General features: G+C 37.8%; 2 protein-coding genes across 5 annotated transcripts; one reads left to right on the forward strand and one right to left on the reverse strand.

Annotated features, from left to right (window-relative positions):
* Positions 1–17876: 17876 nt before the first annotated feature.
* LOC104601393 (vacuolar protein sorting-associated protein 60.2-like) lies at positions 17877–33895 on the forward strand. Of its 3 annotated transcripts, XR_735867.3 has the most exons (8): positions 17877–18109; positions 18734–18885; positions 20263–20356; positions 20779–20850; positions 20928–21039; positions 21208–21362; positions 22436–22662; positions 33599–33895. XR_735867.3 is itself a non-coding variant. In XM_088899400.1 (7 exons), the coding sequence occupies exons 1-7, from the start codon at positions 18041–18043 to the stop codon at positions 22148–22150; spliced, it is 675 nt and encodes a 224-aa protein (XP_088755526.1). In that variant the 5' UTR covers positions 17878–18040; the 3' UTR covers positions 22151–22406. The 3 variants fall into 3 exon arrangements, 2 of the variants coding, with proteins under 2 accessions (XP_088755526.1, XP_010262995.1); XM_088899400.1 differs by lacking the exons at positions 22436–22662; positions 33599–33895 and adding an exon at positions 22130–22406 and having other exon boundaries at positions 17878–18109; XM_010264693.3 differs by lacking the exon at positions 22436–22662 and having other exon boundaries at positions 17884–18109.
* A 14100-nt stretch (positions 33896–47995) lies between these two features.
* On the reverse strand, positions 47996–52905 carry LOC104601395 (receptor protein kinase TMK1-like). Of its 2 annotated transcripts, none has more exons than XM_010264695.3 (3): positions 52570–52905; positions 49763–52188; positions 47996–48822 (listed from the first exon to the last, which is right to left on the reverse strand). In XM_010264695.3, exons 2-3 carry the CDS (start codon positions 52116–52118, stop codon positions 48314–48316), a joined length of 2865 nt encoding a protein of 954 aa, XP_010262997.1. In that variant the 5' UTR covers positions 52119–52188; positions 52570–52905; the 3' UTR covers positions 47996–48313. The 2 variants fall into 2 exon arrangements, with proteins under 2 accessions (XP_010262997.1, XP_010262998.1); XM_010264696.2 differs by having other exon boundaries at positions 52453–52905.
* Between the last annotated feature and the right edge of the window lie 11108 nt (positions 52906–64013).

The following is a 64013-nucleotide window of genomic DNA, read 5'->3' on the forward strand; positions in this document are numbered from 1 at the left end:
CTTTATGAAAGTACTTTTATAAAAACACTTACAAAATCACTTTTATGAAAGAACTTTTACGAAAGTACTTTTATAAAAGCACTTATACAAAAGTACTTTTACAAAAGCACTTCTATGGAAGTATTTTTATAAAAGTACTTTATGAAGGTACTTTCATTAAAGTACTTTTACAAAAGCACTTTTATGAAAGTACTTTTATGAAAGCACTTTTACAAAAGTGCTTTTTCAATGCCAAAAGGGTATATTTTGTAATTTTCAGATTTCTTCATTTTAATATACTTTTGTAATTTTTATATGTTATGTTTTTTTATATATAAATTTTGATATTTCATTCGGTTTGGATTGGATCCAAACTAGTCCATTTACATTTTAATGGATTGGATTGGGTCCAGTCCATTTGTAAGCGGACTCACATTGGACTGGATCGGGTTGGACCAAATCCAGTCCAATTGACAACCTGCAATAGGGTTGAGCTGCTAAACCTAAAGTATGTCCCAAGTTTATGGTGGAAGAGATATTATGGGTCAAAGGGAGAAGAAAATTAGGATTTAGAGGAATTCTAATCTATATTATATCTATTTAGAGTAATAGGTGCTCCTCTTTGGAGTTGGCAAATTTGACCCCAACCCACTTGACCCACCCATGCCCACCCAATTCAACAGTGGGTCAAGATGGATCAAATGACCCATAAGGGTCATGGAAAAAGGGTCAGGTTCGATTGGGTCAAGGGTCATCCTTGACCCTCTCTTTTAGGGAAACTCTTGCTTCGCTCAGTTCTACCGTAGGTGGATGCCACACCGCCCCTTTCTCGCTCAAATTGTCGTAGCACCACCACTCTCCCTCTCTCTCACTTCATTTTCAGATATTCAGTAGGTGGACGCTGCACCACCCCTCTGTCACGCTCAGATCTTGAAGCTCGCCGCCACACCACCACCCTCTATCTCTCTATTGCATAGATCTACCTTTGAAGGTTGTCATCGCACCACCGCTTCCCCTCTCTCGCTGACTCGGATCTCCGATTCAAAGATTTGAAAGAATGAAGAGTTGAAGACTATGATCAGAAATTTCAGCAATTTTCTTTTGTGTGTTTTGAAATATTTGCAATGTCTTGTAAATTCTTGCAACTTGAAATGTAAATCCCATCAAGGGTGCTACAAATTTATGCGAAAATATTTCTGTAAATTTTTATCTTTGAAATTATGCTTCAATATTCAGTGGATACAATGTCATTTTTGTTTTTTTTTTTTGAAAAATTTTATCATTTTATTAGTTTGTCTGCAATTTTTACTTTTTTTGCTATAATATATAATTTTTTAATTTTATCATATTATGTATTTTTGCAATTTCTGCTTTTATCCCATCTTTATATTTATCTGATTTTTTGTCTTTTTTCAATTTTCTTGTATTGTTTTCTTTTTTAGTGTTTTGCTATAATTTCCATTATTTTTTATAATTCTTTCTTTTTTTCATTTTCTATTTTCTACAATCTATACATTTTCTGTATTTTTTTGTTATTTATTTGAAATTTCTTTGTTTTTCTATAATTTTTGGTGTTTTCTACAAATTTTATTCTCTGATTTTTTTACTTTATGCGATTTATATAATTTAGATTTTTTTTCGTTTTTGAAAATTTTGTATGTTTGCAATTCTATAATTTTCGGTATGTTTTTGCAATTTCTTTGTTTTTATGTTTTTTATATTTGAAAATATTTTTTGAACTTGTTTTCCTTTTTCATGTTTTTTAGTTAATACATATATTTGTATATTTTACATTTTTCTGTAATTCTCTTCACATTTTTGCATTTTCTGAATTTTCTTACAACTTTTCTATATTTTTCTGCAATTTTCAATTTTTTTACATGAAATTTTTTCTACATTTTTTGTATTTTTATTTTTTATTTATTTGAAAAAATTGAAACTTTTTATTTTTTAGTTGAAATACATAGTTCTATATGTTTTTGCAATTAAAACAGAGACAAATTAGAAGGTTTAGGTTTTGGTTTGAATTAGAGGGTCAAATGGATGGGTTAGGGTGGGTCAACCCACTTTGACCCACTAACATGGGTAGGAGATGGGTTAGTGAATCAATATATGGGTGGGTTGGTACTCAACCCTCACCCAACCCACCCATTTTCCACCCTCTAGTAGGGTTTTGTGACTGTGCAAAGGCAGCCATGCATGGTGGTGGTGTTGTAGAGGGGAGCAGTTTCATATGCTCTTTCTTTATGGTTTTCTTATTTTCTGGTTTTGCCTTATCTCAAACCCTAGCCCCTGTTCGCTGCCATCTCTATGGTTATAGATGCGATTCTTTATAGTTTTTTGGTTTCAAACGTTCTTTCTGATTTTTCTTATTTTCTAGTTTTCTGGTTTTATGGACACTTCCATCCATGCTTCAAATCGCTTACATTGCTAACAGTTTCAAATGCTTCAAATAGCCTTCCTGTTTGTGATCTTATTTTTTGGTTTTATAGTTTATCAGGCTCCTGCCTGAAGTCATATGTGTTTTCTTTTGCACATTATCGTTCTTCCTGTGGTTTCAGATGCTTCAAATGGCTTATCTTCCTCTATCAAGTCATATGTGTTTTCTTTTGTAGATTATCGTTTTTTAGTTTGAAGATTTTCTACCATCCTACAGTTTTAGATTTTGAGTTTGAATTTCCTCTAGAGAGTTATGATGCAAAAAGTGGTCTCATTTGTGGCGAAGATATTCTAAAATCTGTTCTGGTTTTGGAATATTTTTTATTCATCTTATTATTTTCTATCTTTGCAAATTTTTTAATTAATTTTGGCTTTAAATTTGTTTTATATAGTTTCAATTAGAGGTGTAAATCGGGTCGTGCCGCCTGTGGTCCGGTACGATGGTCCGCGGGATGTGCCAGGCCCGGCACGATCACACGAGCCGTGTTGGGCCTGGGGTTTTAGGTCTACGGGCCGGCCTAGCCCGTAGTCCGGCCCAACACGGCCTGCAGCATGGCCCATATATATTATTTATATATATTTTATATTATATTATATTATATATATATATTATTTTATATAAATTATAATTATATAAATACATATATATATATATAATATTAATAAAATAAATATTTTTTTAATTTTATTAAACTAATTTATTTAATTATTGTATATATAAATAATTGTATACACAAAATTCATATAAAATTACAATTTTAAGTTTTTTTTCCATATTTTTTAAACAAATAGCTTTGACCCGATGCACAGCCCGGCCCGTGGCACAGCACGGCACGGCACGGGCCCACACGGGCCTGGGCCATGCTGGGCCACTTTACACCTCTAGTTTTAATTCTTATAGTGGTTTTAGTAATGGTTTTATTTATAGATCATTTTAACAAATGATTTTTCATTGAGGTCTTTTGCATTATGCATGTGTTTTTATACATATAGCATTGGTTTCGGCCATTTTTATTTCTCTCCTGCTTCCCTACTTTGTCTGGTCACTGTGCTTCATTATTACCAGATGTTCCTACTAGAAGAGTAGAAGGTGTGGATGTTGAGTTGTTCTTCAAATGCAGTGATCTTTCATTTATTATTCATTTGATTCTCTTTACATGATGATGTTGATCTTTAATAGGTTTAGGTATTTTGATTTTTTTATGTGCATGTATTTTTCTTGGGGATGATTTTTCTACCTTTGTTTTTACTTCTGGCTTTTATATGTGCCTTTGGAAATGATTCTTGTAGTATTTGAAAATGATTTTGTGATTTAATAGATCCCTTTTTATTACTGTCTATTTTTTTCCTGATCTTGTATCAGATGACTAATTATTTTCTTAATGCTTAGTAAGTTTAGAAATGCTAATTTGCAACTATATTTTTTGTTTGCTTGCATTCTATCATTTCCATGTGCCAAGATTAAAATCGAATCGGACAACGAACTGTTCAGGGTCCAATGCCTGGGTCAAATGGTTCGATCATTCAAACTGAATGGAACCGATTTTTTCATTCGAATGTTTAAGTCAGCAGTTTACTGACCAAATCAATGGTTTTTGACCAAAATAACAGTTCTGGGGTAAAATAGAACCGGTTTTTTCACTCTGACCGTCTGGTCCGGTCCTGTTTTGAAAACCATGTCATGTGTAGTTGAGCTGTTGGATTTGGTTAAGATTGTATGAATTGCTTGCTTACCAAGTTTATCGCTGCCTATTTGCAAAATGACGTGCCTAGGTTTTTTATTATGGATTTAAAATAGGTGATATATTATAGTAAATAAAGTCTGTATTTTAAAAAGGCGATATACTAGAGTTAATAAAGTATGTATTTTAAATTTGAGTGAGGCATTTGTTTTAAAGACTTAAAAAAATCACGCCCAAATAAAGTTTGTATTTTAGAAAATTAAAAAAAAAGTTGCATATCTAAATTGTCCTTGTGATTTAGGTAGCGTTTGATTGCACTTTTCAGAGGTCTGAATCTGAAAATGCTGCTTTTCAAACCTCACCCCTTGTTTGGTTTTACCTCTTAACTTGGTCTGAATCTTATTTTCAGATTTGAAAATAATAGAGATTGGGCTGGTTCTTAATGCGCTTAGGCATGTTTCAGAGACAATGCATAGTCCAAAATACCCTTACAATATTTTGAAAATGGCGTGTACTACCCCTATCTTCTCGCGCACGACTCATTTGGTTTCTCTCTCACTCTCGCTCTCTTCCCTTATCTTCCCGCCACCATCTTGCAGTGGCGGCTCTCTCTCTCTCCCCCTCTTTCTAGTTCTCTCTCTCTCTCTCTCTCTCAAGGGATTGAAGGTTTTATCATGCTCTTGGAGGCAGGGTACCGATGACCAATCCCTCGAGAGGGCTTTCAATCCTTACGACGAGATCACCGGAAACGGTATGTGTACATCTATATTCTGTGAACATAGATGACTTTGTCAGTGGGCTTCATCAGTTTGTGTTCACTCTTTTCTCTCTCTCTGTTTTCTTCTCCTTCCTTTTCTCTCTTTTTCTTCTTCTTCTTCTTCTTCTTCTTCCGTCGAACCCATTCTCAGACACTGTCGGCACTATTCATCTCCTTCTTCATCAGAACCCAGAAGTACAGCGGCGGCGAACGAACCCCCGCCGATTGCTCCTTCCCACTTTGTAAAACTCCCCCTACCCTCTCTTCCTTCATTTCTTTCTCCTCCCAGACCCCTTGCTCCTTCCATTGCCTATCCCACCTTTGACGTGAAGAAGAGGACCGATACAGCATCGCCATTGATTTCGCCAGATAATTTGGGCTTCTGTGAAGCTCAGAAGCAAGCTACCCCCCCCCCCCCCCCCCCCCCCCTTCTCACTAGAGTTCAGACTGTTCAGTCAAGCCATTCCCTTGTGAATATTCTTTTATTAATTATTTTTTAATATTTTTTATTAAACATTAATTAGATTTTATTAAATTTATTTCTGTTATTTATTAATAAATAATTATTTTTATTAACTAGTAATTTTTAATTATTTCATTAATTTTTAAAAATTATTTTAATTTTTATTTGTGTAAATTATTAATTATTAATTATTTTAATATTTTTATAGTCAATATTTTTTAATTTTAATCGTTTCATTTATTAATTAGTAATTATTAATTATTAATTTTTTATTTTTTATTTGTATTTTTTCAATATTATTTTAAAATTGAAAATTATTTTTTATGAGATAATGCAAATTAAACTCAACATTTCCAAATAGTATGTTTTAGGGGTAAAATAGTAAAATTAGTAAATTTCAAACGGTAAAGGGTTGATCCAACACAAACAAACTTATGGATTCAGATCCTCTAAAAAGTAGAAAAGCATATATGCCTCTTTTCAGATTTCAGACACTTGTAATATCTTTTTAACTTTTCATATCTGAATTTTCAGATTTATCAAACGCCACCTTAGTCATTTTCTTCTAATTGAGTTTCAATGTATGTTTCTCTTTTGCTTTTTTTTTTTCTCTTTGCTTACATTCTATCATTCCTATGTGATGTTGAGCTCCCACATGGTTTTCGAACCACCATTGACCCAGATGGTTAGACTGTTCAGCCCGAGAACTGTCCAGGCAACCAGTTCTTTTTTACCCCAAACCTGGTCCCTAGCCAAAAACCGTTGAATTGGTCAACGATCTATTGACCTAGGCAGTCAAACCGTCAATTCATTCAACGATTTTTTACCGCTTTTTATTTTTAATTACTTTTTTATTTTTTTATTTTTTGTCAAAACATACCATCCGTTCAAACCAAATGGTTGAACCATCGACCCAAAAACCGATGGTGAGAACGATTCCGTTTTCAAATCGTTTTTTAAAACCATGAGCTCCCATACTATGATCATGTTTCCTTCAATATTGTACAAAGATGTGCCTAGGTTTCTTCTTCCTTCGAACTTCTATTTATGACTTTAAGAAAAGGGAGTGAGAGGAGCTTCAGCCCGATCGGATGCAATTATAAAGCTAAAGGAAGTTTATGGTGTTGACATAGAGGCCAGACACTAATTATGATGAGCTTGTGTGTTTTAGATGGCTTTGTTAGCGACTTGATAAGAGGATTGAATTGGTAGGTTGGTTAAGACCACAGATTCAAATGCTTCATGAGAATCCTGATGCAAAATTGTCTAGTGCGGACTCTTCATCTGAATAGCTTATCGTAATTAATTAGTTTTTTGTTTTATAATGACTCCTTTTTCTTCTTCTTTTACTTGAAAACTTTTTCTATCGTCTTGTTTTACCAAATCGAAAATAATCATAGTTTTTGGAATACATAAGTGATTTTTTATATAAATATTTCTTGGTTAGCTTTGTTAAATTTTTATTAATTTAAGAATATTTGTTCCATTTTGTTTTTCAAAATTTTTGGTAAATGCACATTCACCTAATTTTGTCACCACTATATCTATCGAAATGTTACCCATGCTCAGCACAGGCTTGCCGCTAGTCGGTCAGGGTCTGGTTCTTAGGTCGAACAGTTACACCATTCAAATCGAACGGACGGCCCATTTTGACAAAAAAAATTAAAAAAAAAATGAAAACTAGCTAAACCTTGAACGGTTCAAACACCCGGGTCAGCGGTTTACTGACCAAATCAATGGTTTTGGGGGAAAGAATGGTTCTGGGGTAAAACGGAATCAGTCACCTAACCGATTCCTAGTTTTTCCGGTCTGATTTTGAAAACCATGCCGCTAATAATTATTTAAAGGGAGTCAGACCTCACAAAATTTGTCCTCACAATACTTACAGCCATGTATTTGGAACATCTTGGTATTTATATTTTTTCGTCCATGGAGAGATGTTCCGGTTGCAAGTGTTGTGAGGATGATGTAAAGACAAATTTTATGAGCAATTGAACCGGATGCATTTGAAGGTGGTACTCAAAGGTGAAATCATGCACCAATTGATTTGCAAATCCTCTACAAAAAACCAACCGAGGGGTGTTTTAGTTGGTTTGTTAGCTGGTTCGCTCCAACATAGGCATGGAATTAATTCTTGTAACCACCGACTTTGGGAAAAAAACCCTCTGCAAAATCTTTAAAAGCTAATTAAGCATCTAAACAAAACCTTTATGTAGGATCTACCATCTATGAAACAGTGGTTCTGATGAATGCCTATAACCATATATCACAATAAAGTAATTGACATTTTTTGATTAAGGTGATTATCAGCTTCGACTATTGGCTGGATTTTTTCTTCTTTTGTAAGAAAATATTTCATTAAGAAACAAAAGGCCAAAGCCAAACAAGGCTACCACCTACTGAAATATAGAAAAGAAAAAGAAAACAGTTAACATGGGCAACTTTGTTTGCCGACCTCTTTACAAAGGAGAAAGAGACATCAGAACAGAAAGCAACTCTCAAGCAGGACAATCAATCCCTTCCTTTTGAAGCCAATTAACCAGTGACTTGTTGTCACTTTCCATAAATACCATCTTAATCTGCAAGTCTCAAGCAAACAACAAGCCATTTAGGACAGCTAGAGCCTCCATTTGAAGAGCTGAGACAGCTAAAGCTTTGCCGCGTAGACCAAAAGTTGTTGTATTAATTGCCAAAAAAGCTCCATTCACATTCAATTTCAATGAGCCCAAAACACAGAATTTAGAAGGGGGTTGTGTTTGTGATGAAGTAACTTCCATCTTCAAAAGTTCTTGGAGTTGATTCAGAATCTTGCAAATAACAGAGCTTGGGTTAGGTAAAGCATCATTAAAAATAATATCATTCATGTGGAGCCAGATGTTCCAAAAGAGAAGAGCTATTGTAGATTTCAATTCTTGCTTCCTATTTGAAATAACATTGCACAAAGAGAACCAACCTAATAACCACTCCTTAAAAGACGAAACACAAGGGAGGAGTTGCATTCTAATCCCCAATAGGCTTTTGCCAAATCACACTCACAGAGTGTGTAAAATTGTTTTTTCATCCTTTGAGTAGACCGGACAGGTGGTAACAATCTGAATTCTCCTCTTTACCAAATTTTTCTTGACAGCCACTACATGAAAGCAACCACGCCGAAGGAAGTATTTAATTTTTGGGGGCACTTTCAGATTCCAAATCTGGGACCAGAGTTGTTCATCTCTCAGGCCTTGAAAACTTGAAGAGACAACAAAGTTATGTTCTACAAAATAGGCAGATTTAACTGAGAAATTGCCTTTCTTATCAGCAACCTAGGTTAATTTGGCATCCCAATCGAAGAGGGGGGCGGTCTGATTTCCAAAATTTTATGGGCAATTGAAGGGATAAAGGTATTGTTGATTAGGTCTGTGTTCCACACCTTGCTGTTGGGAATGAACAAATCACAAACTTTTGAAATATTAGAGTTATTTGGCTTTGGGCCTATGATTCTAAATTCTGGGATTCCAAGAATCCATGGGTCCTCCCAAATTGCAATATTTCTCCCTAAGCCTAGAGACCAACACACTCCCTCCTTAATAATCTCTCTACCCACTAGGACACTTTTCCAACCCCATGAACCTGATTTAGGAAAATTATCATTTAGAAAAGACCGATTTCTAATATACTTCGCTCTTAACACTTGAGCCCACAGACTATCCTCACCCTTGGCTTGCCTCCAAGCTAATTTGGCTAGTAAGGCCTTGTTAAAAGAGACAAGGTCTCTAAGTCCCAAACCACCAGAGAGTATATTTTGATTGAGGTTTCTCTAACTAACCCAGTTAACCCCTTTCCTTGTCCCACCAAAATTCCTTTAGGATCTTCTTTAGTTTCTCACACACCCCACTTGGCAACTTGAAGCAAGACATGTTATAGACAGCGACCGCATTGAGAACAACTTTTATCAACACCTCCTTTACTGCTAGACTCTACCACTTATTCTTCTAGTTTGAGGCCTTTCTCTCCACTTTGTCAGTTAGAAATTCAAACATTCTATATTTTGATTTACAAAAGTGGGAGGGTAGACCCAAGTAAACATAGGTTTTTTCTGTTCTCTTGATTTGCATGCTTCTAGCCAATAACTTTTGAATCCTACAATGGACATTTTTACTACAAGTACCTTCAGATTTGTTTAGATTCACTTGTTGTCCTAAAGCTTGCTCATAAGCTCTAATTGCCTCCAAAACCCTCTGACCTTCAACTAGATTAGCTTTGGTGAAGATGAAACTATCATCTACAAAAAAAAACGGGAGATTGTCGGACATCTACTGTTAAGCTTGACACCAAAAATTTTCTTTTCTTGTACCATCTTTAAAAACATCCTAGAGAGCACATTTGTGCAAAGGAGAAAAAAGTAAAGGGATATTGGGTCACCCTGTCTAAGGCCTCTAGAAGGGAAGATTTTCCCACTAGGAGAGCCATTAACCAAGATTTGGTAAGAAGCTAAGGTTACACACTCCCTGATCCACCCAATCCATTTTTTGCCAAAACCCAACTTTTTAACAACAGTTTTCAAAAAACACCACTTTATCCTATCATAGGCCTTACTCATATATAGCTTTAAGGCCATCATTCCTTTTTTTTTTTTTTGCTTTTGTTTTCTTTATGTGGTGGAAAATCTCATGAGCTACAGGTTTTTGGCTTTAATCTATTGGCCAACACTATTTCTATGAATTTATAGATTGTATTACAGAGACTGATTGGCCTGAATTGACTTGGTTCCTCTGGGTGGTCAATTTTAGGAATTAAAGCTATAAAAGTAGTATTCAAACCCCTTAGAAGCTTTCCTTCTTCAAAGAATTGTTTTACTGCAGCCACTACATCCTTGTCAACTGAGCTCATGTATTTTTGAAAAAATAGATTTGGGAATCCATCTGGGCCAGGAGACTTTCTAGGGTTCATTTGAAACAGGGCTTCAACTATTTCATCTTGAGAGACTTCCTTCTCTAACTCTCTACTCTCATCCTCTTTTAGGCAAACATTCACATTTTCAACGATCTGCTCCATGTTACTTGGTCTTGAGGATTCAAACAATTTTGAGAAATAATCCTTTAAAGCATCTTGGATCTCCCTTTGATTTTCAACCCACTCCTTCAGTATTTTTTATTCTCAACACCCTATTTCTAGCTCTTTTGCTCAAAGTGCTATTGTGAAAAAACTTGGTATTTTTATCTCCTCCCTTGAACCAATTACACCTAACTTTTTGAGCCCAGAAGATCTCCTCTCTTTTTAACCAAGTATTTAGATTTTCTTCACAACTCTTCACTCCACTTGCTACCAACTAACTACCATTTGCACTAAGGGCAGCCTCTAGTTCACAATGGGCTTCCTCAACCCTCTTACTCAAATGGCCAAAAGTGGTTTTGTTCATTCTTTTCAAATCTAAACGGAGCCATTTACATTTTGTTAAGACACTCAACTATCTAGAACCAACAATCTCTTTCCTCCAAACACCATCTACAATATTAACACTATCCTCATGTAAGGCCCACATCTCTTCGAACCTGAAAGGCCTCCTACCCTTTTGAAATGTAGGATAGGTATCCAACATTATAGGAATATGATCAGAACCCATCTCAACTAAGTTTATAACATGAGCTTCAGGTAAAAGAAGTTCTCAGTCAGGGTTAGCAAAGCCTTTATCTAAGACCTCTCTAGCCAATCCTCTCCCCTCTCTCTTATTACACCAGGTATACTTCGGGCCACTACTCTTTAGACGGGATCAATGTTCTAAATAACGATACAGGTTGATAGTCTGCAAGTCGTATTGGCTTGTATCGGTGCATTTTTTTTAATGTTTTATTTATTTTTTCAAAACTGGGTCACAGGGGTCGGTTTAAGTCCCAACTGCCCTCTGAACCATGGTTTGACCCGATACACCCCTTGTAGGGGCAAATCGGGAAGGCCCGATACGATACATATCGGCCGATACATGACGAAAATTTAATCCTTGAACAGGATAGGCTCAAGCTATTGATAAAGTTAAGGTTTCTTTGGATTTTCCAATGTTTGGTTTCTCTTCCCCCCCATTTTTCATCTCTAGCTAGGATAAAGTTGAAGTCACCTATACAACACCATGCTCCTCTCACTCTACTAGTCATTTGACTCCACATGTCAAAAAAAATTGTTTCTCAGTTTCTTGTTTGGTTTGCCATAAAAAAGGAGTAGAAAAATTGGTGTTTTTTTTCATCTGTTATCTTAGAGTGGATGGTGCTCTTATTTACAGAAATAATTTTCACCTTCACCTCAAAGTTTTAGAACAAGGCTAAATCGCCAGAAAGACCAATAGGGTCAACACCCTAGCAATCCCAGTCCCTAAGAATTCTAAACTTCTTTCGACACTCAATTAGGCTACACTTCACTTCCATAAAGAAAATGATTGATGGTTTTTCCTTTTGCAACATCCTCTTCGCTGCCCGAACTGTCAAGGGGGAGACTAAGCCTTGACATTTCCAACTGATTACTTTCATTTCCACTGTGGTGGTTGTTTTGGGACAACCACCAAGGCCAACTTATTTTGACGTTTCAAATTTAAACTCCTCATCCAGAGAGAAGAAAGGTAGAAGGGCTTATATGATCTATGTCTTTTGATAGGTCTAACGAAATAGTCCTCCTGAGTATATCTGCATAAAACTGGAACCCCCTCACTATTGGTTTGTTCTCTTTGTAACAAAGTAACAAGCAGTTGGCGAGAAGCTAAATTGCGTCTTCTATAGACATTATCTGCACCCCAGTAGAAATCACAGGGCATAGCCCTTCCCATACTTGTCTTTTTCTTACCACTAGTCTCCATCAACCCGAATCTCCCCTTTCTCCTGCGCATCGGAGAAATAGATGTGATTACAGAAGGGGAACAGTGTAGCTCAGAATTTTTAACATGCACACAATTAGAAAATAAGGGTAGAGCTAAGAGATGTGAAGAAAAATTACACCAACGATAAGGCAAAGTTACCTCCAGATCTAGAAGCATAGTGTAGGTGCAAATTTGCATCTGAAAGAGTTCCCTCAGTTCTTCTCGGTTGCTTCCGAAGATGGCAGTAAACTTTGCAAGTTCAAACTTTGGTTTTTTGAAGAATGGAACTAAACTATTTCCAAATTCGACAAAACCCGCCACGAAACCCGCACCATTATATTCTGACATGGATCATTTTAACTTTTGGATTCTTCCCCTTCCTGCAAGTTTACTTCTGCATCATGCTCAACAGTAGAGACACATAGGGAGTAGCAATGATGCTCAGAGTTTTTGCCAATCTGGGAAACAAATTGTCTGTCTTTGGGGCTTACTTGCTGCATTGAAATTTCCTCTATTATTACACCCGAGGATTTCCTATTTTGCATTAGTTGCAAGTTTTCTTTTCGTGACAGTTGGTTAACGCTACCTATTTTGGCAAAGCTTAAGCCACTCGCCATCTGGGTTCTAACCATGTTGACAAGACCATTTCCCGATTGTTCATCGTGTCTAAAAAATTCCACTAGCGAGAAAACCATGTTGAAGTTCTAGCTACCCAAGGCATTCTCTCTTAGATTTCTTGTCGCAACTTCATTGAAGCTAGAATGAAAGCTACTACAAGAGGACATTTCCGCACAAATTTCGGCAACATTCGACTTTCTTTTCGCCCATGGCCTGAATCACTATTGGATTCCACTTTCTTCTCCATAGGACTGACCGTCCCTTCATCATGGACCGGCAACTTGTTTTTGCCTTTGCTCAACAACATAGTTCCTCTGTTCAAGAGCTTTGCCTCCTCAGGATCATCCCAAGCCCGGAGCTAGGGCCCATAGTCAGCTGGGAATCTGGGATGCCACCTTCTTTCATTGCTTGCACAACAAACTTCTCAGTAAGTTCAACAATCGGATCCTTACTTGATCTAAAGACGTAAGTCGCCGACTCATGTCCTATTTTACCACATTCATAACAAAAAATGGGGAGAAGTTCGTATTGAACTTGGTGCCACTCTTCCACCCCATCCCTTTTACGCCTAACGATTCCTTTTACCAGGGGCTCATTTACATTTAATTTAACTTTAACTCTCAAGAAGTCATTCCACTCCAGTGTGTTTTTATTTGGAATATCATCATCATCAGGTGGGATTGATACTCCAATTTGCTTAGCTAGCTGCTCCCCATGAGCCCTTGTCATAATTTCTGGAGGTAAATCTAAGATATGCACCTGAATGTCCACCTGATCAAACACCATTTTACTTGGCTTTTGATCAAGGACCTAACTCCGTAGCAGTAAAGGGTAGTCTTTGAAAAGCCATGGCTAATTCTTGAGAACCCATTTGTAGTCCCTTTTTAAGCTAAAGACAATAAAAAGAACATCTCCATTTATCCATCTAACATCATAGTTCATCACCTTCTTCTTCCACATATTTTTTACTCTCTCCACCACTCCAAAGGCATTGATTGGTTTTTTGGTGATTAGCTTGCCGTAAAGACATAGTTTACATTTTTCTTCAATACTTAGAGGTGGATCTTCAGCTACCATCTAGCTTCCAACTCCTTCACACTATACCAAAAAGAAACTGGATTTGGGAGAGATAGGAAGACAATCGAAAAGGAGGAAAAGAACTTAACCAAAAACTAGAAAACAGAGCTCCGGAGAGCAAAAAACCCTTCCTATCCTTACTTGGATTATCAGCAAAATAGCTCTACTATGGGGTTGTGACAAAACCATATCGGACATCACTCTATTTATCTTCATCCCACAAAACAAAGCAGATTAAATTATGGGTAAAATATGAAAACCTCCGCTGGGTTTTGACAATCATAAAAACCTCCCCTATACTTATCAATAAATTGATAGTCACTTGCCTTTCATCATTTGGTCAATAATGGAGACACCAAAGTTACAAAATTGCCCCCATTACACATTATTATTCTAAATAATTTAAATTCCATATTTAACTATTCTAGACTTTAGTTGTTTGGAACAACTCAGGAACCACTATCCATATTATTGTCCATTGATTCCCTCATAGCCATGACAGGGGTAGTGAATTCATCCATCAATGCATGTCTTCATTTTGGTGAGCTACACCACCACTTCCCATCGGCCAACACATTCGATATCTATTATTCTACCCACCATATTCCATTGTTTGAAGATTTAATAGACTGACACATTGCCGCTACTATCTCGGATTGCGAAGACACCACGCTTGCAATAGAGCATGGTTTTCAAAATCGGGCCAGACCAGACTGGAAAAACCGGGAATGGGTCAAGTGACTAGTTCTATTTTATCCCATAACTGTTATTTCACCAAAAATCATTGATTTGGTCAACAAACTGTTGACCCAGGTGGTCAAACCGTCCAACGGTTTTGGCCATTTTTTTTTTAATTTTTTTTTGTTAGAATGGGCCATCAATTTGATTCGAATGGTAAGAGCTTATTCAAGCCACAAAAATAGAGGTGTTAACCCAATGCACATGCAAGAGTCATGACCACAAAAATGAGTGTGTAGCTATGCAAGCTATAGAAATAGAGGTGTTTAACTTCAAGGGATGGGTTCACTCATCGATCGATCATCGATGCAATGTTGCTTGCTTTAAATTGGAATTGTTCAGCCCCAAGGAATGGGTTTAGCTACTGTTGAACTGTTTAACTGCTACAGTGGACGATGTTTCCACATTTTTGATTGACTATGTGTTCTTTGATCTTTTTGGAGTGATCAACCTCTACTTGTGATTTACTATGGGTGAACATTGCCTGATTTACCTAGTTGAAGAAGTTTCAGGAGTGGGAAGTGAAGCAAAGAAATGAGCAATAAAAGGGTAAAGTTATTTTAGGTTACACGCCTTAGCTGATAGCCTTAGGGGTAAAAGTGGCATTTAAGAAACAAATGCAAAACATCAGCATTTTCCGCTTGACCAAGTATAATGGAATAGAGGTTTTTGTTTTAATCAAAAGGAGGTTTTTATGACTGTCGGAAAACCTAGGAGATGATTTTATATTTTACCTTAAAATTATTTCAGTCAATAGAGAGATGTTGAAAATTAATCCATAAACCGATAAATCCCCCAACCTAGGTGAAGCGGAATTTGACCCCAAGTCTCCATTACAACTAGCAAGAGACCTTACGTACCAACCAGCTAGTTGACACATTGCGTTTCCAACCATTTAACAATGGTGTTAATTGTCAAGAAACTTTGAGATATTTTAATGGTTTTGCAAACAGTGAGGATGTTTTAGTGCGTGTTTTGTTTCGTGGACATTTTGTGATAGGTGTTTATCAAAATGCTGCCATGTCATTGTCAAATCAATGTTTTTCTCATCATGTTCATCCATATGCATTGACATTCACAAAAGTGGATTTTGATTTATGTACAACCGCTGATGTGGCGCTTAATTATCAATAAATGGTTTATCAAATACTTTTTTCGGTTTTGCAAACAGTGAGGATGTTTTAGTGCGTGTTTTGTTTCATGGACATTTTGTGATAGGTGTTTATCAAAATGCCACCATGTCATTGCCAAATCAACATTTTTCTCATCATGTTCATCCATACGCATTGGCATTCACAAAAGTGGATTTTGATTTATGTACAACAGCTAATGTGGCACTTAATTATCAATAAACGGTTCATCAAATACTTTTTTTCGGTTATGAAGACAAATAAAATACAAAAGTTTATTTAATAAATGGGATCTATGTCAACACATAATTAATCCATTTCCTAAAATATAAGAGTAATTTAAGAGATTTTCCCTTCAAAATTTTCAAATTGGACAACACAAACATCCATAGGCAAAGTGTAGTTAATCTGGAATCATTACAAAATGTCCTAACCTAACCATCATCTCTTGCCACCTGTAAAACAATTAGGAAGTACAACCAAATTCTTTGACATGACTTGCAAGAATATTTAGGGCTCGTTTGGGAGGTCGTCAGTGTTGATTGAATGGCTTCAAATAAACTACCAAAATTAGCTTTATTAGAAAATTAATTTCTCAGCTTAGTATAAGCATTTTTGAATTTTTTGAATTTTCCATCAAACATAATTTTACAATTTTCTGTTTGGGATTTACCTTGGAAGCCGCTTTGTGAAAGCCCTCCCAAATGGGTAAGTGTGTTTAACCTTGATTGAGCTGCTTTAGTGAGCCACTTTGAAGAAGTTACTAAGCACCTGTTTTTGATTTTCTGGATTTTTACTAAATACAGCTTCATTGGTGTAATAGGTTTTATCAGCTCATGTAATGCCAAAAACTGCTGTGTGAAGCCCTCCCAAACGGTCATGAAAACTAGATTTTTCGTCAAAGTCAATTTCTTTGTTGAATAAAAATATATTTGGACTTTCCTTTTCAGGGAGAGTTCAGATCTGCTACCAATAAAATGCTCTCAAAATGTTTGCCATTCCAACTAGACCTGTTCATGGGCCAGGCTCGGGCCGAGCTTTCACTCTGTATTAACAGATTTTTCTAAGGCCCGAGCCCGGCCCTCATTAAAAGCCCGAAGCCCGGGCCTGGGCCCGAGCCCGAAATTTATCCCATGTTACTACTGCTGAAGTGGCTGAATAGAAAGAGAAAGAAATTATAAGGAAAAAAATAAAAAAATGTATATATTAAATTATAAATATATATATTTTAATAAATATTATATTATTTATATATTTTATATAATATATAAAATACATATTATGTATTTTATAAAATATATAATGCTGAGTTGGGCCGAGTCGGGCTCGGGCCGGGCTTTTTTGACAAATCCCGAGCCCGGCTCATAGCACAGTCGAGCTTACTGTGCTAAGCCCGAGGTCAGGCCCGCAGGACTAATTACATGACCAAACCCGACTGGGGCACGGGCCGGGCCGGTCCGGGCCATTGGGCTACCCGACCCATGAATAGGTCTAATTCCAACCACACATTGAAAACATCGTTCGAAGAAAATGACAAGAGTTTACATCAGCACCCAACAAGGGGGCATCCTACTATGCCTCATTGTATATTGATCCCAACCGTGCATTGGGAACATTTCCCGATGGATAAGTATGGAAAATGATGAAACATCATCAGGAGATGTTCTCAATACATGGTTGGGATGTATTGTGGGGCCCCTAGTGGGGTGTTGATCCGAACTCGAATGACAAGGAAAATGTTCCTAATGTGTGACAGAATGGGTGTTGGGACAACGTTGGGAGCGTTTCGTTGGTATTCGTACCCTTTCACCAAATATAGCTTCTCAACTTTCTCGGTGTGGTGTTCGAAGGTCCCAAATCACTACATCACAGCCCTCCTAGACGGGCACTTAGAAAGGAAAATGCTAGCCCCACATGCCTTGTTCCTCACTGACGTTTTATAAAAGAGGCTAACGGGATGTTTGTATCTGTTTTGTGCCATGGCCGTGATAGCGAAACAGGATTCAGTCAGAGCAAAGTCCATTCGAATAACCATTATAGCCTTGCATTGGGAATATCTTCCCATGAAATAAAGCATAGAAATAGGAGATATTCCCGATGTAAGGCTATAAAGGCTGTTCGAATCTTTGCTCTGACTGAAGCGTAATAGCATCATGAAAGTAAAAAACAAAAGCAAGTGGACATCTACTGGGGGCGCGAAGCACTTTTGGGTTCTCTACCATCTTTCTCTGAACAATTTCAGTTTGATTCTGAAGTCTGGGCGTCGGTACGTCACTGCTTTTAAACCCTAGGAATCTTCATTGATTGAAGCTCGAGAAGAGAAACGAAAAGAAAATGAAGAGGGTTTTTGGTGTTAAGAAGGAGAAAGAGCCCCCTCCTTCTATACAAGATGCCACTGATAAAGTACGCTTTTCGATATCTGTTTTCTCCACGATTATCAGATTTCTTGCTTTTAAATAGTTCGTTATTGTTTCTCTAGTTTGTTGTTATTGTTAATCCTTTTGTGTGTTTTTCCCATATTCAACTGAAGAAATTAACTTACTCTTGTTGGGTTTTCGGTTTTTTCTTTCTTCTTTAAAATTGCAAGGTTCCACTTTTTTTCCTGTTTTCTCATCTAGAATGAGACTGGTATTTTTTGATGAACTTGTGCTAATGTTGATGCAATCTGCATTGATTCTTACTGGATAAAACTTGCAGTAAATTGCATTTCATTTCCTTGAATTTCTTGGCTTTGCTATCTTATTTTTGGTTGTCAATGTTGTAATGCAGGCACTCTTTCTTCCATGTTTTCCTTTTATCCTCTCATGTTGTGTCTAAAAATCTGCCACTATGCTTACTTTCTGATTTGACTGAGTTCTGATTCTGTTTGGTTGATCATCTTGAGGATTTTGTGCTTCTAATCCTATTGGATATGGCTTTCTCCATATTCTTTGCTTTGATGACATTTGCTGAAATCTTACTATCATTTTCCTAAATTCAGATCACTCTTGTATTTTCTACTAGACTGATGTCTAAACTGTTCTCTAGATTAATAAAAGAGGTGAAACTGTGGATGAGAAGATAAAAAAACTTGATGCTGAACTTAGTAGATACAAAGAGCAGATCAAGAAAACACGACCTGGTCCTGCTCAAGATGCTATAAAAGCTCGGGCAATGAGGGTTCTTAAGCAAAAGCGAATGTAAGGGCTCATTTTTATGCTATTTTAATCTGATTGCAGCTGCATTCATGCAAATCTTAATTATTGTCAGTTGTGTAGGCTTAGTTGTTCGATTGAAATGCATAGGCTTTAGAAAAATAAAATGAAAGAGCCAAGTTTTGATTATTGTTTTCTCTTCTGTAATCTTGTGTTGTTTTTTGGTAGGTAAAGGTGGAGTTTTATTGATTATGATAAAAATGCTAATTACAAAAGAAAAAAGTAGAAAAGCTAAAGTCTAAGATGATTTGATTACCATACAACATTATGATAAAAGAATGCTTATTATAATATGCTAAAAGAATTATAATATGGCGAAGATAAAATTTTATAGATCTTATTATCTGAATGGCAGTACAACACAATAAATTCGAAAAATGGGGCCCAGGAAGGTTTTGGTTAGAAACGAAATTATTACTATTCTTTTTTTTTTAATTTATCAAAAAAAAAAAACCCTAAGAGTGGGTGCAGCCTGCAATACATGATAAAATGAGAGAATGGAACCATTTGAAGGAGCTAGAAGAGCTAAGATCAGACCAAAAAGGACATGGGAGATGGCTGAGTGGGAAAAGTGGAAAGGATAGGGTCAAAAATGAACTTTTTTAAAAGAACTTAGGAGTAGCTCCAATAGGTGATAAAATGAGGAAAAGTAGACTAAGATGATCCATTTACAAGTGGTGTAAATGGATCAAATTCGAATAGAATGAAGCAATATCCAAATTTCAATTTGATTAGAAAATTCGATATCTAAATATGATTCAATATCCGATGGATATTGAAAATAATATTTGAATTTGAATTCGATTAAATATTTGAATATTTGATTTGATTCAAATTCGACCGATATATATATACACACACACACAATATAAATATTTTATTTATATAGAGTATGTAAATATGTAAATTCTTTATATAACTTAAGTATTTTATATATGAATTATATAATTGGTCAGATTTGGATGTTTATTGAATTGTATCAGGTCATGTCTGAATTCGATTGAATTAGTTAAATGGTATGAGTAGAATGTTTGAACTTGACCAATTATGATATTCAAATTATCCAAATTCAATTTGATTATGTCAAATCTTGAATTTGAAATTGGGTTTTTAGATACAGTTGACACCCCTATCTACAACTATTAAGAAGTGATATATTACAATTTAAAGGGGGCTAGAGGAGCTAAGGTAGGACAAAAATTACATGGTTTGAAGTAGTGAGAAATGATTTTAAGGGCCCACAAGCTAACAATAGATATGGTACTACAGTAGTTTCTCCCTGAGAACCCACTATTGGCTATGACTGTACTTGTTTGTCTTCTTTCTGCAGTATTTTATTCACCTAACCTAGCTGCTGGTCAGGTATGAAGGACAGCGTGATATGCTTTACAACCAGACATTCAATCTTGATCAAGTTGCTTTTGCTGCTGAGGGAATCAAAGATGCCCAACAAACTGTATGTACTAAAATGCTCCTCTGATTCTACATTTTTTTTTTCTAATTTTCTTAATGTGCTCTTTTTGAGGTACTATTGGATATTGGTAGGAGTCACGGTTGTCGGTATGTCATCCATGTGTATAACAAGCTCTTTGTTGGGATACAGGACAAACATGTATTTAGGGGTTTTTGGGGGCACATCCTGTTTTTGCTGAGCAGAGCACCTGCCCTATTAATAATCTAAAGTTTTCCTGTTTATTCATTTTCATCATCATAAATTGGGTTGTTTTCTAGTTTTTCATTGAGGGTGTACTGAATTTATTGAAAATGGAGTATGTGCCCAAATCAGCAACCTTTATTTGATTAATATGAGTTTTATGATATGGTACCGTAGCTTTTCACTAGAGCTCATGACATGGTAAATGTTGTACTGCCACTCAGGTCTCAGCTTTAAAATCTGCAAACAAGGAGTTGAAAGGAATGATGAAGACTGTGAAAATTCAAGATATAGAAGTACGCATATCCTGACTTTGGTTTTCATCTTAACTATTTTCTACCTAAAACTGGCCAGCTGATTCCTACAATGTTAGAGCATGCAAGATGAGATGATGGATCTGATGGAAACAAGTGGTGAAATTCAAGAGTCTCTTGGTAGAAGCTACAATGTACCTGATGATATTGATGAGGAAGAACTCATGGGTGGTGAGTTACTATTAATCTTGTGCCTCATGGTCTTGTTTTTACATCATCTGACATAACATTAGAGGTTGGTGGATTTCTCTTTGTGCTCTCATTTGGATAAGCAGAGAATTATGTTAACATTAGAATGATTCACTCCTTTATTTTCTTGTTTTCTTGTGGTGAAATCAGAGCTTGATGCCTTGGAAGCTGACATGGGAATGGAGACAGAGTCAGATGGGGTTCCCAGTTACCTTCAACCTGACAGGGAACATGATGTGGAAGAGGAACTCAACTTGCCTTCAGCACCATCCGGACATGCAGCAGTGCCACCTGTTAGGGCCCAGGTAAATTTGTGATTAACTTCTTACCTAGGTATTCTTATTTTAATTGCTAAAATACATGAAGGAAAAAATCCATATTTTTCTTATTTTAGCCTGTTCCCACAAAAAAAAAAAGAAAAAATAGATGTTTTTTTTTTACTGTTAATACTCCTTTGTTATCCTTGGAGTTTCTGGGGAACACTAGCTACTGACATTGAATACTCCATGACCTTCAGATGCATTTTCTCATTTTCAAAACCCTCCAATATCAAGAGAAGCAAAGCTTTCTTGTTCCTTTTATAGCCTCTTTGGATGCTATCTGAGACGAAATGGTTTCAAAGTGGTTTTCCTTACATTTTAAGGCAGAGATTTGCCATCTTGGAACTGGAGTAAGATCATTTCAGGGTGATAGGGTGATGAGGCAATAGGCTGCAAATGGATCGGATATTGATCTGATTCAATTTAGATCCAATCCGTTTATATCGGATTTGAATGTTTGATAACTCTTAACAAATTGAATTCAAATCTAGGAATTGAGTCCACTTAGTTATTGGATCGAATTGGGATATACTCCTGATTCGATCTGTTATGATCTGAATTCGGTTTTAATTATATTTATAATATATAATGTTTTAATATACTTTTATAAAAATCTTTAGTAGATTGTACATAGACAGAGATGCCCTTTGAAGATTTAACCTTATCTGGACTTTTAGAGGAATTTTTTCAAAGATATATCTAAAGCAGTAAACCCCAATACCCCCTTACCCATTGTCTGTTGACCACTGTAGCTTGTAGCCTGTCATCTCTAGTCAGCACAGGCCACCACTCCTACAGTCCGCTGAATATCATGGTTAAGTGCTGATCTGCCTCTGCTACTTGACACTGGTGGGTCACTTCTTGATGCTGTTATTGGGCCACCCAATAGTGCTACCGTTGACAGTAATTATAGAACCCATTGTTCAAAAGTGGAAAATGTGTGTTGATTTCAGACAATTGAGGTGTCCATAAGACACTCACTTTAGTGGCAACAGTAAGTGGAGAGTCAGAAAAATGTACTAAAAGGAATCTGGAATTTTCCTTCTTGTATACAACAGAAATCATTGAAGTGGGTGCAAGGCCAAGTATAGTTTGCTTGAGAAGCATTGATATCGTTTTCTATTTGAATACTGTAACTTCACTATGCAAGCTTCAAGCACTGAAAACAAAGAGCAGAGCACCCACTCTATGGATAACGAGAATTGGTTGAGAGCATTGAAAAGACCGAAGGACCATAGCAAGATTTGACCTACCGCTTGAGTGCTTGTAGAAGCATTGAAACCAGGTAAACTTTTGACTTCGATTTTTCTTCCCCCTTCACTTTAACAGGGCTGAGTTTTTTGAGCTATTAATTTCTAACCAGTATAGCCTATGGCTAGAAGAAGCATTAGAAATCTGTTGGTTAACTTGTTTTTTCATCACTTTATAACTCTCCATGGTTGAATTGTATTGAATTTGAATAAGATATCTGTGGGATTTGAAGAGGGCAAGTGATATATCTGATGGATTTGAATCGAATTCGGATATGATCATTTTCTTATTGAATTGAAATCAGATGTACCCCTATTGAAATTTGATTCAACCCATTTGCAGCCCTATGAGGTAAGTAGAAAGCAGAAAATGGATCTTGCCTAGATCAAGTTTTTAGGGATTTCCACCAAGATTTCAGTGGGGGTTAGAAAGGGGTGGGTGGGACACTTGAAGAATCATCATGAGTACTGGGGTTATGTCAAGAGGTTGAGGTACTGATAAAAAAAAAGGTTGAGGATGAACTGATAAAATAAAAAGAGGTTGAGGATGAGGATCTCCTTACCATTTTTCCATCTATTGTATCACATGTCTTTTTCAGTAGGTCACATACTGAACTGACCCACCACATAACCTGCATCTCTAGAAAATCTGCTCTATTGAGTCTCTTTTCCCTGTTGTATGTTACTTGTGTGTAGGTTCCCTTTAAAAATTTGAATTTTGAACATCTTTGTTGCCGTCTATGCATTCTTCCCCTTATTATATGATTACTTGGTCTCAGCCACTCATTTATATGATACCACAAGTTGGCATTGGCTCTGGTGGATCCCCTCTTGGTTTCTTGAGATCAGTCCATTTCAGTTGCCCATGCTTCCATTAGTTGTGTCCAGAATCTTGTTTGGGTTATTGCTAGCCTTTGAGTCTTGCCCTCAAAACATCACTACGGTTTTTTGTTGTTGCCATGTGGTTCAATTTTTTTGGTACTAAAAAAAATCCATTTTCATTAATAGGAAAAAAAGATACAATACAATTGTAATGAGATTTCACCAGACACACGCAAGGAAAAAGCAAACCAAAGCAAAATACAACCTGTTAAACCTCCTGGAAAGGCATTAACAGTTAAATCCTTCCCAAAATCTAAATTCAAAGAAAGCAACAGAAGGCCTTCTCTTTGAACATCTTTGAATTCTTGATGAGAAAGAAACCATTCAGCAAAAAGGAACCAAATATCATCAATTAACTTCTTTAACAATATTTATCTTCAAAAACTCAATTATTATTTTATTCTTTCCAAATGTACCAGAAAACAACTAATTGCAACACCCCACAAACTCTTGGCCTTGCTACTGTGTCCAATCCTTGGTCACCCTGAAAATATCCACGTTGGATCTGATGGAATAGGTTTCTGTATATTAAAGGTTTCAAAGAAGAAATCCCTTGGGCTCAGTTTGGGAAGAGTACAAATACAATTATGTACAATGCAAAACCATGTATATTGTATTTCTAAACCTTGTATTTGCACTATACATATTTGTATTTGTACTCCTTCCAAACTTAGCCTCATGAATTCCACCTAGCTACAATTAATTAATAGGTTCTAACATTTACCTCTTGATTCTTACACATTAGACAAATGCTTGAAAGTCGAAAACCTCTTGCTTTTAAATGATCTAAATTAAGAGTACTATCTAATGCTACAAGTCATGCAAACACTTCAGTTCATCTCTAGGTGGATTGGATTTCCCCAAATGACTGAGACACTTGAATGATCTAAATTAAGAGTACTATCTAATGCTACAAGTCATGCAAACACTTGTAGCATTAGACAAATGCTTGAAAGTTGAAAACCTCTTGCTTTTAAATGATCTAAATTAAGAGTACTATCTAATGCTACAAGTCATGCAAACACTTCAGTTCATCTCTAGGTGGATTGGATTTTCCCAAATGACCGAGACACTTGAATCCTCCAACTGGTTTCTAGAGAACACACCATAGGTATGCTCTTTGGGCAAGTTGTTCTAGGAAATGCAGCTTCTGGAAATATGAGAGAGTTGATTTAGTTGCCAGCTTTCTAGGCATCCAAAAGTCATTTAGATTCAGCCTAGGTTTCTCAAACACCGTGTACCCAAAATGATTGCTGTTCTCAGGGATGTGTATTCCTTTGGACAGCCACTGATAGGGATGCATCCTCTCTTCACTTAGGGGGTGTTCAACAACGTGAGAGAGTTGGAGGGTCTGCTGCTGCTGCAAAGATCTCCCTCCAAAGTCCTACTCAGAGGCACCAAAGAAGGACTAATCAGTCCAGCCCCCAAACTTATGGCTCAAATTCTTCTAGGACTAATCAGTCCCTCAGTATTTCTCCCTTAATTAGGGAACCCTCTCTGGCAATCAATGAGGCTAATTTGAGCCAATACATAACAAATTCAACAGATCATGTGATAACTATAAGCCAAGCAGAAGCATCAATGGTAGCTTCTCTTGCCAACCTCGAAGGAGCCCTCCAGCATGTCGCCTCTGAATATTTAGGTCATCATTTCACGGTCTGTGGATCAAGCAAAGACCAAAAGTACTATGAAGAAGTCTTCCTTCATATAGGATCCTCTAGAATCCAACATTATTATTGGGATTCCAGTAAATCAGAGATAGCTTATTCCAAGCTAATAGTCAAATTTATGACCAAGGAATCATGGGGTGAAATTAGTAAGCCCCGATTCATTTCCAAGGTAACCGAGGACCCAGAACATTTAACTATTGGGATTATCTAGATGCCTAGCGTAGGGTATTCTTAATTCAGAATTCTATATTCAGGCATTCGTGGTTCATTCAGTTCTCTGAAGAATTTTAGGGCCCATATCCAGAATGGGTATATGTTTGGTGGACCACTTGGGGAGCTTCACATGATATTTTTCCCAAACAAAAATTATTAGACAAATACTTTAAATTCGGCCAAGGAAGAAGTTATTTGGAACACGAACATGTAAAACAATTTGAGTTCTTCAAAACCTACCGTCTCCCTTGAATTCTAAAGTGGAGCTATCATCTAGATGTTTCATGGATGCCCCTACCTATGAAAGATTTATGGAAATAAAATGGTGGGATAAATTCGATCTCACATCAACAGTAAAACCAGTATAAGATGAGGTATTTCAGGTGCTATTCGAATCTTATCAAAAAAAGCTCAGATCCAAGTTTCTTGATCTAGACCCCATCGAGCTCGAAGAGATGTCCCTTCAGTTCGCAGAAAAAATGAAAGAAAAAAGCAAGGGAATCTCTAAGGCCATCGAGACCGAAAGCATTCGGTCCCTCAACCCCCATTAAGGCCTTAATTATAAAGGAATCTCACTGTTGATAAACATCTGTCCACTTTAAAAAGGTTCGCCCTTATCTTCAACAGTAAGATTCACCACCTCAAAAGTTGAAGATAAAGAAGCATCTTCCCAAAGTAAAGAAATAAAGAAGCATCTCTAGCTCATCACCCTGTCTAAAAGGACAAAAGCAGAAAAGACAAGCATCTCAATTAAAGATGCCTTCAAGATAAGATCGAATCTGAAAGAGATTTCTCGAAACAGATCTCTTGCCTATAAATAAGGATCGTCTTCTCATCCCATGGATACGTTTGAGAATTGCATTCTAAGGGTGTTTTCCTTCTGAGTAGTCTTGTGTTCTTAGTGTTTTGTGAGCATTTTCTTGTTTGAGTGTATTTCATCTGAGTGAAAGTTCTTGTGAGGTTTGATGAGTGTAATTGTTAAGTTGTATTTCCATTGTGCTTCCAAAATGCTTTTCGCTTTGTAAGTTGAATGTTTTTGTAAACTTCTTTTTTCTTATAATCCTAGTATGTTCTTTCTTTAATAAGAAATCGAATTATATTGTTTTGCTGTTTTCATGCATAACATATTACCTCTCTCAGTCTGAATCTTTGTTATTATACTACACTGTTACTATAAGCCTTCAATTATCAAAGCCCTTAGTCGTTCTCAATTATTGCCCAATCATTATTGCTCACTCTCCACTCCATTTGGTATCAGAGCCATTGATCCATTGAGCCGTTCATCCATTGATCCAAGCCCCACTCCATTCTAGACATAATAAATTCAGTGATTCCTTAATAGGAGTAGTTGAGGATAGCCTTAGTTAGGGACCCATATATTTCAATGCCTTCCCTAATTTCATAGTGTCTCTAACGGGCCCGGAATGCAGGAAGCCTTAACCTTGAGGCTGCAAACCCAGGGTTACGAAATCAAACCAGGATCAAAAAATGTAGCATTAGTTTACAAAATTTACTTCAAGACCATAAACACCATTTGCCCTAATACTAGGATAATAGGAACAAGAGGAATGACAACTTTGTTCCAAACAAATGCTAGGAATAATGTCACGATTCCTAGACAAATTGTGTTAAGATATAAAGTTGCTAGACAGGTGGCTAATAGCCAATTCTAAGCCTCCCGGACCCATAGAATCCACTAAATTAGCTTCGGCATTTAGTGAGCAAGACGGATCTGTAGAGCTACAGTTTAAACAGCCTCAACTTCATTGAGACCTTCATATATAGAACCATTAAAAGTAAGATCTTCTTATTCTAGAAGGTTGGTGGATCTAACAAAACCACCTCACCCCCCTCCAAGTATAATATATGCTACATATGAAACACCAATGGTTGATGCACCATCTCGGCTTATCACACAGCCCAAAATCAAATCCCCTTTGTAAAGTCCTACGTACCAACAGAGGTAGACTTTGAGATTAATCTTTCAGAAATTGAGGAAGAATTCCAAATAGATAAAGACCTTATTAGGCTAGACTTTAATTCCCAATCAATAAGAAAGAAATGGTTCTTTGAAAATTTCTCTAAATTAGAGAGAGATCGTATTAAAGAACTCTGGTACGAAGATGTGATAGAAGCTAAGGAAAATATTCCTTCTTGGAATTGGTTTATACAGCAAAAACAATTTAAAAATATAAAACCCCCAAAGAAGAATTAGATGTATGTGTAACAAATAAACTTTCTAAAGCATGGAAGACTGCTTCTATAAGTAAAATTGTAGAATCAGTACATCCTCTTTTAGAAGCAATAAAAATAGGGAAAGATTAGCTAATAGCCAGCCAATAAAAAATTCTTCTATAATAAAAGAAGATGAGAAGGTAATACTAGAACATTGTTCCCAAGTAATAGAATAAATTAACTATACTAACATTTGCCTGAATGTCTTAGGCAAATAAACAAATCGAATTGAAATCCTATTGAGTTCACTAGAAATTTCTAATCAGAAAACAACAATAATTAAAAAAGAAAAAGCGATGGAGATGGTAAAACTTTCCTCGAGACATGAGAATCAAGCGAAATGTGCTAGACTTGTCCAAAATGAGCTACAAGGATTTAGCAACAAAGATGATCTCATTCCACAGTTCCCACTGGGAAAAGGGAGAATCTTCAATGACATCCTCTAAAAAATTAAAAGAAGAAGAAAAAATATCTGATACTCACTCCATAGATTTATTAAGTGAGGAATTAGAAATTGAAACAAAATCAAAAATAGAAAAATCTGATGCACCCTCAATAGAACTGAATAAGCTCTCATAAAAAGGCCTTATTACCCTAGGCATACCCTTGTACTGTTCGAGGAACTCGTAAGACCTCAGGTAAGTTATGATGGAAATACGTTCTATGAATGGAATTTGGATGTATTATCCAAATATCAAGTTCATGAACTAATCCATCGAATGACACTATATGCCAATGCAACTCAAAGGATGGTGGGAAAATTATCTTACCATAGAAGAAAAAGAGTTCATCCTTAATTTAGTAAAAAGAGATGAAGATGGAGAAGTGGTCTTAAGTCAAGGCCAACTAAATGCAAGATGCGGTTACTACCTTAGTATTAAATATACTAAATCATTTCATAGGAAATTCTGTTGATATGTTAGAAAGAATAAGTAAACAACTTGTAAACTTGAAGTGCAAAACACTATCTGATTTTAGATGGTATAAAGATGTCTTCTTGTCCCAAGTCCATAGGCTAACTAATTCAAGACAAGCCTATTGGAAAGAACAATTTATTTCAGGCCTTCCCCTGTTGTTTGCCGAAAAGGCAAGAAACCACTTGAGAAATTTAGGTGGGGGAAGATTGTTATACCACAGCTATACATTTGGGTATTTAGTTCTAATTGTCCAACAAGTAGGTTTAGACCTATGTAATGACTTACGCCTAAAAAGGCAAATTAAAAGAGAAAAAACAAATTCTAAAAGAGAGTTAGGAGATTTCTGTTACCAGTTTGGAGTAAGTCCTGAGCTTACAAGTGCTAAACCAACACATAAAAGAAGAAAACCTAAATTTCATAAAAAGAAATATGAGAATAAATAAAGAAAATCAAAATCTTCTAATAAGAAAAATTATAAAACTACCACCTGCTTTAAATGCAGGAAAAGGGACATTTTGCTAATAAATGTTTTAAAAACCCAAAGAGGATTGATGAATTAAATGAAGTAGTTGAAGAAGCTGCCTCTGAAGTTGAAAGAGAAAGAGAAATCTCTATCTCTTTGGAAGTATGTTGTAACAACCAGGGGCTCTGTACTTGTAAATACAAGATAAGTACAAAAGAAGATTTAGATAGCATCAATATGCTATCATTAAATGAAGAACATCTATTACAAATATTAGAAGATATTCTTGATGAGGAAATTAGGAGAAAACATCTACTGATGGCAATACAGAACCATAAAGAAAAGGATAAAAAACAAAATTCTAAAAAAGTTTTCCTTAAAAAAGAAGATATAATTTTATACAGCGAAATTATGAAGAAAGCCTAAGGAACCTCCTCTCGGGCACCTACCTTATCAGACCTAAAGCAAGAGGTCAATAATCTTAAAAATGAAGTTAGATCTCTAAAGATGAGAATCAAAATATTAGAATCTTATAAAGATTCAGTATACAAAGAAGGATCTAATAGATCTTCAGAAATAGGAAATGTAGAACCTGTTGAATTTGTAGGAGATGATGAAGAATTTGTATATTCAATCGAAGAAGTCAAGTACCAAAAATGGTACTCAAAAGTTACAATTAAAATTAAAGATTTTAGTTTCTCATTAATAGCCCTAATTGATTCAGGTGCAGATATAAACTGTATTAGAGAAGGAATTGTGCCTTCTAAATATTTTTAGAAAACTTCCCAGCAAGTGAATGCTGTTGATGGAAGAAAACCAGGGATTAAATACAAAATCCCTATTGCCCAGCCATATTTGCAATCAAGGAACTTGCCTAAAGACTACGTTTCTCATGGTAAGAAACTTAAGGCAAGATGTTATATTAGGAAAACACCCTTCCTACTGTCAATTCTTCCCTGCCAAATAGATTTTACAGGAATTACCGCCACCATAGGTGAAATAGCGGTCACCTACAAGTTCTGCCAAAAGCCAAAAATAACGGCAATAAATACTCTAAAAGAAAACTTAAAAAATAAAGTGAAATTTATCTCTGAATTACAGTTAGAAATAAAAGAAAAATAGTTGGCTAAATCCTTAAAAGAGCCAAAAACCCAACTAGAAATAGAAAAGTTTAAAAAAATATTAGAAAAGGAAATATGTGCTGAAATTTCCAGTGCATTTTGGCACAGAAAAAGGCATATGATAGATTTTCCTTGTGAAGGATATAGTGAAACAAGAATTCCCACTAAAGCCAGACCAATCCAGATGAATGGTAGATTACTAGAAATCTACAAAAAGGAAATTCAAGAATTATTAGCTAAATCTAATTAGACCAAGTAAGTCTCCTTGGAGTTGTCCAGCATTTTATGTAGAAAACATAGCCAAAATAGAAAGAGGAGTACCAAGGCTAGTGATTAATTATAAACCACTCAACAAAGCCTTGGGATGAATCAGATATCCTATCTCTAATAAACAAGACCTAATAAATAGGTTGTATGACGTAGAAATATTGTCCAAGTTCAACCTATAGTCAGGTTACTGGCAAATCCAAATAAGTGAGAAGGACAAGTATAAAACAATCTTCATAGTTCCTTTCGAGCATTATGAATGGAATGTTATGTCCTTCAAATTAAAAAATGCTCCTTCTGAATTCCAAAAAATTATGAATGAAATCTTTAATCCTTACACCCAATTCATCGTAGTTTATATAGATGATGTATTAGTATACTTTCAATAATTGAAATCTCATTGGAAGCATTTGAGTATATTTCTCAGAGTTATGAAAGAAAATGGCTTAGCTGCATCAGCCAGGAAAATGAAACTGTTTCAAACAGAAATAAGATTTTTAGGGTACCAGATATCTAAAGGGAAAATAGCTCCAATTCAGATTTGCGGATAAATTTTCAGATGAAATCAAGGATAAACCCAACTCCAACGATTTCTAGGTAGTCTTAACTATGTAGCAGACTACTATAAAGACCTAGGCAACGATCGCCATCTACTTCAAAAGAGACTAAAGAAAAGTCCCCCTAAATGGGATGAGCAATTCACTCAAACAGTGAGGAGAATAAAGTCTAGGGTGAAAACTCTTCCATGTCTCAATATCCCTTATCCAGAGATCCCAAATATTGTTGAAACTGAACAAAGATTGTTAAAACTGATTCCAGTGAAATAGGATATTGGAGGAATTCTAAAACAACATAGGAATGGAAGAGATGAAATCATCCATTTCACCTCTGGCACCTGGAATGAAACCCAGATAAAATACTCCACTGTCAAAAAAGAAATGTTAAGCATTGTTTTATGCATCTCAAATTTTCAAGGAGATTTAATGAATCAGCATTTTACTTTGCAGATTGATTGCAAATTTGCAAACGAAATTCTTGAAAAAGATATTAAAAATTTGGTTTCAAAACAGATTTTTGCTAGATGGCAAGCTATTTTATCAGTTTTCGATTTTGAAACTAAGTATATTAAAGGATCTGATAATGCAAAAGATGGTCAGCAGGAGCAAAGATCTCCCTCCAAGTCCTAATCAGAGGCATTAACTGCAGTGATGAAACAGGGGTGAGGGAGAGAGAACGAAGGGGACAGAGAAAGAGAGAAAGGGAGAACGAAGGGGACAGAGAGAGAGAGAGAATAGGGCTGAGTTCTTTCTTTTCCAGTTCACCGTCAGGCCACTGCAATTCCTCTCTATCGAGGAGAATAGGGGAGTTGTAGCAGCAGAGCTCTCCTCCTAATCCTTATTGAATCCGACAAAAATCTAAGTTGTCTTCAGTCCCGTTTTTCTTCCCTCGTTATTTTCCCTCATTGTCTCACTGCTCTTTTACTACTGGGATCGTTAGCAGAGCCTTGCATCCTCTAAACTCACTCTTCAAACTGGGAATAACCCGTGGCGCCACGGTTCATAGTCTGAGAAGGGATCTGATCACCGAGGTATTTTGCTCCTGGGTCTGAAAGAACTGATCAAGAACCTGATCCCCACGAAATCTCTGGAGATCTCCATTCCTCCCTCCCTCACGTCTTCCCTCATCTCCATCTCCATCTCCATTGCCATCCCCATCCATGGCCTACCATTCTTAACATCTCCATCTCCAACTGTGAGGTGTGCATGTCCACACCTTCTTGACGTGGTAGGGTTCCTTTCAGTTGCAGATCTTCTTGCATGCTATGACTGTTGCATGTTCAACGGGGAAGGGAGATGGACAGCAGAGGAGATGGTGGGGTTGGCTTGCATGGTGGAGCGGGCGGTGAAGAGACCTACATTGGTTTCTTTTGAAATCTCAGATCTGCATTCCTTGCAGATCTGAGAGATACGTAGCAGCAGAGATAAGCATATCCAAATTTCTTCACCAGTCCGGATGGCACCTTCTGAATTTCAGGACCATCGAAGGCTCCGATGCTAGAGTCGCCTTACAGTTTCCGGTTGAATCGGAAACCATGCTGTCTGATAGATCTTGGAGAGATCTTCGTTTTTCGCTTTGTTTTTGACTTCTCGTATTTTCTCTCTAATTTGAAAATTGCAGGTCAAGCCTCAACATTCTAAGAAAGGTGTCAAAAGTTTTATTTTGAAAATTTAAAGAATGATGGGCAAAATAGTCTTTTTAATTCTTCCGTTAATGGCCACTAATGATAAGGAAGATTTATTCAATTGTCAAAAACAGTAGGGGTACTATAAGACAATACTGAAACAGTAGGAGTATGGTTAGTCAATTTCCTAAACCTTAGGGGTAGTTTAAGAAATTTTCCCTAAACTAAAAATGCAGTAAGAAATTACATTACAATTTATTCATAAAAATAAAAAACAATACAATTTGCCCTTGCGTTGAACCTAAACATCTTGAAGACAATACCAACAACTTGGGTCTCGTGTGTTCGGATAAGAGAAGGGCAGAGTTGTAGACAGCGAGAATATTATTATATACCCACTTAAAGATAAATTGAGGGTTGTAGACAACAAGAATATAAACCCACCTAAAGAGATTTTTTTTTTTTTTTTTTTTTCTGGATCATTCTTCATTCTCTCTGCACATTTCTACTGAAGAGAAGCTCAGTTTAGCACATCATAATTCTAGTCCCCAAATTCCCTTTTCCCTCAAAACATGGTGGATCATAGCCATCTTGGTTTACAAAATTATAGAAAGAAAAAAAGTGGTGATTTTGTATCACTGAACCCAACAAATTATTTATATCAATTGTCAAGTGTAGCATTAGTTACTTTAATTTTACTTTTGAAAAAAGTTCAAAAGGTAGCAAATGTTGTAATCATGGCTATAAAGGCAAGCATTTGGCAAGGTTTAACTCGTCTTAAGATTTTGTGATTGAACATTTAAATCCATACATTGGATGTCTTATTCTTTATTCGTATGTGTTTTCTATAATTTGTTGGCACTTTATTAATCGGCATCTTCACGATTCTCTGTTAGTAGAGTGAACTATGTATAGGTAGTTGTTCCAAGAAGGCCATTACGTTTATTTTTCCCTTGTATTACGTTGTTATGTGTTCATTTGCTATCATATTTCCTAGTTAAACTGTAGATTCGTTTTACAGGCTGGAGATGAACTCGGTTTACCTGCTGTACCTCGAGCATCCATTCGTGGATAGGGGGCTTAGTCACGATTCTTTGTGCAGTAACTGATATTTTGCACAGTGACCAATGATTGGTTTTTATTTGAAATTTGGTTGCTTCTCTGAAATAATTTTGAGGGTTGGGTTGGCTGGTGAAGTCAAATTAGGCACTACTGTAGAAGTAATTGGAGGAACAGAATTAAAATTCAGACAGAGAATGGTCAGGTTGGGTTCAATATCCCATTTTCTTAGATGAATATCTCCTAAACATTATTGTTAGATATTGCAAATCAAGGTTAGCTGTGTTTAATTAATAAGGTTGCTGGTAATCAGATTACTATAACAAAAATTGGAAGCCATATGCACACATTTTTAATCATCACCAAACCGCCAGATTACGATAGTAGAAGCAGATTATATCAATATAATGAAATTGTTATTGCAGAAATCACATAACCAGAAATATCTTTTTCTTTTTTATTTGGGAAAATTCTCAATTAGTATCCTGTACTTTTGGCCTAGTGCCACTTTTGGTCCCCGAACTTTAAAACGTGTTAATTCAGTATTTGAATTTTCAAAATGTGTCAATCCAGTACTTGTTAGCAACCCGTTAATTAGATGTTAAGTGGCATTTGAAAAGACACAAATGCCTTTCGAGTGTTATTTAATTATCTTTATCAAACATCCAAACATTGATAAAAAAATGAATAGCTTCAAATTCTTGCCTCTTCTATTCAAAAAAGTTGGAGCCACATCTCAGTGGGTATTTTGGCAACTCCAATTTTCTTGAATAGAAGAGGCAAGGATTTGGGACTATTCATTTTTTTATCAATGTTTGGATGGTTGATAAAGAAAATTAGATGACACTTGAAGGGCATTTGTATCTTTTTCAAATTTCACACAAGTGACTCCAACTTTTTTGAATATAAGAGGCAATGATTTGGGAATGTTCATTTTTTATCAATGTTTGGATGGTTGATAGTTGATAAAATTAGATGATACTCGAAGGGCATTTGTATCTTTTTCAAATTCCACATAACAGTTGATTAACGGGCTGGTTAACGACATATAGTGGATTAACATGTTTTGAAAATTTGAATACTGAATTATCGCATTTTAAAATTCGAAAATCAAAGTGGCACTAGGCCCAAAGTATAAGGTACTACTTGGGAATTTTCCTTTTTTTTTATTTTTATGAATGACTTGTAAATTATATGATGTAGGTGCTCTGAAAATACAAAACCCAAGCTTGCGTGGATGATTAATAAGAAAATGTAACAAGCGTTGTCTTCGTAGCTTGAACGAATATCATGTTGCTTTCCATACAGGACTGATAAGAAAATGTAAAAAGTACTATCGTCGTAGCTTATATTATAGTTTGTAAAATTATCCAGCCGTAGCTTATATTATAGCTTGTTCAGGTAAGTGAGTGTTGGTTTTGGTATGTGCGTACCGGTAAACTGTTTAACTATCTTATAGGAGGGTATTAGTTATGCAGGTAGAGGTAACTGATCCTCTGGTATCCAATAGGGGTAAGGTACATAGGGCCACATGATACAGTACAGTCGTGTATTGGAAACACCTTACTTAAATGATGGTGATAGATGTTTTCAATGCATGATGGCTGTTGTAAGTTCTTGTGGGGAATTCAGATGGGCTTTCTCACATTTGAGTGGGCCTGGGCTAAAACCCAAACCTAAAACAGTGTAAAGTCGGGCCTGAAACCTGGCCCATGAACCAGGTCGTTGCTAGTATATATTAAGTATACAAATACAATACGTTGGGGCTCGAGTTGGATTATCTTGTGGGCCAAATTCCTGTCGGACCAAATTAAAGTTAGTTGGATACGGGTATAATCTAGCCCAATTGAACTTATTAAAGGATCTTTTCAAAGGGAAAGAATGAAAAACTGGGAGATTAGGTTTAGTTTGGGAGTACAAATATAAATATGTATGGGTACAGCACAATACAAGGTTTAGAAATATAAAATATAAGGTTTTGCATTGCATATATTTGTATTTATATTCTTCCCAAACTGAGTCCCAGGGATAGCAACGCATAGTGGACTGTGAAACCAACGAAAACGTTCCATGCCAGTAATATATTCATGGGCCCTGTCAAATGTGTGGATTCCATATATTTTATTACTGGTGTGGACCACTATCATTGGTTCCAGTCATCACGTTCAGCTAATCCTTTCTTGTCCAATACATAGGGATAATGGACAGAATCAATTGACTCCAATTCGATCTAACATGTTCATAATAAGGAACTGGTTTACTTCTGATCCAACAAATGGGTCTGATTCGTTCTAGTCTCTTTTTTCCCTTTTTTTTTACATACAAATTTATTGAAATAATCCCATTTTAACTCAACAAATACATATTTCACTAATTTTGTATGTAAAATTACTGAGATGATCATGTTAAGTTAAAACAGAGTTATTTTAATAATTTTGTATGTAAAATAATTTATGATGAGGGCAGATTTGGCCCCCCAGTGAAATTGCGACACGTGGCATCTCGTGACAACTAGGCAAGCCCCCAGGCAACAACTTACCAAGTTGGTCCCCCCCGGGCACCGGTCTGGCTGGCCTGGCGTGGCCTGCGCGTGACCTGCGCGCGACCTGGCGCGGCCTGCACGCGACCTGCGCGGCCTGCGCGCGACCTGGCGCGGCCTGCACGCGACCTGCGCGGCCTGCGCGCGACCTGCGAGCGGCCTGTGCGCGGCCTGCGCGCGACCTGCGAGCGGCCTGTGCGCGGCCTGCGGGCGACCTGCGCGCGGCCTGCACGCGGCCTGCGCGCGACCTGGCCAGATCAGCCTACCACATGCGCCGACCTGGCAACCTGGCCCGGACACAGGCGCCGACCTGGCAATCTGGCTCGGACACAGGCGCCGACCTGACAACCTGACCCGGACACAGACGCCGACCAGACGACCTCACCCGGACACAGGCGCCGTCTTGGCAACCTGGCCTGGACACCGACCCGCCGACTGACAGGCGCCGGCCTGGCAACCTGGCCCGGACACCGACCCGCCGACTGACACAAGTGCCGACCTGGCAACCTGGCCCGGACACCGACCCGCCGACTGACACAGGCGCCGACCTGGCAACCTGGCCCGGACACCGACCCGCCGACAGACACAGGCGCCGGCCTGGCAACCTGGCCCGGACACCGACCCGTCGACTGACAAGCGTCGACCTGACAACCTGGCCCAGGCGCCGACCTGGCCGCCTGGCACAAGCGCCAGCCTGACAACCTCGAGGAATTCATCACCGTACCCCGGTTCTGACGGGATATGACATCTTACCATTTGAAGGCTTTTCACCCACCTAACCCGCGAGGGCACCACTATATAAGGACTCCGACCCCCAAAGCCAGAAGGAGAGAAAAAAGGATGGTAACCCCCGCTCTCTAGCTCTCTCATTTCTCTCCAAACCCTCTGTAATCAGAATGCTAACTTAGGCATCGGAGAGTCCCCGCCGGGAAAATACCCCCGGGTCCTCTGATTCAGTTCCCGCAGGTCCCTCAGCTCCCGCCGTCTACAAAGGAGAGAGAATCACCTCACGCGGAGGGTAGTCGGGTTGCGCTGCACTAGGGAGCTCCACCATCCTCTGAGTTGCAGACCGCCTAGGAGCAAGTCAAGTGACGAGTTCGCCATCAGGCAGTTCGTCACCAGGCAGTTCGCCATCAAGCAGTTCGTCACCAGGTAGCTCGCCACCTGGCAGTTCGCCACTAGGGAGCACTACCAGGCAGTTCGCCACCAGGGAGCACTGCCGGGCAGTTCGCCACCAGGCAGTTCGCCACCAGGGAGCACTGCCGGGTAGTTCGCCACCAGGCAGTTCGCCACCAGGGAGCACCACCAGGCAGTTCGCCACCGAGCAGTTCGCCACCAAGTAGTTCTCCCCCAGGGAGTTCGCCACCAAGTAGCTCATCACCAAGGCACGTCACCACCAGGTCAAACACGAGGTACTTAGCCAAAAAATTTTATGCATCACAAAAAATGTTACGTGACCAAAAACGGTTACATCAATTGGCGCCGTCTGTGGGAATACGCTACGAAAAGCTAAGTTCTCATCCTACAAAAGCTAAGTTCTCATCCTACCAAAGCTAAGTCCTCACTTTTTTGAAGATATCACTTTATAGTTTACATTTTTTATGAACTCGAAAACCATGCAGGGGACTAACAGACTAAGTAGCTCTACCAACCTTACTTTCGATTCAGATGATGCCTCATCAGTCCTCTCCGCAAGGTCCCCCTACAAAGATGAACTCTTCGTGGCTTCCGCGGGAGTTGACGGCCAACAGACTACACAGGCGCCCTTACCGGTCGAGCCTTCCAAGGCTCCCGTGTGAGCTGGCAACCTAAAGTTAGTAGTGTTGCCCCCGAAGGTCGAGCCCCTAGTAGCTTCTTGTAGGAGTGGGTGACCGGCATTACGAAGCTAATGCAGCACAATCATAGCTCGACACCTCACAGGCAAAGCCTACGGGCCACATTACTGCTTAAGACCCGGTCGCCTCTCCGGCACGGGCAAAGTCAAAAAAGAGTAGACCACGAGTCACTCCCAAAAGCCTATGGGCCACATTACTGCTTAAGACCCGGTCGCCTCTCCGGCACGGACAAAGTCAAAAAAGAGTAGACCACGAGTCACTCCCAAAAGCCTACGGGCCACATTACTGCTTAAGACCCGGTCGCCTCTCCGGCACGGGCAAAGTCAAAAAAGAGTAGACCACGAGTCACTCCCAAAAGCCTACGGGCCACATTACTGCTTAAGACCCGGTCGCCCCTCCGGCACGGGCAAAAGTCAAAAAAGAGTAGACTATGAGTCACTCCCAAAAGCCTACGGGCCACATTACTGCTTAAGACCCGGTCGCCTCTCCGGCACGGGCAAAAATCAAAAAAGAGGAGACTATGAGTCACTCCCAAAGCTTGCAGGCCACACTATTGTTGAATATCCAATCGCTTTCTCAGCAGGAACAAAATCAGCAAAAGTGAACTATAAGTTGCCCCAGAGCCTAAGGGCTACACTACTAAAACCGGCGGAGACCCCCTCGTCTTACTGGCAGCTCGCCACATACAAGCAGCTCCCAAAGCCTAAGGAATTGGATCAAAACTTACTAGCTTGTCGACTTACGGGCCAAAAGAAATCTACTCCCTTCACTGAGTTACTCTAAGCTCGGGAGTAGGGGGCAATTGATGAGGGCAGATTTGGCCCTCCAGTGAAATTGCGACACGTGGCACCTCGTGACAACTAGGCAAGCCCCCAGGCAACAACATACCAAGTTGGTCCCCCCCCGAGCACCGGTCTGGCTGGCCTGGCAAGACCTGGCGCGGCCTGCGCGCGACCTGGCGCGGCCTGCACGCGACCCGCGCAGCCTGGCACGGCCTGCGCGCGGCCTGCGCGTGACCTGGCGCGACCTGGCCGGATCAGCCTGCCACATGCGCCGACCTGGCAACCTGGCCCGGACACAAGCGCCGACCTGGCAATCTGGCCCGGACACAGGCGCCGACCTGACAACCTGACCCGGACACAGGCGCCGACCTGACGACCTCACCCGGACACAGGCGCCGACCTGACGACCTCACCCGGACACAGGCGCCGTCCTAGCAACCTGGCCCCGACACCGACCCGCCGACTGACAGGCGCCGGCCTGGCAACCTGGCCCGGACACCGACCCGCCGACTGACACAAGTGCCGACCTGGAAACCTGGCCCGGACACCGACCCGCCGACTGACACAAGCGCCGACCTGGCAACCTGGCACGGACACCGACCCGCCGACAGACACAGGCGCCGGCCTGGCAACCTGGCCCGGACACCGACCCGTCGACTGACAGGCGCCGACCTGACAACCTGGCCCAGGCGCCGACCTGGCCGCCTGGCACAAGCGCCAGCCTGACAACCTCGAGGAATTCATCACCGTACCCCGGTTCTGACGGGATATGACGTCTTACCATTTGAAGGCTTTTCACCCACCTAACCCGCGAGGGCACCACTATATAAGGACTCCGACCCCCAAAGCCAGAAGGAGAGAAAAAAGGATGGTAACCCCCGCTCTCTAGCTCTCTCATTTCTCTCCAAACCCTCTGTAATCAGAATGCTAACTTAGGCATCGGAGAGTCCCCGCCGAGAAAATACCCCCGGGTCCTCAGATTCAGTTCCCGTAGGTCCCTCAGCTCCCGCCGTCTACAAAGGAGAGAGAATCACCTCACGCGGAGGGTAGTCGGGTTGCGCTGCACCAGGGAGCTCCACCATCCTCTGAGTTGCAGACCGCCTAGGTGCAAGTCAAGTGACGAGTTCGCCATCAGGCAGTTCGTCACCAGGTAGTTCGCCATCAGGCAGTTCGTCACCAGGTAGCTCGCCACCTAGCAGTTCGCCACCATGGAGCACTACCAGGCAGTTCGCCACCAGGCAGTTCGCCATCAGGCAGTTCACCACCAGGGAGCACTGCCGGGCAGTTCGCCACCAGGCAGTTCGCCACCAGGCAGTTCGCCACCAGGCAGTTCGCCATCAGGCAGTTCGTCACCAGGCAGTTCGCCATCAGGCAGTTCGCCACCAGGGAGCACTGCCGGGCAGTTCGCCACCAAGGAGCACCACCAGGCAGTTCGCCACCGGGCAGTTCGCCACCAGGCAGTTTGCCCCTAGGCAGTTCGCCACCAGGGAGCATCACCAGGCAGTTCGTCACCAAGTAGTTCTCCCCCAGGGAGTTCGCCACCAAGTAGCTCATCACCAAGGCACGTCACCACCAGGTCAAACACGAGGTACTTAGCCAAAAAAATTTATACATCACAAAAAATGGTACGTGACCAAAAACGGTTACATCAATTTATAAAAGAGTAGAATGAATATTTGGAAAAAAACTGATGCATCAATCTAAAGTTTTCCATCTTAAACGATAATGGAAGGGAGGTTTTTGTTGAATTTCTCAAAAGTTCAAAAGAGATATTTATTAAAATGAAACTATAATAGAAGTTTTTATGATTGTGTAAGTTTTTGTATTTTACCCTTTTTCTTTTTGATTTCAAATGTCCAACAAAGATATGAAACCGATTTGGTTGGAGGCAACTGGTACAGAGAAGAAGAGATGAAGTCTCTCACTTCTCAGATGCTTTAATGAAAACATAGTATATATTTGATTTTGCTTACGTTTATTTATTGACGGTGCCACATAGGCACCTTATCAGCAAATGCCTTACTAATTGCATTTGTGTGTATTGAAATTTGTAAAAGCAAACTTTAGTTTTTGTGTACCTCTCCCGTTTCAGGAAACTTTATTTAAGAGTTTTCTGAAACAGATAGATATTTATTGGCATTTTTCTGATGTGGTATGTAATGGCACCTATGTGTCATAAATGCCTCATTAAATACTTGTCTCGGTTTTGTAGTGACACAAGTACAAAACGAAACGGAAACACCCTAATAGTGGAGTTTGGGGTGTGGGACAATAAGGAATGGAAGAGGCACCAAAGGATTGCACCCAATGGGTACCCATCACCTAACTATCCACTTAAACTTGGACCAGAGCCAAATGGGCTTTCAATTGGGTCAGAAATTGCCATGACACGTAGAGAAAATCTCTCTCTCTCTCTGTTGAATAAGTCTGAGCACGCATAGAAGCAATTCAATCATGGCATTTTGGTAGGCGTGAGTCGTCAGCACCAAGAAATCAATTCCGTGCTACTATTTATGGTGGCAACCAAATCAATAGGTTTCGTAAGTACAGCCCAGCCCATGTACGTTGTCCACCCAATAACGACCAGACTAATAAATCTATATTGACTTTTATCTGGGCTTCTTTATGTTCTGCAGGCGGTGACGGTGGCGGGCAAAGGACAACCATTACTGTCCATTATTTCCGAGACTAGATCTGCTCCTCACACCTGGTGGATGTGCGTGTGAGGCGCACATTTGTGAGGAGCAGATCCCATCACTTATTTCCCCTCTTTCTCTGTCGGTTTTTGTGCTTTTGGGCAGTTTAGTTGTGTTGCTTTTCACAAGAATTAGGTCAAATGTATCCCATTCGCCTCCATGGACATCGACATCATCGTCAATTGGTCATTGGTCATGGGTGTGGGTGCACTACTGGTTTAGCTGCTTTGAGGTGAAGAGATTGGAGTGGATAGTGTTGGAAAATAGGGTCACGAAAATTTGGAGGAGAAGTTTTGAGACATGTCTAAAGGTACTATTTTTATAATGTTATTTACTCCCATTTAGTTTTATTGAGTTTGTTATTGGATTAACTTGAATAAATTAAACCAGTAAATAGTTGTTTTCTGATTTAAAAAGGTACAAAAAAAAGAGAAAGAAGGGTCACGAATAGAAGAGAAAAGGGAGAGAGGAAGAGAAGTAGGAAAGAAAGGGTTCGGTTGAATATGTTTATAGCCACCCACTAAGATGCATTTATATTGTAATCTATTACAATGACTAATCACTATAATACCCTTACTTAAAACAAATGAAAGAAAGACAAACAAGGTCCAGCCAGCCTAATTATTCTAAATAAAAAATAAAATAAATAGCAGGTATAAAATGTGGGGTTGGAACCCCACAAACACTAACAGCTTATCAGCTATCTCTACAGATTAGAGGCAAATCTATTTCCAGGATATAATATAGCCTTGAGTGAGAATCTATATCAAGTAAAGTTGAAGAGTTTCCAAAAAAAACCTATTGTGAGGTAGTAGAAGATAGAGACAAGAGTGACTTTTGAAAATTTTGTTTTTATTTGCTTGAAACTAGGGGTGGCAATTTTCCCCATCCTCGACGGGTACTCGGGCTCCTTGACCCGACGGGGTCGGGTATTGGGGTACTTTGGCAGGGTCGGGGTCAGGGATGGGGCGATCCCTGAATCCCCAATCAGGTTCAATCCTTCAACCTTTGTCTATCGTCGCCGACCGCCATCATTGTCGCCCGTCAGACTTTCTCTCTCATTGCCAACTTCAACTCTCACAACGGTCCCCTCTCTTGTCACTGATATACTCCAGTTCGTCGGGGATTCGGGTCTCCCACGGGGAATTCATCTGCGTCGGGGTGGGGATGGAGGGGGGATTCCTTTCCCTACCAAGGATCAAAGAAGGGGATGGGGGTGATTTGGGGGTCGAGGTCGGGGATGGGGAATGTAATCCCCGCCCCGTTGCCATTCGTACTTGAAACATCAACGGTCAACTTCATATCAAAAGTTAAAGCCTCTCTTCACAAACCACACGGGTGCAAGCAAAGTGCACCTCATTATGCCGCACACACGCGCATGCACATTCCGTGGTAGCAAACCTCTATACTCGCTTCTTATATTTCTAAGGAGTGTAAATAAGCTCATATTTAAAAACTCAAAACAAATTTAGTAATTTTAAGTTAAAAATTGGTTTTAGTAAGACTCTATTTGAAAGGAATACAAATACAAATATATAGAAGGCAAAACATTGAATTTTGTATTATTTTATATGTATTTATACTCTACATATTTGCATTTATATTCTTTCCAAACTGAGCATAAGAGGAAAAAATTATTTTTCAAAATATGTGTGCAAATATATTTTTGATGTAGCTGATCAATCAAACCATATTAGATATAATCTTTAGTGATATTAAAATGGAATAGACAATCCAACAAAAGACTCATTGACAATGGATTTCGGCTCTTCAATTTTTCACCCAACATAATTGAAGGCTTCTACCGAAAAAACAAAACATAATTTAAAGATTGTCTGTGTAGGACAAAGTTAGAAGCCGCTTTTCTTTAGCCCTCTCCAATGAGAGCATTTATAGCAACTTAGGAGACTAGAAGTATTAATTGATCTATTTTTACGAAGATGATTTTTTTTGGTATTTGGTGCATCGACGTGAAATGATGGAGCAAACCATCAACAAATTTCAACAGAGCGCCATATTTTTGGCCGAAAGAGATGAAAAGTGCAAGAGATTATCAAGGTAAAGTTCAGTTTTTGGTTTACAGGAAATCGGTTCTGAATCGATTTATCTAATAGAAACTTGGGCGGCTTTAGAAGCTCATAAGGTAGTGCCGGAGCAGTTCAATAGCAAAAGACTATTTATTTATTGAAGGAGATTCCGAAATTGTCATCAACAAATTAAAAGCTCAAGAAAAGCTGTCATGGAGCATCACCCATATCATTGAGGAATGCTTTGAGGTTTGTAGAAGAAGCAGATTAACAGTTTGCTATGATCATGTTTTCAGAGAAGGCTAACTGGGCTGCAATTGGCTTGCAAAGTTTGGGCTATCTAGCTCGCTCATCCTTCAATGTAATTCATAGTAACAGTCTTTTTAATTGTATTGGTCTTTTTTGATGTGTGAGGGAGGGTTAAAAAAAAAGCCACTCAGTCTGTGGAGGTACAGGATCAAACCTAGATAACTGGAGGTTCTCCCTGCTAAGGTCAGGTCAGTGAACCTCACATAGTCGAGATCACATCTCCGCCTCACAAAGATCCGCCGTGTATTGAGAACATCTCCCGATGATGACATCATCGAAAGTGGTACTATCATCAAGAAATGTTCACAATACACGGCGGAGATGTGAACTCCACCACATAGTCACATGCACCCAGTCCTAATCCCCACTCCTTAATTCCCTATAATGGATAATGTGCAATACTAATGAGAAAAAAAAAGGACTTGATTAACTGGTAAATGGGGTTAGGGTAGAAGGGATGAACGCACGGTCCATTTGCCTACATAATATGAAGAATCTGCTCAAAGAGAGGAGGGGACGCCAAAAAAACCACTTAAGCTACAGCTCTACACAACAATGTTTTTAACCCATGGTTGACTCAGACGGTCGAACCATCACCCAGTCAATTTTTCGGGTTTGATTCTTATAAAACCTGGCATAATGTGGCATTGTCCCAAAATTTGTTGAAAAGATAACAAAACTGTCAACCCAGCAACCCAGTCACTGGGTCGCGGGTTGCATATTAACTATGTATGCAAACGTCCTAAGGCACCAAACCCCATTTTAGCCTCGAATCGTAATTTTTAATATTTTTATACATAAAAAAATTAAAATTGAATTAAAAACATAAAATAAATATAAAATAATATATATCATGCCTAAAATATAATTATACATTATTTATTGATCAAATATATATATATATAGACGTTGATGTAACACGGTATAACCTATTCAAATATGGATGGTTGAACTGGTGACCTGTGACCCAGAGGCAAAAACAGTTCGGCCTTCGGGCCAATTTCTAAAACACTACTACACCAACACCATCATTGGTATGGGGTGCAATTTAGGCGGGTTCTGGTTGGACTTTAGTCAAAATTTGAATGGACCTGACCCAAACCCAGATCCCAAATAAGTGTAAAGTGTTAAATCAGACCAACCCGAATTGCATTGCTAGTCATTGGTGTTTACTACAAGTTAGCGGATAATATCTAAGGGTGGTTTGCAAATCAAGGAAACCCATAATATCCCTAGACCAAGGCAGATTTCATCCCAAGTCTCTGCTACAATCAGCCAGAATCCTCACCAACTAGAATATATGGTGACACCAACTGCTACAATCAACCCTCCACCTTTTTCAGAAGTATGAAATTTGTATAGGCTCAGTCTGGAAAGAGTATAAATACAAATATGTACAATCTAAATACATAGAAAATAATACAAAATACAATTTTTTATACTGTACATATTTGTATTTATAATCCTTCCAAACTGAGCCATAGGTCCTTTTAATTACTTTTCATTATAGGGCAAAAAAGTTGCCCCTCATACGAGGGACTCCCTATTGGATTAAATTAAATTCAAAATTAATTAGATATGAAACATATAAGAGTTCAATTATGAAAATGATTAGATTTTTGTTGGGCATGTAACAAAAATATCTGTTTCTTAATGCAAATTTTATCCTTAGAAAACTTGTCATTTGGTAAAACCAAGCCCTTGAAGTTTAGCTTTCTTGAACCAAAATTTTAACCTACAACAGTTTGTGTCACCTCTAAAAGGTAACTAGGTAAGGTGGAGACCATGAGTATTGATAATTTGGAGCAAGTTTGGTTTGACCAGGTTGAGGTCAGGTAAGGTCAACCCTAACCTAATCCAAGGGATTGGGTTGCATTCGAGTTGGTTTGATGTATTCACTTCTTTTTGCTAAAATGTTCCTGCTTCTTTTGATTTAAGATTAGAAGATTGAGATTAACATTATTATATATACAGCATAAAATTATGGTTTTTTAGGAGTACCATACTTATGTTGTTGCATTAGAATTTTTTTTTCCATTAAACTTAGAATTGTTGATTCACACATATAAAGATACGCACATACAACTATTGAATACAATACAATGCATATATACATACATCTATACTTATGTTCTATTTAAAAACAAAACAAAAAAAAAAAATATACAAAGTATGATGGAGAGGGGAGAGGGAGATGCAACATGGATAATTGTGTTTTAGGTATATAGAATAGATTTTTACTAATTTAAAGTCTACTTATGTTTTATTTAAAAACAATAAAAGTTAATATAAAATTTGATCATTCTCACTACAATCGGGATCTCATATCCACAATAATCTTATCCACACATACTTACAGAACATAACCCATAAAAATATTGAGTTGGACTTGAACCAATTTGACACAATTAATGAAAGTCATATAAGATTTATTTTATTTGAATTTTTCTTAACAAAGCCTGTGCATCACACTGGGTGCTACTAGCACTTATATATACAAATACAAAGTCCTTAGGTTCAGGTTGGGTTGAGTTGCCCGTGGTCTCAATCCTAACCCATCCAAAGTTAAAAGTCAGATTCACATTTCTCACCTCTAATTCTAACAGGAACTTCAACCCCGGCCTTACCCAACCTGACCTTTTCCGGTTGGGTTTGGGCTAACCAGACCCAAATTACACCACTTACATATTACTTTGTGATATCAAACAAGAGATGAAGACACAATCGGCCCTCTGACTCTGTTTCTCTCTTGAAGTTAAATTCTTTAATAACTTCAACTTTTTGGTTCTCTTTTCAAATCAAATACAGTAGGTTGCAAGGTTCAGAATATCGATACGCCCGATATGTCGGTAGGGACGTATCGAGTGAATTGATATTTTTTTTTTACTTTTTTTATTTTTTTTTCAAAACCGGTTCAGGGGTACCGGTTTAGAGTTCCTCCACCCCCAAAACAGAATAAGCACAGGTAAAATAGAATCAGATACCAAAGTGACATATTTCCAAATCTTTTGCAACGCCACTTGAATTGCCTTTACGATTGCTAATATCTGTTTGTAATAATTAAGAAATGAATCAAGCTTGATATTGTCACTTTCAATGGTTATATTATATGTGTATGAAAGCCTTTTTATTAATTTCACCAGCTGTCTCCCAAGCCTAGATAAAGAAGGAAGATTGCATCAAGTTGGCAGCCGACACTAAAATTTTTACCGAACTTTCATGGTCATGAAAATTTTTATATTTATCTTCTCACTTCAGGATAAGTGATATTAGATATTATTATTTAAGATTAATTATTAATATACCTATACTCCTATAGTACTTCATCAGAAACTCAGAGAGAATGGCCAAAAAGAAAAACCTCACAAAGTAGCTAAGATGACCACACTCAATGTTGTCAGACTGGAAGAATCAGATCATCAGACATTTCGGCCAATTGGGAGGCTTGGTTTTTAAAATGTTGGTTTGATCAAAAGGCTGTCAAATACATTTGTTAGTAGGCGTCATGACTTTCAGTATTTGTCATTTTAGGAATATTTTAATGTAATTCTAACATGAATTGTTGTTCTTGTTCACAAACAAATCAAAACCATCTGATTTGAAAACAAATTGGTTCTTTAAATAAAAAAAAAAAAAACAGGCAACATTAAACAACAATTTGTCCAATTTCTAGTTTAAAGAACGTGTTTTATTGTGATAATTGATATAATGTTTCGTTGATCCAAAATTTGTTTTGGATTGTTTTATGAAACAAAATTGGGTTGTTTTTGCTCCTAACAACACCCGCATGGGCACGCGTGCACACACACACACTTCAAGTTCTTTTGCTGATGTAGTGATTTTAAAAACAAACAAACAAAAAAAAAAAAGAAAAATATTCAGGTTGTATAACACCCCCTAAAAAGATATCATGGAAGCATTTAGCATCGTTTTCAGAAACTTTTACTTCATTCACATTTTTTTACGTGAGCAATTCTAGTCGGCCTACAGGACAGTCAACCAGCTTGATCCATGACTCAGAGGTAGATTAGAAATCATTAGATGATGCAGTGTAGAAGGGTTAGGGACCTTGGTTTCTGGTTGCAAATGTAGCTACATCTGGTCCAAGTCCAGAAGAATTCCTAGCATCAACATCAAACTGAATGATAGATCTTCCAGAATGCAGACAAGAATAAAGAAACAGAGAACAAATGAATATAAACGTTGAAGAACTGAATAAAGTTCTCATTTACATTATCAACTCTACACAATAACACAAATATCACATCTCAAAAAGAAAAGAAAAGAAAAAAAGGGGAAAGGAAATACATATGAGATATCATAAGAAAATAAATCTATAGTCCCATGCCCTGAAAATGATAAACCCACTAAAATCTGCTAATGCTGAACCCCTCAAACTGCATAAACTTGCAGCATACACTGAGTACATGAAAATGGTAATAGATGACCATCAACGAAGTGATAACATCAAGAGGAATTGAACTATGATTTACCGACCATCAGCAGAAGTGAAAGATTCAGCAAATCCAGTGGGCCTTGCCGGAATGCTTCCCTTGCTGTCATCAAGGCCTGTGTAGCTGCAACCCTTACCTTCAGCTTCCTGCCAGCCCTTCACCATCTGATTGAGGGGTAGACTGTAATCAATGCCTAAATATTCCTCAGTTTCGTCATACAATGGTTTCCACTTTTCAACTAGAGGTGCTAGTACATTCACTGCATGGCCCATATCAGGCCGTTGGTTGGGCTCCCTTGCCGTGCAATGTCCAGCCAGTTCAGCTATAATTGATATGCTTTCAAATGTCTCTTCATTCACTTCAAGAGTTGGGTCAATAGCAGCCATTAGTTTCTCCCTACTTGATTTGATGTGCAAAAACCATGCAGCCAAGTATTGACTCTCCTCAGGCCGCTCCTCGTCAAGTGCCATCAGTCCAGTCAACAGCTCCATCAGAACAACTCCAAAGCTAAAGACATCAGCCTTGGTGGTGATTTTTCCTGTGACTAAACATATTGTCCCATGAAAATCAAAATTAGTGAACAAGTTGATACATCAAAGCATACTTTGTGATATTACTGCAATATATGTCTCACTAAGACTACTTCCAGAGTTTCAGGTTTCTTTAGCCCAAAATTTGCACATGACAATTTTTTTGTGATCATGAGCTACAGCTGAAATAAACATTGAAAAATACCAAAACGTTCACAACCTGTAGATATCTAACCATATTGCATTTGATCTAGATGGTCTCCTAGTCGGAGCCAATTTAAACTCCAGATTTGCCAATTTCATAGTCAGGCTCTGTTGTGTTATATCTTATCATGATGCATATCAAAGTAATGAAAAAATCTATGATGCCAGAATAACATGATACCAGAAAGGTTTTGACCAATTTATCAAAAAAAAGAAAGGCTTTGACCAATCAAAACCCCTCTGAATTTTGATGAAAACCCACCCGATTGGTTACCAACTTTATGATGCTGGTTGATATTATAAGTTTTTCGGTATCATGTCTTTCCGGCATCAAAGTCAACCCAAAAGTAATATCATAATTCTGTTATTCCCCTAAAAAAGATAGGGCCATTACCCAATGATTGTCCTAACTATCTAGGGTTTGAGTAGGGGTAGACTGCAAACATGCTGGCTTTGTCTTGGGCACAATAGGCTGCTTTCAAACTCAAATCCACTTCTCATGCTTGTCAGCCCAAGATTTTGTCATTGCACCAAGCAATTACCCCTTATCCCTATAAATAACATATGGAGTGATTTCTCAAATTGAAGCAATTTGTTTATAATTTGTTATCAGCAAAAGTATTGAAACTTCTACAGAACTTTTACAATTAAGCATCTTGTAGTTCTTCAAAAGTTCAGAAAGCTTACCTTTTTTCCTATTTCAATTGGAAAATAATAGATGGACAGTAGTTGAAGAAGAGAATTACTCACCAGCATATTCCGGTGCCAAATATCCAAAAGTCCCAGCAAGCCTGGTCACTACAGATTTCTCCCCATCGGGAGCAAGTTTCACCAAACCAAAATCTGAAACCTTTGCTCGAAAATCATCACCAAGGAGAATGTTTGAAGATTTGAGGTCTCTATGTATAAAGCACTGGTGGGCCAGAGTATGAAGATATTCCATTCCCCTTGCAACATCCAAGGCAATGTTGAGCCTCCTCTTCCAGGATAGAGGCTCCAACTTAAGACTTTTCCAGTGGAAAAGATGCTTGCTTAGATCTCCCTGAGGCATATATTCATAAACCAGAAGCCTCTCATTACCTTCAATGGAGTACCCCAGCAAAGATACCAGATGTCTGTGTCTAACCTTTGATAGAACTGCAATTTCAGCATGAAATTCATCCAAGGCTTTGTTGCTAATTACACCAGCCTCCATTCTCTTGACTGCTATTTTCGTCCCATCATCCAATTCCCCCTTATAAACTGCCCCAAAACCACCACGTCCTAGTTCATTTTCTGGAGCAAAATTCTTGGTCACATTACGCAGAACCTGAACAGATATGATCAAATTCCCAGCCTCAAACATATGGGGTTCTCCTATTCCACTACTGTGCATACTCTGAGAACTACTCCCTGTTAGAGTAGATAAGCTTCCATTGGTGTTATTTGAAACTACAATCTTCACCATGTTTTCTGGATCAGATGGATCTCTGGGATGAACCACAAAGGAACTTGCTGCCTCGAAGGTATGCTTTCTCTTCTTGCAGTAGCATATAGACAGAGGAACGACCAGAAGAACCAAGAAAGCAAAACATGCAAGTGGGGCTACAATTACCACTAGTTTCAAGCTTTTGAATCCTTCTGTTTTTGGTTGTTCTTTATCTGGAGTGCCTGAATGAGTTTCTGAGCCCTTGGTTGGAGAAGACGTGTTGATGGGTGGATGCTTTGAAGTCCCTGATGATGATGAATTGTTATCCAAGGAAGGTGTAACAGACTGATTTCTGGAGAATAGAGGATTCCCATCTATAACAACCTTCACACTGTCACTAAACTTTGGCACTGGAGGTTCAAGATTATTCCCGCCTATATCCAACAATCTCAAAGATTTCAGACCAGTCAAATTACTTGGAATTGGACCTGTAAGATGGTTTTCAGCAAGTCTAATTTCAGCTAGAGAATCTAATTTCCCTAGTGAAGGACTCAGAGTACCATTAAGGTTGAATCTAGACAAATTAATCAGATAAACTTTGTTACTTCGGCAAACCAGTCCTAACCACTCAGAACATGGATCATTACCCTTCCAGGAAGAGGCAAGATTTGTTGGAAATTCCACACTATCAAGAAAATCTAAAAGGGCAGAAACTTCAGGAGCACAGAGAAGTCCAATACCTTGACAAAATGAATTCCCACCATAGCTGAAATTCTTTAATTTTAAGTCCGGTAATGGACCCATGAACATGTTATTGCTTAAGTCCAATCTCCGAAGTTGCAGACTTGCCATGCTTTGGGGAATTAGCCCAACGAGTTGGTTACCATTGAGGTCGAGATCTGTCAATGAAACCAATTGTCCGATGCTCTCTGGAATCGTCCCAGTGAATTTATTTCCATGTAGCCATATCTGTGTCAGAGAGGGGATGTTCCCGATTACATCAATTGGACCAGTCATCTTGTCACCACTCTGATTATTCAACCACAGAATCTGCAGCTGCGACTGGTTGAAACTTGCTGGAATTTTGCCGGTTAGATTGTTGTAGGAAAGTTTCAGGACAGTCAGAGACGGCATTTGGCCTAGGAAGTCCGGCAATGGGCCAACCAAATTGCACCCCATTAAGGATAGATTGGTCAACTGAACAGAGTTCTGCAATTCTGTAGGAATAGACCATCCTGTGCTCGCATTCAGTGGATTGTTATCCAACGACAGGACCTGTAAACTGGAAAGGCCATTGACGAAATCGGAAGGGATGGTGTCAAATTGATTGTTACCCAAGTAAGCGTACTGTAATTCGGACAATCCGCTGAATGTCGGTAATTTTCCATTGAAGAAGTTCCTCTGAAGCCCCAAATTGGAGAGCATTTTGAGCTCGTTGAAGTTCTGAGGAAGAGGCCCCTTCAACCCCAAACCTTGAACCTGAATCTGCGAAATCCTGTTACCAGAACAGAAAACGTGAGGCCATAAGGGAGGGCCACATGGGTCATCTCCATTAGAAGGCCATTTTAGCAGTTCTGGGTTCTCCAGGCCTTCTCTGAAGTCATTCAGAATTTTGAGATCACTAGGATCAGTGAGACAAGAAACCACTGAAAGAAAGCACAGAAACGCTGTCAAAACCAGCTTCCTCTGATCTTCCATGGCACTCGCCCCCTTTCTCAGACTATCCACATTACTTCATCGAAATCTTGATAACACCACTGGAATCAAACTGAAGATAATTCAAACCCAAAATCAAAATTCACATAGAAGATCGACAAGAAGAATGCAGACTAGAAATCCATAGCACTACAAACAAGAAGCTCTAATTGATCACCCGTTGCCTCTATATTAAAACCCCATCTCAAATCTTGTCTAAGACGCTAAGAAAAACAGAACCCATATCCCAAAAAAGTAAAACAAACACAAAGAATACAACTAAGAACTGACAGTTCTGACAAAATTAAGCTAATGTGCATTCAAAAAATATTCATACTTGGGGAGCAAGCTTTTGGGAGAAAAAATCAGATCATCCGGAGATCTTACATATGGCACATCAGAATTTCAGACTGAAAACAAAGGAACAAAGGGTGCAACAATTACTACTTTGTACCTTAACCTCCATGAACAAAGCCTTGTGCCGACTGTCTCTCTCTCTCTCTCTCTCTCTCTCCTTTTGTTTATTATTATTGTAAAATACTAAACAAATACAAAAATACAAAATGTGGGTGTCCTGTTCTGTCAACTCCTTGATCTTCCATGGATACCCGTGACTGTCTTTGTTTTCATAGAAGCTGCGATCCTCTTGAGCAAATTCTCTTGGAACCTTGACTTTTTTGACAGAAGGAGATGTAATCCTAGAAAAAAAGGACAAAAACAACTTTCAAACAGTAAATTGTTGCCTATATTACATGAATATATTAATCCCACATCAGGCTCAGGACCAGATGATTTCAGTTTTCACTACTCGTTGAATCTTTTTGTCTGTTCCTTTCTTTCTGGTCTTATTACATGGCTTACCTGTCTGTCAAACAGATATGCTCCCCGGGTTAAACGATCTAGATCACCGACAAGTGTCGACTGGTTTGGTATAGTTTATCGACATGACGAGATTCAAGAAACCATGGTGCTTTTATAACAGAATATATATATATATATATCTTATGAAGTGATTTGGGCACATCAGTCATCACACCGATAAAAGCACCACCCTTTAAAGCAAGAGGCTTTAAAAGACGAAAATGCCCCCAAGATTTCAGCTGTGTTATACCTATTATAGGAAATAGGAAGAGCCCAAATCAGTCAAAAAAACTAATACTAAATTTATAATCCACCAAAAAAATTATAGTGATATGTCAATAAATTGAGGGAAAAAAGTAATGTTAATCGTTTTGGTCACCGATTTTTAGGACAATGGCTCAACTGTTTAGTTTGAATAGACTGCCCATTTTAAATTAAAATAAAAATGATCAAAATTATTGTCCGGATCAATGGTTTGACCACTCAGGTCAATAATTTGCTGACCAAAAGTCAACAATTTTTGGCCTAAAGACAGGTTAGGGTGAAATGGAACCATTTATCTGAACAATTATCGGGTTGAAAGATCTAACCGTTTGGATCAACAACGATTCAAAAACACTGGAAAAAAGTATTTGAGTGAGACACTGGGGCCTTAAACCTACAAGCCCATTAGTTTAAGCTGTTTAGCTTTGGATACTGCAGGCCAATGGAGGAAAAAACAAAGAGGAAGAAAGGAGGAGAGGAGGAAACAAGGAAAAAGAGGCCAAGACCAAAGGAAATCTGCTGGCCATATGGGTCTCAAGGTTTTGTGTAGACAACTCATAAAGCTACAAAAACAAAAACAATCACTCAGTAATGTGTTGGTTTCTAAAACACTTTTTAAGAACATTATGATCATCATATGAGAATTTGGGAAATATAAATATATAATGAGATTAGGGCTTGCAATCAGTTCCTGGTACATGTGCAGCATGGGCTCCCATAGGGGTGGGGTGCTATGTGACAGACTCGATTAGTGGTGGAAGGGACGGCCCAATGGTTCACAATACAGAGAGCCTACCCTCCCTCCCACAGGTTTGAACCCATGGAAGAACACCGATCAGCTCTTGTTTTGAAAAGTTTAACCTGTAGGATCTAATTTGTTGAGCTCACAGTTTAACAATTCTAAAGGCAGAGGTGAAGCAGTTGGGTGTTAGAAAATTGATGACAAGAACCCGTCCTACATTATAAATTATAAACATCAATCCCTCCATGAATTAAACATAAATGTATTCGAGATGTTTTCAATATGTAGTTGGATGCTATGTGAACAGAATTTTTGTATGCTACAGATCCGGGCTCGTCAGAGAGAGGTTAGGTGTAAGTCTCAAAGTGTATGTTTGCATATAATATTTACCTTTTAATTTTCTTAATAATATATATATATATATATTTGGAATTTTATTTTATATTTATCATTTTCTACCCAAATAAAATAATATTTTTACTTAATTTAAGTATATTATAATATATTTTGGTATAACCTAATTTATAATTTTTTAAATGAATATTTTCATCATATACAATTAACTAATTAAATGGTTTGTGAGTTCTTTATTGTATTGATCATTTTTATTTTATTTATTTTTAATTAAAAAAAATCATAACTATTATTTTTAGTTAGTAAACTGGTGGATCTCAGTGCCAGATGCCATAGCCTCATAGTAAACATACAAATTGGAATGTTATTCTCACATATGATCGTACATTAGGATTATTATATTCATCTTATAAGAGCAAATCAAAAAGATATGTGTAGGTTAAGAGAGATATTATAAGAGATTATTGGATTTAAATTGTTTCATTTTATCCATAACCAACTAAGGGGCGTTTTACAATATAACTTGTTTTTCTTGTTACCAGTTTCAAAACAAATCAGAACCATCTGATTTGAAAATAGATTGTTTCTTAAAACAAAAACACAATATATATATATATATATATATATATATATATATATATATATATATATATAAAAGCATGTTCTTGATGGTATATGTATTTTTTGTTTTCAAAACTGAAATAAAAAACATGTTCTTGAATTTTTGGTTGCAAAAACTTGTTTTCATCTGATTATTTAATATCATGCTTCATAAATTACATGATTAATTTCTAAATTAACTGTAAAATTTGTTTTCTTTTTAGTAACCTTTATTTTGTTGGCTCCAAAAACATGTATTGTTTTTTTAAACAATACCAACTTATTTTTGTGTCTTAAAACAAAAAAAAAAAAACAGAGTTAAAGATTTTTTTTGCTGATGCGGCAATTTCAAAAGTAAATGGAAACAAAACCATTTAAATTGTACAATCAAGTTTCATTTTTTTAGAAATTTTCTTCTTTTTTTTTATTTTTTTTTCTATGAGACACATGCCTCATCAATTTGAGGCATGAGGCCATGAAGCATATGCCTCATAAAACTTGAGGCTAGCCTCCTCCTATATTAACAAGGTGCTCGAGGTTTGGTTTTTCTTGTCTCGAGATGTGCAGCTTAGCACCTCACCTCAAAGACTTAAGCTATGTTTGGTTTGAAGGAAAATGTAAGGAAAGGAAGGGAAAGGTTGGCAAACCCATACAAGGTTTGTAAAAGTTTCCCTACTTTTTCCTTTCAAAGCAAACACAGCCTTAAAACCATGGTTGATCTACCAAGAAGCAAGAAATGATTTCAAGGGAGCTCTTCCATTTGATCATGAAGTCATGTGATCAGAAAGTAGATCCCTCTCATTATGCACTCTTGCAGTCTTGCTCTTGCTTAGGAGCTTAATTATATTTATTGTTAGATTAGAAATGCCAGGAAGTTCATTAACATCCCTTATCCTTCCACTTTTTGGGTTATTACTAGTATTTTATTAACATTCTAGTGAGGTTTTAGTCAATTAATGTTCAACACATCAGATACCAATTGGCTTAATGAAATCATTTGACTTGTGCTTTCTTTTAGCATGTCAAAGAATGAAGATATCATCTAAAACAAACTTGTAAGAAGATAAAATACCATGATTTAGGATTTTAAGAAGATCACTCATTCCAATTTTTATTAAATAGTAAACCCATTTAAAATGGCCAAATGGGCATGATTTTTTAGGCAGAAATGGCTATATGGGAGGCCACATAGTCCAACCTTATTCATTATTTCAAATCTTTGGCTTTCGATATTGGGATTTGGCTCTACTGTTTACTAAATCTTTTGAAATTGACTCCAAATTTGGCTCCTTTTCAACACCAGTTCTGCATGAATTATTGTTGTCTTCCATCTAAAACAGTTGTTTCTCCTCAACCAAAAAATAATGGCATTAGAGAAAAAGAGCAATGTTGTTGGACCCAAACCTGACATGAAACTGTTGTGGTCATTGGCTCATGGGTTAAAAGGTCCAAGAGGAGATTATTATTGGTACGTCCAAGAGGAGATAGAAGTCAAAGAATAAAGAGGAGAGAGAAATCCAATAAGAAAGAGGAGGGACAGAGGAAAGAGAAACATAGAAGAGGGAACAGTGAGGAGAGAGAAATATAGGTGATAGAAGACGGATGGAGGAGAGAGATGAGAGAAAAATTGTGTGAGAGAGAACAAATAAGAGTAAGAGATCAATTGAGAGAGAAAATAGGGAGAATAGGGGGCTGAGAGTCTCAAGGAAATATTTAATCTAAAAGCTTAAGCTGTTACTTGAGGTCTCTAAATAGATTTTATTCTCTAATACGCCCCCTCACGTGAAAGTCTATTGTGCTTGAAGTATGAATAACACAAGTCTTTTGTTTTTTATAATAAATACACAAGCATGTATCTTGTGCTGAAATTTAATTAATTATAATGGGAGCAACAAGGATAAAAACACTAGACCGCTTAGTCTAACATGCTTTGATATATACCATCTCAAGGAACTGTTCAACCTAAAAGCTTAGACTCTTAGATGAAGTCCCCGAATAGGTTAGAGAATGTGTGGATAAGAGAAAACAAAGGGGAGAGAATAGGAAAGAGGAGAAATAAAATATAAATTTAGGGAGAATAAAGAATGGAGAGAAAATAGTTAATCCGAATTGATATCCATACCCCAACCGTTTTATTTGATCAAATGAGTTTTTTCTCTCTTGTGTAGATTCTCTTCAGAGGGCAAAGTATTATTAGGTATTTATGTCCCCCCCCCCCCCAACTCCCACCCCCACCACAAACCTCTTTTTTTATAAAAATGAAAAATTATATATAGTCACCATGTAAGCGGTAGTGACATTTAATTATATATAGTCACCATGTTCGACCGTTCGGGTCAAACAGGTCAGATCGTGCCACAAGTGTGTGTTCACATATATGTGTACAAGTACATATTTTATCAATTAATAATATATGATTATGTTTTAAATACGTTATATATATTATTTTATGTTTAATTTATGTTTTTTAATTTTTTTTAGTTATAAAAAATATTAAAATTTGTAATTTGAGGCCAAAAAGGGGTTTTTTTTGCAAAAATAACAGGGCAAGGCACCTACCGTAGGGGTGTAAATGGATCAAATTCAAATCAAATAAGTCAATATCCAAATTCAAATACGATTAGAAAATCCGATATTTGAATTTAATTCAATATCCAAGGGATATTGAAAATTAATATTCAAATTCAAATTCGATTAAATATTCAAATATTTTATTTGATTCGAATTTGACCAATTAATTATTTTAGGTAATTAATAAATATATAAAATAAATATTTTATTTATTTAAATTATATAAATATATAAGTTATTTATATAATTTAATTATATATATAAATTATATAAACATTTAAATATTTTATATATTATATATAAGAATTAAATAATCAGTCAAATTTGGATATTTATCGAATCAAATCAGGTCATATCTGAATTCGATTCAATTATATCAAATCTCAAATTCAAAATCGGATTTTCGAATAGCATTGACACCCCTAGCCTATGGCACTTTGTGACACAAAGATCTCAAAAAGTTATCCAAAAAAAAAGATCACCCCAATCAGACAGAATGCAAAGTTATGATTTTCAAAAGTTTGCATACATTGAATGTGCAACCCGTGGCCCAGTGATCAGGTCAAACAAATTAACGACTGAACCAGCTGGGTCAAATGGTTCTTGACCAAGTCAACGATTTTTAATTACCTAACAGGTTTTAATAAAACTGGACCTGAAATCAGAGCCAGGTAATGGTTCAAATGGTTCAATCGACCTAGTCAACGATGGATGTCCTCAATTTTCAATTGCAATAACCGATGTTACATTGAGTGGTTAAATTGTCAAACATCAAAAGAAGGGCCAACTATGATGCAAAGTCAGTCTAGTAGAAGTCAAAAGAGCCCCTCGTAAAACGGTCACATAAAATATGTGAAAGATAGTTTTGAGATGTTGAAACATTTCAAGGCAGATATAACATATAACATCACATGATGGACTTGAATGTTGATTTTTGAAAGTTCATGGTACTATAAGTCCTCTCACTTGAAAGTTGAGGCCCTTGAGTGTAATACACCTAAAATGCAGGTACCTATCTGTAATTCTCCTATAAACAAAGACCCATATTCAACCAACATCTTAAATTGGTGGGTCACAAGTAGATGGGTTGGATGAATTAGGTGGATCAAATCAAAATTTGCCACCCCTGGTAGGTTAAAAAGGCAGCTTATGTTAGCTTTGTGTTTCTGAAACAATCAACATGATAGCTAGCTTAACAAAGGAAAGGGTGGCCAAATGAACCATTCTAAGGAACCTTTTAAGGAAAAAACTTTGGCTATTTGGGAAAACAGCCTCCGATGTTTGGGAGCTTCCTGTGCAAGACGCATTACCTCATTCAGTTCCTTGCTTGTATGTTACGAAGGGAATCTGCACTTGCCAACAAAACACAGTCCAACATCCTCCCAACATTATCTGACACTACAAGATGGGACCTGTCATGTATGAGATATGTGGTTAAGAGGGTGTTGGAACGTGCATGTTTTGTTGGCAGGTAATCCCAACTCCACCCAAGGAGGCAATGGTGACATGTCATGTGCACCAACTCCCATACAGCCAAAGTTTTTCTACCCTCTAAAGTGAAGAAAAAGAAATATTTCTTAGATTTAAGGTTTATTTAACAGAGATTTATTGCTTAATTTCAATGAGGAAAAAAAAATAAAAAAACCTTGGTTTTGATTCACATGCAAAATCTTACTCAAAATCCATTTTCTTCTAATGGACTGTTTGGATGCTCATAAATCCATGTTCCTGTTAAAGATTATGGGAAAAGGAGAGAGAACTATCTAAAGGGGATGATTTATACCTTTAATTTCTTTTCATGTCCTAAATTAAAGAAATGCCCACACATATGTCAATCCAACCTTTCGTCTTCTTCTTTTCTTTTTCCACCTTCCACCATTATTGGCTTTGAGAATGAAATGACCTTTTAATTTATCCTCTCTCTCTCTCTCATCTAGGGTTGTACTGAAAAGCCCATAGTATCTAACAGAGACCCCTGCCACAACCTTTAAGCAATTTTCATACATTATCAAACCTTCCAAAGATATCACTGTGCGCATTCTCAGCTCAATAATTCTCAGATCTGATTGGGTACAAAGGAAAGTTTTGAATGAACCACTGAAGGACAGACAACATAAAGGTGTCATGCTTCATCTAACCTTTTTGTTCTATTGTGAGATAGTAAAGAGAGGGAAATTTCGAGTCCAAAGATACAAAATTGAGGAAATGAGGAGGGTCCCTTCTCTGCTCCATTCTTTTTCCTTTCTAATAAAAACCAGGGCCCCTTCACTTGCCTTTCATAACAGGGTCCCTTCTCTCAGCTTCTTTCTTTTTTTTTTTTTTTTCTTTCTAATAAAAACCAGGTCCCTTCACTTGCCTTTCATCAGCTTTTTTTGTCCATATACATTATACTACCAAGCATCATCATCATTACACCTTCGAATTTTCATATAAAAAAAAAAAACCCAATATCTTAAGCTATAGCTTTTCCCATTTCAACTATTTCTTTAACCTCCTCTTCGCGTTCTTTCCTTAAGTTTAATTACAACAAGGGTGGGTGGGTGCAACCGTGCAAGTGTTCCAGATTGGGCATTTGTCAAAGGCCTTGACCATCTCCTTTTCTCTTAAGGTTACCATCAGGCTAGGTACAATTTGGGTGGACTTGAATTTAGCATTAAATCTTCAAATTGGGTATCCAAGTTGCACCCCACCAACATTTACATCCTATGGTTTGGGAGGTCCGAAGTCCACGCGGATGGCTTAATTTCTTTGGTGGCCCCCACATGGACAGCCTATAACCTATGTTTGGCAAAATATTGGTAGGGCTAGGGGTGGATTTGAGCTATTCAAGCTTGGCTCACCAAGGCAGTACGAGGCTTGAACTCGGTTCGAGCTAGAACCTTGAGCTCGAGCTCGGCTCGAGTCAAAAGCTCGTAAGCTTGACTTGAGAAAATTGTTTTATAAAAATAAAAAAATATATTTATAAAAAATATTTTTTGTTTGATATTTAAAAAATTAAGAATTATAATAATTAGTTACTATTATATATAAAAATAAAAATATTATATATATATATATATATATTATTTTCTATAATCTGTATGTAGCTATTCGAGCTCGACTTGCGAGCCTCATGAGTAGAGCTTCATTAGGCTCGAGCTCAGCTCGATTAATAAATGATCCTTTAAATTGGGTTCAAGCTTGGCTTGATTAATAAACGTATCATGTAAATTGGGTTTGAGCTTGGCTCGAAGCTCAGTTGATACCAAGCCAAGCCGAGCTCAAATAGATCGTGAAGGGCTTGGCTCATGGCCACCCCTAAGCAGAGCCCAGATTGGCTGTCAGTTAATTATTTGAAAGGTTGTGGGCTTCAACCACTTCCAATACCTTATCCCAAGGTTTTTAAAACCGGACCCGAACAGAGAACCATTTTGGGGACTGTTCCCAAGTCGAACTGTTTGACTGTCTAATTCGAACGGATGGTTCGTCCTAACTTAGAAAATAAAAAAATAAAAATAGCCAAAACCATTGTTCGGATTGACGTTTTGATGGTTTGACCACCCAAGTAAGCGGGTCGTTGACCAAATCAATGGTTTTTGGCCAAAAAGTGATTTTGGGGTGAAATAAAACCGATTACCTGACTGATTTCTAGTTTTTCTGGTCCGGTCCGATTTTGAAAACCATGCCTTACCCAAAACACTTCAAAACAACTAAACCAATTTAGTTGAATCTTCAGCTCAGCCCTCCCAAACAGGTCCTTGGAAGTCATTTGATAACAAGTGAAGTTGCTGAACTGAGGACTCATCTCTTTGTCTTTTAGTGTATAAAGTAATTCAATAACAAAAAAAAAGAAATCAAGAGTACAGCCTCCTTAAAAAGTTATTTATTAGAAGACAAAAACAATAAGCTTTTCATTTCAGCCAATTCAGCTGTTATTCCCAAGTGAATTTTGTAGATGGCATGTTACATTGAACTCCAACCACCAACTTTGCTCGGACATGATTGGCCAGCACTGTCTGGTCCTAGCCAATATAATTGAAACCAAAATAACCCCAACTCATGAACAAAACCCCATCAGACCCACATGCCAACAGTCTTATGGATCACGATGTAAGCTACTGACTGTACTTCGTTATGTGATCTCTTACTTAGTACATGATATCAAATACCTTTCCTCTCCTAGCAAGCTAAAGGTGTAGCTCCTAACTTTGACAACGACGGCCTAACAAACTTCACTGTGAAGATTCTTTGTTCACTATTATCACCCCATATTCTCATTATCCAGACTCTAAGGCTGTCGTGTGTTTGATATGCTTTGCTATAACTAATTTTGATAAATCTTATTCTTCAAATAGTGATTACGTGAGGTATACTTAGCCATCCATTTGGGAGGGCTAATAATTAGGGAGAATGATGGTTCAACCTGGAGTCATAATTTGTAGGCCCAAAGTATAGTTGAGGTAGGTGCCAGTTCGGAATTTATGTCAATTTACGGGTAGGCATTGATGTATAGAGTAAGGGTTTTTGAGATTTTGAATGTTTATAGTTCTGTAGTGAAAATCAGAAATCTGCATTGAGCCTGTCCATACTTTTTTGTAGTAATTATAGAATAAGTACTTATAAATAAGTGCTTATTCTACCAAGAGCTTAACTGTGAGTTCGGATCTGCTCCTCACACAGCATCTGTTGTGAGGTCAGTGTAAGGTGTGCTCTGTGAGGAGCAGATCCAATGTCCTTAAGTGTTTGGTGAAAAAATGCTTCGTTTAAACATGGTCATATGGGCATTTTAAAAATTATGTGGTGGTTAAGATGGGTCAAAACCAACACTTTTTGAAAAAGTGCTTGAAACGAAAACCAAAATTTTTAGCATATTCAGAAAGGGCTTATTTTCCAAAACACAAATAAGTAAACATATGCTTAGTTCTGGCCTAAAATAAGCACTTATTATAATAAGTGATTAAAAATAAGTACTCCCAAACAGGGGCTAATCTAAAAGGAAAATTATTCAACTAGTGTTGGATCTAACACTAACAAACATGAATGGTTAGAAACAAGAAAGCACCATAATTAGGAATGGAGATGGGGTGGGGCACCCACCCTTCTTCGGGGATGAGGAATCCCTGAATTTTTTTTTATCCTAAAATAACCATTTAAAAATAATCTAATTTATGGATATTTTATAAATAGAATTATGAGATTTTAGAGTATTTTAAGAATTGAATTATAACAATATGGAAGAACTTTAGAAATTAAATTATAAAATCTTAATATTTTAAAATTTTAAGAAATATTTAAAAATATTTTAAAATCAATATTAAATTTTAGAATGTTTTATTAATTTATCATTAGGTTGAAGGTGAATTGAAGAAATTATATGCAAATCCCAACCCTATTTAAGTTTGGGATAGGGCGGGCCACGCCCGCGGGGCAAAATTGCCATCCCAAACCTTCATCTAGTGGCTATTAATGCGCCCACACGTTAGGGGCACCTCATTAAATCATAACTTCATATAGTTAGAGAACCTCTCACATACATATGATATTTATTTTGTGTGGGCTCAAATGATTCCCATGGGCCCCATTCAAAACCTCTTTATTGTTTAAACCCTTTAGTTAAAACAATCTGTAAAGAAAGTTGCTCAAACGTTGATTATCACGCCATCAACAGCTCACCAATGCAATGCCTGTCGTCAAAAAATAAGAATAAATAATTACACTTGAATAAACAATTATACTCATAAGAGTACATCGATTTCTATCAAAAAATAAGAGTGCATCAATAGAATTTTTTTTATAGAACATTTTACATATATGGCACGTACATATATAATGGGTTTTTTAAAAAGGAAAAGAAAAAGAATTGAAAACCTAAGACGATGATTGTTCTAGTTATGGTTGAGTTGGCTTCGTACGTCACGTAGTGTCTACATGGCCGTCCATCTTCTCAGCCATGTTGACACTACATTATATCCACGGCCTACTTTATCTCCTCGGCAACGTCAACATCACGTCACCTTTGCGGCCCCACTCTGTTTTTCAAACAACGACGACTCCATGTCATGTGGATAAGTACAACCAAGACAGGAGACCAGATGGGGACAATCCCGCTGAGAATTAGGTCTTATCCCGAAGACCTCGGTGATTAACCTCATCGCGACAACCCTGTAAGTCTAGTCTGATCAGGACACGGATCTTCGACTATAAAAAGGTATCTCCCACTCAAAGTAAGGGATGGAACTTCTGACTCTCGTATTATTACCCTGCTCGAACCAGCACTATTTTCCAATTGCTCGGCCCCGACCACCTACTGACTTAAGCGTCGGAGTACCTGCCCGGGGATAACTCCTCAGGCCTCTAACTTGTTTCTTGCTCGCAGATCTCATTGCACGGCTTCGTCCTTCCACCTCGGCTCCGCCCAACTGGAAAGGACTATCTGACTATGACCTTAGTTCTTGCACTACCTAGGATCGAGCAGCATCAATGATGATGTCTACATCATAACTTACAAGTTACAAATATATGCACAA

The sequence above is a fragment of the Nelumbo nucifera genome, chromosome 2 (assembly GCF_055504915.1).
Source record: "Nelumbo nucifera cultivar China Antique chromosome 2, China Antique-T2T, whole genome shotgun sequence".
NCBI classification, from domain to species: Eukaryota; Viridiplantae; Streptophyta; class Magnoliopsida; order Proteales; family Nelumbonaceae; genus Nelumbo; species Nelumbo nucifera.

Bases quoted from the DNA above. Each gene is read 5' to 3' on its own strand.
- LOC104601393 (XM_010264693.3), top strand. From the start codon at position 18,041: ATGAAGAGGGTTTTTGGTGTTAAGAAGGAGAAAGAGCCCCCTCCTTCT. The intron at 18,886-20,262 runs GTAAGGGCTCAT...GCTGCTGGTCAG, and splicing joins GTTCTTAAGCAAAAGCGAAT to GTATGAAGGACAGCGTGATA. The intron at 21,363-33,598 runs GTAAATTTGTGA...TTCGTTTTACAG, and splicing joins TGCCACCTGTTAGGGCCCAG to GCTGGAGATGAACTCGGTTT.
- LOC104601395 (XM_010264695.3), bottom strand. From the start codon at position 52,118: ATGGAAGATCAGAGGAAGCTGGTTTTGACAGCGTTTCTGTGCTTTCTT. The intron at 48,823-49,762 runs GTGAGTAATTCT...CAATATGTTTAG, and splicing joins TTTGGCACCGGAATATGCTG to TCACAGGAAAAATCACCACC.